General features: G+C 39.5%; 3 protein-coding genes and 1 long non-coding RNA gene across 5 annotated transcripts in view; 3 read left to right on the top strand and 1 right to left on the bottom strand.

Annotated features, from left to right (window-relative positions):
- The window catches only part of PPBP (pro-platelet basic protein), a 1,575-nt gene extending 27 nt beyond the window's left edge, over positions 1-1,548 (top strand). The window contains exons 1-3 of the mRNA XM_008543285.2: positions 1-258; positions 590-737; positions 879-1,548. The exon at positions 1-258 is cut by the window's left edge and continues 27 nt beyond it. Of these exons, the coding sequence (XP_008541507.2) occupies positions 132-258; positions 590-737; positions 879-1,026 (423 nt within the window). The 5' untranslated portion in view covers positions 1-131 and the 3' untranslated portion in view covers positions 1,027-1,548. The remainder of the gene's footprint in view (positions 259-589; positions 738-878) is intronic.
- Positions 1,549-5,890: 4,342 nt separating this feature from the next.
- Positions 5,891-6,855, top strand: LOC103566765 (platelet factor 4-like). 2 transcript variants are annotated; one of them, XM_008543283.2, is made up of 3 exons: positions 5,891-6,079; positions 6,353-6,479; positions 6,649-6,855. In XM_008543283.2, exons 1-3 carry the CDS (start codon positions 5,977-5,979, stop codon positions 6,749-6,751), a joined length of 333 nt encoding a protein of 110 aa, XP_008541505.1. In that variant the 5' UTR covers positions 5,891-5,976; the 3' UTR covers positions 6,752-6,855. The 2 variants fall into 2 exon arrangements, with proteins under 2 accessions (XP_008541505.1, XP_008541504.1); XM_008543282.2 differs by having other exon boundaries at positions 6,350-6,479.
- Positions 6,856-27,075: 20,220 nt separating this feature from the next.
- On the bottom strand, positions 27,076-64,200 carry LOC139082561 (uncharacterized). Its single transcript, XR_011538682.1, has 3 exons — positions 64,154-64,200; positions 30,572-30,684; positions 27,076-29,208 (listed from the first exon to the last, which is right to left on the bottom strand). It is a non-coding gene; the product is annotated as an uncharacterized lncRNA (long non-coding RNA).
- On the top strand, positions 42,514-45,264 carry LOC103565789 (growth-regulated protein homolog gamma-like). The gene is made up of 4 exons (XM_008541948.2): positions 42,514-43,267; positions 43,363-43,486; positions 43,606-43,689; positions 44,492-45,264. The coding sequence occupies exons 1-4, from the start codon at positions 43,168-43,170 to the stop codon at positions 44,505-44,507; spliced, it is 324 nt and encodes a 107-aa protein (XP_008540170.2). The 5' UTR covers positions 42,514-43,167; the 3' UTR covers positions 44,508-45,264.
- Positions 64,201-71,695: the final 7,495 nt, after the last annotated feature.

Genomic DNA, 71,695 nt, shown 5'->3' with positions numbered 1-71,695 from the left:
TTGAGGGAGTACGTATAAAAGACATCAGGAGAGCTTGAAAAGCTACTTCGCTGCAGACTTCTAGGCAGAGATTCACCCCCACACTGCGCTCTCCTTGCTCTGGGAACAACTCTAGCTCAGTCTTCTCCACCATGAGGCTCAGGCCCAAGGCCACCTCCTCCTGTACCAGTGTCAGCCCACTTCAGGTCCTGCCGGTCTTGCTGCTACTCTCACTACTCCCGACCACGCTGGTTTCCTCCACCATCACCATCGGAGAAAGTAAGAGAAACTTAATTCCCTTACCTGAAAGTGGAGTCCCGCTTCCCTGCAGCTGTGGCTGCTTCTGCTGCAGCTGTGTCTTGGGGAAAGACTGTCCAGGCGCTCCTGGGGCTGGAGAGGCCATTATACTAATAACTCTAAATAGAGGAGCCATGCTTAGTGGGTACTCAACGTGTGCCAGGCATTCTGCTAGAGTACTTTACTAAAGGCTTACAGATCATCTTCACAATGGCCTTGTGAGAGAGGTAGAATTCACAAAGGGGCCTGAGGAAACAAGTTAATAGATAAGATCCCTAAGACAATCATGACCACTAACAGAGTGGTTCCACAGTTTCTACCCTAGCCAAAAGTGTGGACGATGAGCTGTATGCTGAACTTCGCTGCTTGTGTGTGAAGACCACCTCTGGCATTCATCCCAGGATCATCCAAACTTTGCAGGTGATCAGGGCAGGACCCCACTGCAGCAAAGTCGAAGTGATGTAAGTCCCTGCTTCTGTTTCATTGCCTCTTTAGGGAAGCCCTCCACCTCTATCCCCACCAATGCTGGTTTATCCAGCCCCGTGGATCCCTTCTGATAGTCAGGCCTGCACACTCACAGATAATTCTTTTCTCTCTTGCAGAGCCACACTAAAGAATGGGAAGGAAATCTGCCTGGACCCAGGAGCTGTCAGAATCAAGAATATAGTCCAGAAAATTTTGGAAAGCGATGGATCAGCTGCTTCATCTGTTCACATTCTGTCAAATCTTTCTGATTCCCAGGAAGAGTAAGAGTTTGATGCCTTGACTTTCTAGAGTTCTTATTTATCCAGGATGCCAATTCATACTGGATTAAACTTTGGATATGTTTTCCACCTTGTCTCAAAAAGTTACATGTTATTCTGAGAAGGCTGGTTAACAGATGACAAGATGAAAGTAAGCAAGCCTAGTTTCAAAATATGGTATATGGTTTACTCTCTAAATTTTGGCTGAATGTGGTACTGTGCTTTGCATTTCTTTATTTAAAAATGTCTTTCCTAATACATTTGTGTTAACTTCTTTTGCTCTACTTTGCTGTTGGTCTAGATGTGCCCATGGTGATTAATAGATTCCATAATGGTCAATGATATTAGAAATTACAGAGTCCAGCATAGAACACTTGCTCAATAAATGTTTATTAATATGTTTAGGGACTTAATAACATTTTTCGTTGTCTTAGTCCTAGGATGTCTTGTTTCAAACATTCTCAAAAAGATTTTTATAATGTTTATTTTAGACTTCAAATCCTAAAAATAATAAAGTTGTAGAATGTGAGTCTTGTCAGCTGTGGTTATTCACTTTAAAGCAAATATATTTAATACTAGTAGAGCAAAAAATATACACGACAAAGAGTATTAACATGCTCCATAAAAAAACTCCAGTATTTTCTACAAGAAAAATAATATTAATAATAATAATACCAGTTCTGCATTGTTAGTGCCATCGAGTTGATGCCGACTTCTAGTGCCCCTGTGTACAGGAGAGCAGAACTCTGCCCAGTGTTTTTGCGCCATCCTCTCACCTTCCAGCGCTACATCAGACAACACTCCACTGCTATTCATAGGGTTTTCACGGCCAATTTTTTCAGAAGTGGGTGGCCAGGTCCTTCTTCCTACTGTGCCGTAGTCTGGAAGCTCTGCCAAAACCTGTCCACCAAGGGTGACCCTGCTGGTATTTGAAATACCAGTGGCATAGCTTTCAGCATCACAGCAACACACAGCCACCACAGTATGACAACTGACAGATAGGTGGTGTGATTACCTGACCTGACGGGGAAATGAACCCGGGCCACTGCAGTGAGAGCACACAATCTGAATCACTAGACCACCAGGGCTGGCTGAACACAGGTTCTACTTGGTGTTAAATGTTTTACCCCAGTGTGTTTGTACATTTTTGCACTTACTTAATATCTACATGGTTACAATTTTAGTATTAGAATCAGCCTTGCAAATAAGTACAATAGAGAATTTAAACTTTACTAGACTTCTAATTATTATTTTATAATCACCAGAACTTTTATTCCTCAATTACTTAAATTTACACTCACACTATTCTTACAGAAGTATTACCATAAAATCAAAATTTGTTATTGCTTTGTTGTCGTATATTATTAATTTTAAAAGAATTGCTGGTGAAAAAAACCTTAATTACTTTTTAACACTTTGGTATTTCACAATATGGACAACAATAGTCACTAGTTGAAGATTTGTGCCATTTTTAATGTACTATAATAATAGCTAAACTTTACAGATGACTTTTAGTATGCCAAGCATATTAAGTGTTTTATATGCATGAATTAAACAATTCTTACAAGATGGCTGTGATCTGCTTAGGAGCATGTCCGTTCTCTGGAGAGAAAATAACTGGGTAACTTAGTTCTACCACTTGCTAGCTGTGTAACTTTGGGCAGGTTGTGTAACATCTCGGTGCCTAAATTTCTTCATCTCTCAATGTGATAATTATATTGTGTATCTCATATGCTGATGTGAAAATTAACAAAGTTAATAAGTTCACAGTGCTGAAAATAATGCATGACACACAATAACCCATATATACATGTGACTGACTATTGATTATTGTTACTATTAGCATTCCCGGTATTACAGAGAAGAAAGCTGAAGTTCAAAGAGGTTAGGAAATTTGCCCCATGATCAGATAACTAATAGGTGACTGAGCGGGAATTTGAAACTATGCTCTTAACCACCGCACCACTTTCCTTGATTCTTTTTTCTCTAACAAAGAGATTACATTATATATCACATAATGCTATTGACACACAAAATAGGACTTGATACTTAATAGCACACTGCATATACTATGATGGTTATAGGAAAAGAAATATGTTCACCTACTCAAACTGTACATGAACTTTGGGGAACTTTCACGTATTAAGCATCTAGGTCACAAACTTTGCATATTAAAGTCTCCTTTTATTATCTCCTCACTATTATAAGCTCAATGCCTTAAAATGTTTTGTCTACAAACTAAGTGCATTTATTAAGTAATCGTTAACAAAAAATATACATAAATAAACACATAATAAAGCAGCAAATGGTCGTTTTCATTAGTTTTTCTCTAACAATTCTAAATAGTTCAGACATCTTGTTTATTTGTCTAGTGGTTTTCTACTGAAATCCATTAAGGCCAGCTCCTGAGACATGACACAGGTTTTGCACTGTCCTATTACCTCCTAACATGCAGACGGCTTTTATTTTTGTGAGTATATATTGAAGTGTTACATTTAATGCAGAGAGAGAACGATTTAATTGCCACTTACTACTTCCTGGATTCCTTTAACCTGCAAATATTGAAATCTGGGGGTAAGGTTGTACAAATCCAGTATGTTGCCCATCTATATCCAAAACCTCCCCTTTTATCCAGTCCCTCTGCCAGTAACCCAACTTGAGATTTCAAGTTTCAGTTCCATACACATGTATGAATTACAACATATTCTGTGCCAGTCATTGGGTTGGATGCTGGACATACAAGTCACAGAGAATAGGCAGACAGGTTGACAAATAATCACAACTGCATGTGACACATGTTAATATAAAGGTATGCTCCAACTCCACAAAGAAACGGACACAGGAACAAGTCAAAGCCTCCTCTTCATCATTTTCAACATTTACATTTTCACTAATGTAGTACTTCACATTGAGTCCCTATCAGTATGCTAGATAAGCGCTGGGATCTCTCTCAAAGACCTTTCCATTCGGGAAATGTAGTTTAAGCCCTGACAATGGTTCCTTTCGTTTTTCTTTTTGTAATGCAAGTGCCTGACCTAAGTTTGAATGCTGAGGCATCCACTTCAAAGAGGCACCCACTGAAGAGGGCTATCTCCAATAAACACATTGGCAGCTCCACAGCTAAATAAAGAGCCAGCCCCTACCCTCCACTAGGCTCCTTTGTTTTACGGATTTGGGTTGATTCAGATAACTGACCTCAAGCTTTAAATTCCTGCTCTTATCTTCATTTACCAGTAAAGAGTGAGCCCAGGAAACCCTACGCCCTAACCCTCAACTCCAATAAAAGCAGAAGCTAGGCCTGTACGCGCGCGCGCGCTCTCTCTACCCACAATCTTGCTGTGTAATTTCCAGGTCTTGTAGGTAATAAACCTTTATTTTTTCAAAGTTTCCTGATGGTTATTGCTGAAGGTCATCTTGCAATCATAATAAGAACCACAAGAGCTGGTCCAACCACAATATTGCTTACAGAAAGACTGAGACCAGCACAAAACAAGAGAGAAACCATTTTAAACAGTTTTACATACACACATATATATATCTGTGTGTAAATATGTATGTGTGTGTGTATGTGATCTGTGAGAAAAAGGAGAAGCAGAGGATGTTACAAGATACAACAGCAGGGAATACATTAGCTTATCTGTCAGGGAAGCCCCCTCTGAGGAAGTGATACTGAAGCTGACACCAGAAATATGACTAGGACTCAGCCTACTGAAAGGGTAGGTGGGAGGAGAGTAAGAGAAAGAACATTCCAGGCCCAGGCATTAAATTGCACATCCCTGCAGAAGTCTGGTCCTGCTGAGAATTAAAAGGTCAGCTAGTTCCACGCGGTGGGCCCCTGATGCCCTTCACCACTGATCAGCAGTGTGACAGCCTCTGGCTTTGAGATGAGAGTATACTTGGCCCTGATCAACAGCCAAAGTCGTTTTTCAGGGAGGGGAACATGGTCCATATCGATCTCTGAATATTTCCTGTGCAGGATTCTGTTGTATACCCTCCAGCCTCTCTTCCACATCTTTACCACACAACTCCCAGATGCTCTGTGTCCTCCCGCCAGCATCACTGCTCCCACCGCCATGCAGCCCATCTCACCCTGTCATTGGTACTGGCCCACGTCACGGCAGAAACAGGGAGATGTGGCCTACAAGCTCTCCTTCCTGACCTCCCTTCTTGGCCAAGGGGAGCGGAGAAACATTTAGACATCAAGTTTTTATAGAAAGAATGCATTCAATTACTACTTTTATAACTTTTCTCAGAGTGAAAGGAGAGAGGAGGCGAACAGACCTTGCTTCCCAGAGTGTGTTGGATGATGACTGGTAGAAGGGGCTAGATCCACTCTGGAGACACGGGGGGCCCTTCACATTCAGATGAAGGCCAGCATCTAGCCATCACCTAGAAACCAAATTCAACTTTTTAGTAGCAAAAAAACAATTACACACTACACACCTCTAACACACACAGCCACCAAACTCAACTCAGTGGTAATCCACAAGAAAGGCAGGCAGCAAAGAACAGCTCCTGCTAAGGCAGTTGGGAGCTGGGAAGGGAGCAGAAACCGTCTCCATACTGCGCAAATTGCAACATGGTGACTACAGAGAACCTGCTATGACACATGACAAACATAACACACATTTTATAAGGTTCAAGTACTGTTTCTAACTGCACAAATGTGTATGTATGTGAATTCAATTGGGCTTGTGGATTCTGCTACCAGTTCCCAGCCAAGACTGCTGACCCTGGGCTCCCTTTTTTTTTCCCCCTAATCTTGGCTGCCCAGAACCCAGCTCTTCCCCGAAGTGTCTCAGCTTCAGCACCGCAGTTTTCCGCCCTCCGTCCCCGGCTTCCAGACATGACGGACTGAGGGTATAAAACGGGCCTGGGCAGTCTCCAGAAGCCACCGCCCTGAGGACCCCAGCCCCTACTGCCTCTGCGCTCTCAGCTTCTGCTGGCATCTCGAGACATGAGCCTCGGAGGGGGCTCCCGCGCCTCCCGCCCCTGGCCCCGCCGGGGGCTGCTGCTCCTGGGGCTGTTGCTTCTGCCGGTCGTAGTCTCCGTCGCCAGCGGTGAGAACAAAGCAAGGCGGGGAGGAAGCGGGGGAGGGACCGGGGGCAGCCCCCAGGACTTGGTTAAGGGCTTGCTAAGTGTGCAGGCGCTGTGCCCAGCGCTGCCCCGTGCGCTTCCTCATCTGGCCAACAATACTTCTTTCTGAAGGAGGTATGATTTGTGGATGAGGAAATGAAGGCCAAACGCAGTGGGAAAGATCCCTAAGGAACCCTTGGCCGCTCATGGAGTCGCCTCTCTCTCCCCTGCTCCAACCTCTTCCCCACCCCCAGCAGATCCTGAAGCAGGAGAGGGAGACCTGCACTGCCTGTGTGTGAAGACCACCACCCGAGTCCATCCTAAGCAAGTCCGCAGCCTGGAGGTGATCAAGGCTGGACTCCACTGTCCTACCCCTCAAGTGATGTGAGTCCTTGCACTTGCTTCTTCTGTGCCCGCCTTCAGCCTCCTCTGCCCTTCCCTCCTCCCCTCCACACCCTGCTCCACCCCCCTCCACACCCTGCTCCACCCTGAGCCTAATCCCCTGGTCAAAGCCAGCAGCTGAAAGGCGCGCCTCTTCTCCTTTCCCTCGCAGAGCTACGATAAGGGATGGGAGCAAGATTTGCGTGGACCCGCAGGCCCCCCTGTATAAGAAAATAATCAAGAAACTTTTGGAGAGTCAGCCACCAGCTGCCTAAGTCTATACATTTGCTATCTAACGTATTTTGGTTTTTTCATTTTCAATCTGTCGAATCTGATGTTTTTATTGTCCTTCAAATTCTAAATAAATAAAATAAATCAAGTTGTGGTATTGTCAAAATATTTCTGAGAAGAGCAAAGAAATAGTGTTGATGCATCACAATTTCATATAAGAAAAAAACATCTCCAGAATTTTAAGCAAAAATATATTTCGAAGGAAGTTTTGGTTTAAGGCTTGGTGTTATATGTTGGCGGATACATATTTGCCTACTTGATTGTATTACTTAATAGCTACTTATTTAGATATTAATGGTTAATTAGCTTTGTCACTAAATATTAATAGCACTGAAACTTTACTGGGCTGCTTTTTAAAAACAAATAAATAAATAAATCAGACTGTTTTATCCCCTTAAGATGTATATTCTACACCAATATTACAAAATTAATAAAAATAAAACAAGAATCTATACTACTTAGTGGACGTATATTGATACTTTCCAGAGAATTACATTAAACTATTTTACTCTTTCTTTCTTTTTTTTTTTGGTGATGAAGATTGGCCCTGAGCTAACATCTGTTGCCACTCTTCCTCCTCTTTTTTTTTCTCCCCAAAGCCCTAGTACATAGCTGTATATCCCAGTTGTAGATCGTGCTAGTTCTTCTGTGTGGGACGCCACCATAGCATGACTTGATGAGCAGTGCGTGGGTCCACACCCAGGATCTGAACCAGAGAACCCTGGGCTGCAAAGTGGTGCATGTGAACTTAACCACTTGGCCACAGTGCTGGACCATAAAATATTTTACTCTTTATTGATCCTTTGATAAAGTTGACATTTCACAAAAATGAAATATTAAAAACAGTTCTAATACTGACATTACTACCTGTAGTGAATCCCACAGGTGGCAAACCTACAGAATTGGTTCTTATTACACTCCATTTATAGACCGTGAGTGTTGCTCTAAACATGCAAATAGCTTGAATAGATTTTTCCCTGAGTATTCCAGGTTGTGTAAAACCTTATTGGCACCATACCACTGTTCAGTGAACTCCTTAACATTGGAGATGTTGCGATTATATGTTAAACGGCTGTGGAAACCAGCAGAGGTGCAAGGTTGTAATTTTATTCATGCTTTAGGAAGACACCACTCTACTTTGGAGAGAAAGGAAGGTGTTGCAAGATGAATATGTTGTTTGCCTACTGCTTCTGTAATAAATTACCACAAACTGAATGGCTGAAACAACACAAATTTATTATCTTACAGTTCTGGAAGTCACAAGTCCCAAACGTCGGAGAGGCTAAACTCAGTGTCCTCAGAGCTACGTTCCTTCTGGAGCTTCTAGAGGAAAATCCATCTCTGTCTTTCTCAGCTCCTAGAGACCACCTGCATCCCTCAGCTGGTGGCCTTTTCTTTCACTTTCAAACTCAGTCACTCTGACCTCTGCTTCCGTTGTCACCTCTGACACTTCTACTTCTTTTTTTAAAAAATTATTCTATTGAGGTCACATTGGTTTATAGCATTGTTTAACTTCGGTGTACATTACTATATTTCAGTTTCTGTATAGACTGCATCGTGCTCACCACCAATAGTCAAGGTTTTATCCATCACCATACATATGTGCCCCTTTCTCCCTCTCGCTCACCCCTTGTCCTCTTCCTCTCTGGTAACCGCGGATCTGTTCCGACCCTTCTGTTTTGGCTGCCTCTTAAAAAGACCCTGGTGATTACCTTGGACCCACTTGGATAATCCATAATAATCTTCCCATCTCAAGATCCTTAACACATCTCCAAAGTCTTGTTTGCCATATAAGGTAACATTTTCATAGGTTCCAGAGATTAGGGTGTGGAAATCTCAGGGGAAGGGGCATTATTCAGTCTATCATAATGGGCAAGAAAGAGAATGTAGTTGAGGCAGGAGAGAACTACAGATCCTTACTCATGAACTAATGTCATTCCAAACTAATGTGGCAATGTTGTGTAGAGGTGGGATTAGACTGCTGGGAGAAAATGGAGGGTGGTACAATTCAGTCTCTTTGAGGAGGAGAGGGAGGCTTTGAGATGACAAACTACTGAAATAGACACTATTTATAGAGACTTATGATGTGCCGGAGTATCATCTAAACTTCCACACCCGCTTTGAATTAGGTAATATTATTCCCATTGTAGAGCTGAGATAACAGTCTCAGAAAGGGTAAGGAACCTCCCAACACCACAGTTTGTTAGAGGCTGAGCAGATCAGCTTGACTCCTAACTCCCTGCTCTTGCTCTCACACTGTGGTGCCTGTTACACAGCCCAGTGACCAGTTAGCTAATTCTTCAGAGAGAAACTGTTCCATGAATCAGCTCTTAGAGGTGGAGTAGGAATTTGCCAAGGGACAAAGGGAAGAATGGAACAGCCACAAGATGAAAAATAAGCAGAAAGACACAAGGTCATTAAGTCATCAGCACATTTACCATTCCACAGAGCTGGAGTGTCTATGAGGAGAGAGAATGATGATCTCCCAAGTACTTTTTGCCTATTTGGTATTTTTCACCTTCAGCCCACCTTATACACAGTCACCCAAATTATCTTTCCAAAACACAGATGCTTCCCTGCATAAAACCTTCAAGGTCCAAAGTCTTTAGCATGGAACACAAGACTGTGCCACAGTCACGTCCCCTTTGTGCCTTAGTTTCCTCATCTCTAACATGGGGATGTTATGAGTGTCTACTTCAAAGGTTACTGTCAGGACTAAATGTATGATGTATGCAAAACACTTGGCATAGTTCCCTATACATAATCTGTGCTTAAAAATTAGCAACTATTGATTGTTATTATCACTCTCAATTTGGTTCTCAATACACCATCTCAGTCATTTTGGAGTGTTGAGTAAGGCATTTAACGGAGTAATTCTTGGTGATGTTGGGGAAGGGGAAAATTCCCTTTCCACCCTTCTTGTGTTCTTATGGCCAGATAATAAAATTGACGCATAACCAGATCAACAGGAAAAAAAAACCCACTATTGGAGAACATAGAGAAATGATGCTTGGAGAGTGAACAAAGCAGACAAGAAACAATAAATTTGTGAGGAATGACAGGACAAAGAAACTTAGATTTGAGATACATAATTAGTGAGGAATTTAAGCAGAGTTTAAGCTTGAAGTAGTAAATTAGCAAGGTTTGTTTATTCTCGGCACAGAATTCCCCAGCTCTGGTGATAAGGATGTAGGGAGAGCACTTTTCACAGTGAAGATTTATTTCCTGCTTTCAGGGCAAAACAGAGACAGGAGGCCAGAATGCCCTTTTTGCTTCTCAAGTAACTTTTATCCAAAATACCCAGTATGTTATTGTGGGGTATTTTGGGGTGGCCTTCCCTGGGTACCGGCAGATCCCTTTAAAAGTAGAGCCGGTAGATTGTTTCATTTTTTTCATTGAATTAACGAATTAACCTTTTAGTCTTGAAAATAGGTCAGTTTAGTTAAACAGTTACTTTTCTATTTCAGGATGCCGTGATGCAGGTGAGCTCCCAAAGTTAGGTCTATGATGTAAGCAATCAGGTATTTAGTGAGAGGCGTTTCTATGGAAACAAAGATAAACAATGATTAATGATTGGTGCAAATTATAAACCAGTTTCTGAGCCAGGGGGCAGCCAGTCAAGAAGATTTCTAAATGTCAGAGTCAAAGCATCTCTTACAGTTTGAAATGTCTCTAATGATGTCATCAGATGCTGAGGTAAACTTTCTGCGCGGCTTACTCAGAAGCAGGCACGAAGGTGGTTTACACAAGGTCTGTTGTGGCAACCTCTCAAGTTTATAACAAGTTATGGAGCTTCAGTTTACAGGGCTTCAAGGAAAAAGGGCAGCTTTAGTTCTCAATGATTCCAAGTAAAAATTGAGAGAAAAATTGGAAACATTGGTTTGGAGAGTTGTAGCCAAATATTTGAGGAAAGTGGAAGAATTTAGGATCCAGTCCAATTTTTTGGTAAATAAAACCTCAAGGAAAATTAACAGCACTAGAATCTAATATCCATAAGCATGCATTATAATTTCTACTGAAATATAATTTTTCTTTCTAAAATCACCCTTATTTTATCAAAGATTGTCAAATTAAGGCTAATTTGTTTGCAAAGTAAGTCTAGTTTCAATAAATTGGCCTTAGTCATTTACATAAGTGCAGCAAGAATAGCGACTGATCATAGAGGTTCTTTTAAATTTTCTTTGATGGAACATTTAATAAGGAATCTCCGGGTTGAACTTTTAGTAGTCTCTTGAGGCTGAGAAGCCAAGCCAAATATTCTGCCTGTAGTACCTATCGATTTGGGTGCATTCCTCTCTTTTTGAGGCTCCCAACATATCTTGAGGTTCTTCTATCTTCCTTACTCACCTTGTTAGGCTGCCAGAAACCCTGTAAATAAGGTACCAGGCTGTTTTTCCAAGGGGCTTTATTGGCTTTGTAGAGTCAACCTTAATTCCTTAAAGCTGTTTGGTTATACCTGAGATTACGCATGTCTGTCTCAAACATGACATTCTAGTCAAAGCCTTAGTGATATAATCCATGTTTCCAATTGTGTTCTGTTACAAAGAAAACAGATTCTTATTGAACTTATGCAAATAAATATATTGTCATGAAAATAAGAATACTCAGAGAGTTTCTGAATTCTGGAGGCATCAAGTAGGGAGAAAAAGTAATTGTTTCAATTCTGCTTACAAAGGTATAATTCTCCAGATTGCTGTAAGTCATAGATGACTTACAAGAAAAGATTTTCTTAAATGTGGAAAAACATAAGATTGAAAAAATAGTAATATTTCAGACAAAAAGTAAAAAAAAATCGTAATCATTCTCATCAGTTCCTTCAGTCCTGTGTAATTAATACTTATTCTGCTGGAAGCCAGTTTTCCCATTTGCTCTCTCAACTTTGCCTGATGATGGAGGGTGATAGGAACAGTGATAATTTCAAGAAGTTTGTAAGGTTTTTGTGAAGGTTCATCTGATTTGCCCAGTGAAGTGAATGCCTCAATCACTGTAGATTGTGGAAGGTATATGCCTCAAGCAGGAAACATATTTTCTATTTTCATATTTGCCATTGTGAGGACATCAGGCTTGTGGCAGAGAAAGGCTTCAACTCATCTGGAAAACATACATGCAATAACAAGAACATATTGATAACCCATAGTAAGCTGTAGTTGAATGAAGTCCAGCTGTAGGTGCTCAAAGGACCCACAGGGACTTTTGAGGCCTCTTGGAATGGAAATAGTTTTTCCTATAATGGGTTCAGAAATATAGAAACTGAAAAATGGGTTTTTCCAGGGAGCCAAGAAGAACCAAGTGGGTGTCTTGGGTTTCCCATAGCCCTGACTTGTTAATTGACAGCCTTTGTTTACCCATCTTAATTTCTCTGATTCAGGAGCAGCCTGCTGCCATTTTACAAGGACATCAGGATGGCAAAAGTATGGCAATGAGGGGTCAATTTTTTTCTTTTTTTGGCAGAAGCAGAATGGACTTTACCTACATGTGTCATGACCTTTATAGATTCCATTGTTGCTGCCTTTGCATGAAAGTCAGCTAAGATACTTTCTTGATATTTAGTGTGAGCCTCAATTTTGAAGGCAACATTTTATACCAGAACACCTTCGACTTCCAGGAATTTCACATAAATTCTGAAATTCTTACAGCATAGACTTACATAGATACATCATAAAGAAAGTTAAGTGTTATTTCTTTTTCTTTTTTTTCTCTTTTTAAAGATTGGCCCTGAGCTAACATCTGTTGCCAATCTTTTTTTCTTCTTCTTCTTCTCCCCAAAGCCCCCCAGTACATAGTTGTATATTTTAGTTGTAGGTCCTTCTAGTTCTGCTAGGTGGGACACGATCTCAGCATGGCTTGATGAGTGGTGTTAGGTCTGTATCCAGGATCTGAACCAGAGAAACCCTGGGCCACCAAAGTGGAGTATGTGAGCTTAACCATTTGGCCACAGGTCTGGTCCCTGATTGTTATTTCTTCTTTGATAAAGCTTTCCATGCAATTTAACATATCAGATAAACCTAATTAGCTTAATATTCCTCTTTTTATAAGGAGGGAGAATAAATCTGTTGAAATGTTTCAGGGATCCTCTGAAAAATCTCAAAGTTAGTTAGAGGTCAAAAAAGACTTCATTTAGAATTTGATTTGGAGATGTTCATCAAGGATTTGATGTTTAAAAACGTCAAAGATTTTTTAAAACCCTTGCCTAAATACAATCACAGATCATTATGAAACTTAATATTTCATTACCTATTTAAACAAAGTGGCAAAAAGATTTCAAAGACAGATGTAGAAGGTTACATAGTTGCAAAGCATTAGCTCTTTTGAATAGGAAAGACTCAGCTTTTAATATAAAGCACAGGAAATAGTTCTGGTAAAACACAAAAAAGTAAAGAAAACCTTTCACAATCTCTTACTAGGAGCAGACCAATATTGCAAGAATACCTTGTTCTTTTAAGAGACAAAAAGAAAATTAAGTTCCAGTTTTATATAAATACACTATTGATATTAAAGCTTTTTTTTATTAATATTACGGTAGATTACAACCTTGTGAGATTTCAGTTGTACATTATTGTTAGTCATGTTGTGACTAACCACTTCCCCCTTTGTGACCTGCCCCTACCCCCCCCCCCCCTTTTCCCTGGCAACCACCGATCAGTTCTCCTTGTCAATATGTTAACTTCCACCTATGAGTGGAGTCATATAGAGTTCGTCTTTCTCTGTCTGGCTTATTTCGCTTAACATAATACCCTCGAGGTCCATCCATGTTGCTGCAAATGGGCCAATTTTGTCCTTTTTTATGGCTGAGTAGTATTCCATTGTGTATATATACCATATCTTCTTTATCCAATCATCAGTTTCTGGGCATGTAGGTTGGTTCCACGTCTTGGCTATTGTAAATAATGTTGCGATGAACACAGGGGTGCAAGGGACTCTTGGGATTTCTGATTTCAGGTTCTTAGGACAGATACCCCGTAATGGGATGGCTGGGTCATAGGGTATTTCTATTTTTAACTTTTTGAGAAATCTCCATACTGCTTTCCATAGTGGCTGTACCAGTTTGCTTTCCCACCAGCAGTGTGTGAGGGTTGCTTTTTCTCCACAACCTCTCCAACATTTGTTGCTCTTGGTTTTGGATGTTTTTGCCAATCTAACGGGTGTAAGGTGATATCTTAGTGTAGTTTTGATTTGCATTTCCCTGATGATTAGCGATGGTGAACATCTTTTCATGTGTCTATTGGCCATATTCATATCTTCTTTGGGAAATGTCTGTTTATGTCCTCTGCCCATTTTTTGATCGGGTTGTTTGTTTTTTTGTTGTTAAGCTGTGTGAGTTCTTTGTATATTATGAAGATTCACCCTTTGTCGGATAAGTGGCTTGTAAATATTTTTTCACAATTAGTGGGCTGTTTTTTTGTTTCAATCCTGTTTTCCCTTGCCTAGAAGAAGCTCTTTAGTCTGATGAAGTCCCATTTGTTTATTCTTTCTATTGTTTCCCTCAACTGAGGAGGTATAGTGTCCAAAAAGATTCTTTTGAAACTGATGTCAAAGAGTGTACTGCCTATATTCTCTTCTAGAAGACTTATTGTTTCAGGCCTAATCTTTAGGTCTTTGATCCATTTTGAGTTTATTTTGGTGTGTGGTGAAAAAGAATGGTCAATTTTCAATCTTTTGCATGTGGCTGTCCAGTTTTCCCAGCACCATTTGTTGAAGAGACTTTCTTTTCTCCATTGTAGGCCCTCTGCTCCTTTGTTGAAGATTAGCTGTCCGTAGATGTGTGGTTTTATCTCTGGGCTTTCAATTCTGTTCCATTGATCTGTGGACCTGTTTTTGTACCAGTACCATGCTGTTTTGATAACTGTAGCTTTGTAGTATGTTTTGAAATCGGGGATTGTGATTCCGCCGGCTTTGTTTTTCTTGCTCAGGATTGCTTTAGCAATTCGGGGTCTTTTGTTGCCCCATATGAATTTTAGGATTCTTTGTTCAATTTCTGTGAAGAATGTTCTTGGGATTCTGATTGGGATAGCATTGAATCTGTAGATTGCTTTAGGTAGTGTGGACATTTTAACTATGTTTATTCTTCCAATCCATGTGCATGGAATGTCTTTCCATCTCTTTATGTCGTCGTCAATTTCTTTCAAGAAAGTCTTGTAGTTTTCATTGTATAGATCCTTCACTTCCTTGGTTAAGTTTATCCCAAGGTATTTTATTCTTTTTGTTGCGATTGTGAATGGGATTGAGTTCTTGAGTTCTTTTTCTGTTAGTTCATTGTTAGTGTATAGAAATGCTACTGATTTATGTATGTTGATTTTATACCCTGCTACTTTGCTGTAGTTGTTGATTGTTTCTAATAGATTTTCTATGGATTCTTTGGGGTTTTCTATATATAAGATCATGTCGTCTGCAAACAGCGAGAGTTTTACTTCTTCATTACCTATTTGCATTCCTTTTATTTCTTTTTCCTGCCGAATTACTCTGGCCAACACCTCCAGTACTATGTTGAATAGGAGTGGTGAAAGTGGGCACCCTTGCCTTGTTCCTGTCCTCAGAGGGATGGCTTTCAGTTTATGTCCATTGAGTATGATGTTGGCTGTGGGTTTGTCATATATGGCCATTATTATGTTGAGGTACTATCCTTCTATACCCATTTTATTGAGGGTTTTTATCATAAATGGATGTTGGATCTTGTCAAATGCTTTCTCTGCATCTATTGAGATGATCATGTGGTTTTTGTTTCTCGTTTTGTTAATGTAGTGTATCACGTTGATTGACTTGCGGATGTTGAACCATCCCTGTGTCCCTGGTATAAATCCCACTTGATCATGGTGTATAATCTTTTCGATGTATTACTGTATTCGGTTTGCCAGAATTTTGTTGAGGATTTTTGCATGTATGTTCATCAGTGATATCGGCCTGTAGTTCTCCTTCTTTGTGTTGTCCTTGTCAGGTTTGGGGATCAGAGTGATGCTGGCTTCATAGAATGTGTTAGGGAGTGCTCCATCTTCCTCAATTTTCTGGAATAGTTTGAGAAGGATAGGTATTAAATCTTCTTTGAATGTTTGGTAGAATATTCCAGAGAAGCCGTCTGGTCCTGGACTCTTATTTTTGGGGAGGTTTTTGATTACTGTTTCTATTTCCTTACTTGTGATTGGCCTATTTAGATTCTCCATTTCTTCCTGATTCAGTTTGGGGAGGTTGTAGGAGTCTAGGAATTTGTCCATTTCTTCTAGGTTGTTCAATTTGTTGGCATGTAGTTTTTCATAGTATTCTCTTATGATCCCTTGTATTTTATTGGTATCTGTTGTGATTTCTCCTCTCTCATTCCTAATTTTATTTATTTGAGATTTCTCTCTTCTTTTCTTGGTGAGTCTGGCTAAGGGTTTGTCAATTTTGTTAATTTTTTCGAAGAACCAACTCTTTGTTTCATTGATCCTTTCTACTGTCTTTTTTGTTTCAATATCGTTTATTTCTGCTCCTATTTTTATTATTTCCCTCCTTCTACTGACTCTGGGCTTTGTTTGTTCTTCTTTTTCTAGTTCTGTTAGGTGTCATTTGAGGTTGCTTATGTGAGCTTTTTCTTGTTTAGTGAGGTGAGCCTGTATTGCAATGAATTTCCCTCTTAGGACTGCTTTTGCTGCGTCCCGAATGATTTGGTATGTCATGTTCTCATTTTCATTTGTCTCCAGATAATGTTTGATTTCTTCTTTAATTTCTTCAATAATCCACTGTTTGTTCAGAAGCGTGTTGTTTAGTCTCCACATTTTTGCACCTTTCTCTGCTTTTTTCTTGTAGTTGATTTCTAGTTTCATAGCATTATGATCAGAAAAGATGCTTGATATTATTTCAACTCTCTTGTATTTATTGATGTTTGCTTTGTTTCCCAAAATATGGTCAATCCTTGAGAATGCTCCATGTACACTTGAGAAGAATGTGTAACCTGCTGTTTTTGGATGAAGTGTTCTCTATATATCTATTAAGTCCATCTGGTCTAATTTTTCATTTAATTCTATTATTTCCTTGTTGATTTTCTGTCTGGATGCTCTGTCCATTGGTGTTAATGGTGTGTTGAGGTCCCCTACTATTATTGTATTGTTGTTGATGTCTTCTTTTAGTTCTGTTAAGAGTTGCTTTACAAATTTTGGTGCTCCTGTGTTGGGTGCGTATATATTTATAAGTGTTATGTCTTCTTGGTGGAGAGTCCCTTTGATCATTATATACTGTCCCTCTTTGTCTTTCTTTATCTGTTTTGCTTTGAAGTCTACCTTGTCTGATATTAGTATAGCGACACCTGCTTTCTTTTGTTCATTATTAGCTTGGAGTATTGTTCTCCATCCCTTCACTCTGAGTCTGTGTTTGTCTTTGGGGCTGAGGTGTGTTTTCCTGGAGGCAGCATAATGTTGGGTCTTGTTCTTTGATCCATCCTGCCACTCTGTGTCTTTTGATTGGGGAGTTCAATCCATTTACATTCAGAGTGATTATTGAGATGTGGGGGCCTTCCACTACCATTTTATGTCTTGTTTTCTGGTTTTCTTCAATTTCCTTTCTTTCTCGTCCCATGGTTTAATCTGTTCTGATGAAGAGCTGCTACTCTCTGTTGTTGTCCTTCTACTTATCTCCTCTGCTCTCGGTTTTGTAGCCCCGTTCCTTTTTTGATTTTTCAGGAATGAGGGTTTTCCTGAGGATTTCCTGAAGAGGAGGTTTTGTGGCAATGAACTCCCTTAATTTTTGTTTATCTGGGAAAGTTTTTATTTCTCCATCGTATTTGAAGGATATTTTTGCTGGGTAGAGAATTCTTGGCTGTAGGTTTTTGTCCTTCAGATTTTTGAATATATCATTCCACTCTCTTCTAGCCTGTAAAGTTTCTGCTGAGAAATCTGTTGATAGCCTGATGGGGGTTCCTTTGTAGGTTAGTTTCTTTTGCCTGGCTGTCCTTAGTATTTTCTCCTTGTCGTTGACTTTTGCTAGCTTCACTACTATATGCCGTGGGGTTGGTCTTCTTGCCTTGATAAAGTTTGGAGATCTATTGGCTTCTGTCACCTGAAGATCCATCTCTCTCACCAGATTTGGGAAGTTCTCAGCCCTTATTTCTTTGAATAGGCTTTCTGCCCCTTTCTCCTTCTCTTCTCCCTCTGGTATACCTATAACCCTTATGTTGCATCTCCTAATTGTGTCTGATAATTCTCGGAGAGTTTCTTCATTTCTTTTTAGTCTTACTTCTCTCTGCTCCTCTGCCTGCAGCATTTCTATATTCCCATCTTCCAAATTGCTAATTCTTTCCTCCATATTATCGGCCCTACTGTTCAGTGCATCTAGATTTTTCTTAATCTCCTCTATTGTGTTCTTCATTTCAAGTATTTCTGTTTGGTTCTACTTTACAGTATCATACTCTTTTGTGGCATAGCTCCTGAACTCGTTGAGTTGTCTATCTGAATTCTCTTTTAACTCATTGAGTATTTTAATGATGGCTGTTTTGAAGTCATCGTCATTTAGGTTATATATTTCATTTTCTTTGGGATTGTTTTCTGTGTATTTGTTATTTTCCTTCTGTTCTGGAGATTTAATGTATTTTTTCATATTGCTTGATGTTGTAGATTTGTGCCTCCGCATAGAGATAGAGTTTAGTTACTCCTTCTACTTGTTTCTGCTGGTGTCATGGGGGAGCAGCTGTTTACACTGCACCAACCAGGAACCCTATCAGCTGTTGCTAACTGGGCCTGAGCCCCTCCTTGTAGTCACAGTGGTCCTTGGGTTCCCTCTTCTGCCGTGGGGGCCATCACGGTGGGGCTTCAGGCTGCTGATGCCTACTGTTGCAGCCCACGTAGATGTGCTCCCTCTTTGGGGTCTGCAACGGTGTTATAGGCTTTTCCAGCGGACACGGGTAGGATCACTTATATTTGCTGCTCCGTCACTGTCGGCACCTGCAAAATCTCACTTGTCCACTATGGGTCACAGCAGAGCTATTGGCATCTTCTACAGTCTGTGGTTAGCTCACGTAGCTATGCTACTTTTGTCCCAGGGTCTTCCAGCCTTGTGGCTGCTCTCTGCCAGTGCTGTGCAGAGGCTTTCACTGAGGCTGCTGTGAGACTGTAGGGTTTCCCTCTAGGCTACGGAGCCAGGTCACTGGAACTCCACCCAGCCCCAGTCCTGTCCCCCAGGATCTCGGGGAGCCCTTTGCCCTGTCTGGGGGATAGCTGGAGACCTTGATTTCAGTGGTAGCTGGCCGGCTGCTGCCCTGCCTGATATTCTCCTCTCCGGGACCTTCCCGGCATTGTGAATGCTGGGTGGGGCCCCTCCACTAATGGCAGACAGAGAGTTTTGTCTGCTGCCCAGGTGGAACTCTGGAGCTTCCCCCCTGGGCCACGGAGCCGGCCGCTTGAGCTCCACCCAGCCCCAGTCCTCTCCGAGATCTCTGGCAATCCCTTGCCCCGCCGGGCAGGCAGCGGCAGCTGGGGAGCCACCGCACCCTCTGTGATTCTCTCCAGGACCCTCTGGGCGCCATGGACGCCAGGCGGGGCCTCCCTGCCAATGGCGGGGTGAGGATCTCCCCACGGACTCAGGTGTGCAACTCTGGAGCTTCCCTCTGAGTTTAGGAGTAATTGCGGGGGGCTTAGGTAGGGCTCTGGTCACCTGTTTCCACCGTCGCTCCTCTGGTGTGCGCTCCCTCCTGCCCTAGGTGTGTGTTGATGCTCTGGGTGCGTCCATTGGCAGAAAGCCGCTTGCAGGTACTAGGCTGTTCGGTCAGGGTCGGAGAGTTTTCATCTATCTCCACCTCCTCCTGGAGGCAAGTCCATCAGTCTTCCGATGTATAGCCACGTGGGTCTCTCAGACGTCCTGAGATGCTATATGGATATCCTTTGCTAAGTGATGAATGGCCAAATAATTGTAGACTCGACGGGGGAGATACAAAGAGGACTACTCATGGCGCCATCTTAAAATTCTTACAATGACAATTTAATTTTATAAAATGTGACCATACAAGGTAGGATTTCTTCCCTTTCTTTCTCTCTATTTTTTTTAATAGGGAAAGAAAATCAAATTTTAATTTTGTACCAGCGTACTTTTGATATTAAAACTCACTCATTTAATTAAATTCATTTCAACATTAGCATTGACCACATATAAAATCTCTTTCCAAAGACTTCTTTTCTATAAACTTCTAAAACTTCTCATGTCTATTTTAGTCTCCTGTTCTATTTTTATTTAGAAAAAAATCAGTTTATTTTTGGACAAAATTATTGTTTTTTTTTCTCAACAAAAATCCATCTCCATTTCTCATGCCTTTTGTATTACCAGAAACATTCATTTTATTTCCTTGCACATGGAGATTTTTCCTTTATTATTTTTAGTAGCTTTAATTACATATATTAATTAGAATTTTAACTTTTAGAAACCTTAATTTATAGTGAAAACTAAGAAGTAACCAATTGTGAATTGTATGTTATACCATATTCTTTAGGTTGACAAATTTGTGAATACATTTTATAACTTCTAGAAACATATTTTTTATAGTGCCATTTTTCTAAAAAACATAAAACATTTATTAATAGACTCAAGTTTATCTTTTAGTTTCTCTGTAACAGCCCAAAGTAGATAAACCCCTGTACAGTAATTAATGTTTTATTATTTTATCTTATCTGGAGACGATTTAGATATTTAGCGAATTTTCCAACATTTAATTTTATTTAGCAAAACTTGAAAGTTTCAAGTTACCAAAAGGTTTATGGAAGCTATTTTAAAGTATACATACCATAAAACATAATTATTGCACCTAAAAATCTTTATTTCATTAACAGCTATATAATTCATTTGTTCTTACCAATCATATTTCGATTATTCACGAAAACTTCATGAAGTATTAAAGCAATTAGCTGATATCTTAAGTTAATTTTTTTCTTGCTGACAAATTTTGTAACAGAGATAGCATGAGCTCATTTGACTAATAACCCAGGTAGAACAAAGTTGCATGTTTGCATTACATCCAGTGCCACTAACTCTGAAGACAAGCCAATTTTTTTTTTTAAAAAAGATTTTAGTTTTTCCTTTTTCTCCCCAAAGCTCCCTGGTACATAGTTATATATTCTTCGTTGTGGGTCCCTCTAGTTGTGGCATGTGGGACGCTGCCTCAGCGTGGTTTAATGAGCAGTGCCATGTCCGCACCCAGGATTCGAACCAACGAAACACTGGGCTGCCTGCAGCGGAGTGCGCGAACTTAACCACTCGGCCACGGGGCCAGCCCCAAGACAAGCCAATTTTTAATTAAACCAACAAGCTTTTATTTACCAAAGATTATTTTATGTCATGTTAACTTGGAAAATATTTGGATTAATTTTTATTATATTTAGAAATAATTTATATAAGCACTCACTTTAAGCTAATTAAATAGAACTCTTTAGAAACTAATTTTGATAATACCACCCAGAGGTAGAAAAATGCCATATCTGTAACATACATAGATACATATATATAGACAGATACAAAAAGAGATCTTATAACTTTTTTATTTTAAAAATTTCGGCCATGAATCAGGAACAGTACAAAACTCACTATCTTATAAATAATTGTGTCTCCAGCAGATGCAACAAGTTAATGTTACTTGCTTAAAATTTTTTTTGTTGTTAATATTTGTGAAGACTTTTAAAATTTATGTTTGCCTTAGACAAGGTGGCTGTGAATTAGATTTGAGTTGAGAGAGGCTCCCTAGTAGCCTGCACTTAAAATGAAACTCTTTTTTTCCTTTAATTTTGGCTTCACTGCTTGAGCTAGCCAGGCGTAGTCTCAGGCAATTGTGGGCTGTTATCTTCTGGAGTGTTTACATTCTAAAGACATGGTAAAATTTATAACCTCAAAGGATAGAGAGAGAAAAATGCAAGTTTTTTTTCATAGGAGTTTCAGGTAATTGCTGTTTAAAATTTTCCTTCAGTCTTAGGAATTGGGGATGTTCTAAATAAGAGTTCCTGGAGAGGTTACAAGCCTCTTGACATAAATAAGGGAGGTTTTGAGATCAGTGAAAGAGAATGGGAGGAATCTGAATCCCCTTTAGAGCTGCATTTTCAGTTTCACAAAGATAAGGACAATTGCTCTCAATTTCTCCTAAATTGGGTTGTAACTTAAATGACATCATAGGTTGATCTACCCTTCCAGTTACATTATCCTTAATTTGCTTCTTTCCTTCTGAGTACAGAGTTTTATTTTAACTTAGATAAGAAGGCCTATAAAGAATTCCTATCAGGCTCGGAATATCAGCTTTCAATTTGGCCATGTTTTGGCCATAGAGCTACTTAAAAAATTCCTTCCAAATATCTTTTCAGTTTCAGCTGAGAAAAATGGTTAAGTATTTCTGGCAGTATTAAACAATTCCATGGACCCAAGAGGCATCCTCAAAGGTTATTATCTTTCCAAGATCCAGAGTCACTTCCAAAGATAACCAAAAGAAAGGACTGAAGGCTTGCATGTATGTCCCAGGCAGGCAACAATTTAAGTCAAGCCCTCAGGACATAAACGAGACAAGCAAGAACACAATAGCTATCCCTGGGAGAGAAAAGGTCAACAACCAATGGGTCTGGATTTGGAAAAGAAGGGACAATGTGAAATTTTTTTTCTTTCTCTTGACTGAGCATGACAGAATAACCATTGAGTGGAGATAAAACGGCTGTTGTCCAAGGGACATAAATTCCCTAGGAGGGAGTTCTAGGATATTTCTGCATAAGCTATCGCATAGGAGGAACTGAAGCCTGATTGTGGAGGCCAGCAACGTGAGCTTTACTGCCTGTCCCAGGTGCTTCTGCTAAACTTATTTTCTGCTTTGCAATGTTTCCACAAATAATCTGTACACTCTTAGAGATTAGGCCGGAGTGCTCTCTGTAAATATTTTAGGAAAAAGAAGCTAAAACAAACAGATGGGGAAGGATTTTAAAAAGAGGGTTTTACATTGGATTTTCGTATTAGGTCTAAATTTTTTGTTCTCTCGTCTTGTTAGGGAGTCCCTAAATGTAGCTGTTACATTATTTTTTGATTTTCCTTCTGAAGTGCCAGACAATTGTACTTCCAATGTCCTGACTTTTTGCCATATCTGCAAATGTTTGAGGCAAATAAGAACGACTCTGAGTGGACTTTGAGTTTTGTTCTAATTTCTGACTTTCCATCTGGTTAAAGGAGTCTTAAGGGCTAGCCATTATACCAATATGAGAGCTCTCTAAAAATTTTTTCCAATTTAGAAATTTTTCCAATTTAAAGGATCCATCATCTGGACATTAATGCGTGGGATCTTAATAGCAACTCAAACAAATATGCCTTTTAACGGCTTCATCGTAGATGCAAGGGGCATCCCCAAAGGAGAGTACAAAGGATGCAGCTGTCCCAAGATCCAAAAAGTTCACTCCCAGAGTTAGCCTAAGCACTAGCCTGTTTTTAAACAGCTGTTCCAAAACACAAGAAATCATGTGTTTTCCCCCTTTTGAATAGAATAGAGTGTCTAGATTCCCTAAGCTCAGATTCATAACCTATTCGGTTGCCCTTCAGATACATATGCATCCTCTGGCTGGCAGAGACAAAAGACTATCTCTGGGAGGAAAGAATCAACAGAATCAAGAGTCCTCATCCCTTACCTTTACTAGAGTCACTTTCATCCAAGAAACTAGTTTAGCAAATATTTTCTCCTGCAAATCTAAATTTAGAGATAGAAAAAGATTCTCACCATTTTTCTTCCCATTGGATGCTGCAGACAGAGATCTAGGAGGCTGATAGGCTAGGAAGACTTATCTTTTTGCCAGCGTCTGTGTCAGATGTCCAGGATCTCTTAATTTGCAGTAACCCAAGGGAGAAAGCAGTTTTCCAGCTGGTGAGGTCTCCTGCCTGGCTCACCAAAACTGTTGGGGAAAAGGAAATCGCCTTTCTACTCTTCTTGTATTCTTATGGCTGAACTAATAATAAATAGACCCAAGACAAAGCAACAGGAGAAAAACCCAGTTTACTATGTACGTATTGGAGATCTTAGAGAAATGATGCTCAGAGAGTGAACAAAGCAGGCAGTCTATATATCTTTTACACAAAGAAACAGTACATTTGTGAGGAATGACAGGACAAAGAAACTTAGATTTGAAGTATGTAATTAGTGAGGAATTTAAGCAGAGTTTAGGCTTGAGAAGTAAATTAGCAAGGCTTATTTGTTCAGCCTTCTCACCCTGGAATTCCCCAACTTTGCTGATAAGGATTCAAGAAGAGCACCTTTCACATGGCAGATTTATTTCCTGCCTTCAGGGCGAACAGCGACAGGAGGGTGAGAATGCCCATTAGCTTCTCAAGTAACTTTAATTCAAAATAATGAGAATGCTATTGTGGGAGGTGTTTGGGGTAGCCTTCCCTGGGCCCCAACAGTGACAAGCAGCAAAAAATGGCTGAAATAGCAAGAAAATGACCTCAAAATCGAATGAATTTTGGGAGGGAAAATATTGGAAATGAGCGGTGGGTGGTACAATATTCTTTTGCTTATGCTCTTTTCACTACCTGCCTCAAACAACACATTTAGTTGGATTTAATAATTAGTAGGTATGACTCAAAGGGCCAAAGGACCAAAGCAAATTTTGCTAAGTCAACCAATGCTGGTGACTTGTAAACACTCTCTTCAGAATTACCTTGGCTAACTACCCTGAGAAGTATTTCAAGCTGCCGCCTTTATCAGCCATGGAATTGGGAAAGGGCTTTCCTGCCTGGAAAAGCACAAGTCAGACAATAATTTATTGTAGTTCCCTGCTGCATAAACATTTATGAAGTGATAAAGATTGAATGTGCTTACCCTTTTTTTTTTTTTGGCTGGCTGGAGGCGGTCAGCAGAAAATGTTCACAAATTAGGCACTAACTACAAATTCATAGATTCCTATCAACAAAACCAAACCACCAAAGGAAATTTTGCTCTTGGAAGTTGTTCTGCATTTTTCTAATTTTTGCTTTTTTCCCTTCTAAGGCCTTTGCGGTAAAAAGTTTCCTCTTCACTCTTTTCATAGAGCATTGAGGGTTTAGTTGGTTTTAAAGATATGTCCACATTTTTTTCTCATTACAAAGGACAATGAATGCATACTCATTATGGATAACATAGAATATTCAGAGGAAATGAGAAAACTTTAAAAAACTGTAATTTCACTACTCAAAAATGTTTCTGCCCTTTTTTAAAATATTAGCCATTTGATGTGGTTATAAAGTGAACTGCTAATTTTCAGTAAAATACCATTGTACACAATCACAAAGGAAACACTTGGTAATTACTTCCGACAAGAGATTTTCACATATTGAGGTATATGGGATAATTATTTGGGTTCAAAAACTAATTTGGCTTGAACCAAAGGAGCCTGATTTATGGCCTATCAGACATACATTGTACCTCAGCTTTAACCATCAAAGTGAAGAATGTGATCGCTTAAGATAAGAATGCCTACATCCCTCCCAGGCGCAATTGTTAATCCCTTTCCTGACATCAGAGGCAGGTTGACCTGCTAATTTGTAACTGAATACCTTTTTGAAACTTTGACGAATATGTGACCTGGGCGTGTTTAATGCATGTTCTTTGTTTTAAAAAGATATAAGACTGTACTGAAAACCATGCTTCTCTGAACCCTTTCTTTATTTCTGGAAAAGGCTTCCCAGGGCTATAATCCTCACTCTCACTCAAGTAAAACTCACCTTGTCTCTCTTATCTATACAATGGTTCTTGGTTATTTTGTGTCAACATTTCATCGAGTTGAAACTAGTTAGGGTGCATTTCTGCCCCAATTTTGGGTGACAGAATAAGGTTTTCCTTGACCAGGGAAAGAATGTTGAACCCATGTGATCTAGTATTTATGTATACATTTACAGGTACTGTGTATGTATATAGTCACTGTGTGTATTTATGTATGTATATATGTATGTATGCATGGAAAAATTTTTACTTCTTCCTTTCTAGATTCGTTGGCTGATCTAATAATTAAATTGATAATAGGACAGACTAACAGGAGAAAAACAAACAAAAATTTAACATGTATACTCCTATATACATGGGAGAGACCCAGGAAAACTAAGTAAGTCTCCTATATGGCTGAAGCCATCACCTTAAAAACCATCTTCATCTAAAGACAAAAAAATGACGTTGAGGGTGGAGAGTCAGATATGAGAGGCTACCAGGAAAAGCACAGTAAACAAGGGTAAGGTTGTTCTACAGATTTAAGTCATTGCCTTCTGCATTGATGAGAATTTCTAGAAATTGAGTCATCCCTCTCTTCCTGGTACAGGTAGGAAGATGCCTTTACAAATGGAGATTTCTCTTATAAATGAAAATGTCTTTTACAAAAGGGTAACTTGTACTTAGTTTTTAGAACTTTTTCTGTGTCTGCAGTTTTTCAAAAAATAACCAGATCAAGATAATCCTTATGCCAAAGAGACATCTTTTGGAGTGGCAAATTCTGCTGCCCTACTGTACATATTCACAAACACACAAACACACACACACCCCTCTAAAACAAGTTCACAATACAGGAATATCTCATTTTATTGTGCCTCACTTTATTGCACTTTGCATATATTGTTTTTTACAAGACCCTCCAACAGCAAAAAGATTACAACTCACTGAAGACTCAGATGATGGTTAGCATTTTTTAGCAATAAAGTATTTTTTAATTCATGTATGGACATTGTTTTTTTAGACATATGCTATTGCACACTTAATACACTACAGTATAATGTAAAAATAACTTTTACCTGAACTGGGATACCAAACAAATTTGCGTGACTTGCTTTATTGTGATATTTGCTTTACTGTGGTGGTCTGGGACTAACCCTGCCATATCTTAAAGGAATACCTACACAATACTTATTCTTGCTTTGTACAAAGAGTTCTGGTATTTTATTTTCTATACTATGCTATCTGACTTTATCCACTTTTTTTTTTTTTTAAAGATTTTATTTTTTTCCTTTTTCTCCCCAAAGCCCCCCGGTACATAGTTGTATGTTCTTCGTTGTGGGTCCTTCTAGTTGTGGCATGTGGGACGCTGCCTCAGCGTGGTTTGATGAGCAGTGCCATGTCTGCGCCCAGGATTCGAACCAACGAAACACTGGGCCGCCTGCAGCGGAGCGTGCGAGCTTAACCACTCGACCACGGGGCCAGCCCATGACTTTATCCACTTTTTAAAAAATGTTCACTGCAAGCCTTTAAAGTGATTTTACAACTCACTGATGGATTATAACTTGAAGTTTAAAAGCATTGCTTACTTGTTAATTAAAGATTTGTTGGAGAGAGGAAATTTCCCTCTTCTCGTTTTAGTTCTTTTGGCTAGTAATTAAAATGACATAAGACAGATTTACAGAAGAAAAACACATTTACTTTCATACCTACAGGGAACCCACGTAAATATGAGAGATTCCAAAGACAGGTAGAATGAGATATATATGTCATCCTGGACTAAGGAGAAGGGGTTAGAGGTCTGGGATTTCAAAGGGAAGGAAGGCAATTCACAGGAAGATGAATGGTAAACAAATGTTTGCTGGGATACCCAGAAACAATGAGACACAGAGAGAAATTTTAACAAACAGTCTTTGCTAAGTTCCTCCCTATCTACCACACCTAGTGCACATTATACTGTAGTTATCTATGGTGATAACTCCCATCCTGGAATAGGTCTTCTAACTAAATTCTTTTAGGCACTTACAGGAAAGGTCAAAGGTTTTTTCTGAGTCTTTTAGGCCTTGAGTTTTTTCAGATAGAAATGACCCACATGTTAAAGTGGCACATCTTGGTGTAGCCTGCCCTGAACCCCATCAGTTCCCTCCTCTGAAACTCCCCTGGAAGTTTCACAGTCCAGAAATTGAATTCGTAGAGTATTCTATCTCATTGAACTAGTTTCTTGTTTTAGAGAATAGGTCAGTCTAATTTAACAGTTGTTTCCAGTTTCAGGAGGTATTGTTACAGGTGACTCTCAAAGTTAGGCCTATATTGCATAAGCAAGCAATCAGGTATTTAATAAGTGACATTTCCATGGAAACAAAAGAAAAACAACGATTAATGACTGGAGCGAACTATAATCCCATTTTTGAGTTTTGAAGGCAGCTAGTAGAGAAGATTTCTAGGTGTCTGGCTCAAAGCATCTTTAGATGGAGTGAGGGCAGGCAGTGGCAATCTGACAGATTTTCCTGGTTTGCAGTTTGAATGTCTCTGGTGATCTTTCTGAGTAGCCCACATAGCACTAGGCATGACGATTGTCTATACCTGAGCTTTCGGGGTGATTTCTCTGAAGTTTATTTCAAGACCTTGAGCTACAGTTTGTATGGTTTCAGGAAAAGGGCAGTTTTAGTTCTCAATAATTCCAAGTCAAAAAATGGGAGAAAATTGGAAATGTTAGCCTGGGGATTTTTAGCCAGATATTTGAGGAAGCTAGAAGAATACAAGATGTGGTCTAATTTATAGATAGAAAACAAAACCTTAAAAGAAAATAAACAGCACTAGGATCTAATATCCACAAATGTATATTACTTAAACATAATTTTTTTCTCTAAAATCACCCCCATTTTTACCAAAGATAGCCAAATTAAGACAAATTTGCCTGCAAAATAAGTGTAGTTTCAATAAACTTGGCCTGATTATTTACATAAGTACAGAAGGATAGCAACTGATCATATAGGTTCTTTCAAATCTTCTTTGCAGAACTTTTATTAAGGAATCTCAGATGGAACTTTTAAAGGGCTCTCAAGACCAGGAAAGCCAAACCAAGGAGTTGCCACCAGATTTCACCTTCAATACCTCAAGATTTGGGTGAATTCCTCTCTTATCAAGGACCCAAAATATCTTGAGTTTCCTGGGCCTGACAGAAAGTGACCTTTCATACTCACTTGGTAGGGCTATTGGGAACTATGTAAGTGAGGTGCTAGGCTGTTTTTCCAAGGGATTTTATTGGCTCTATAAAGTCAATCTTAGTTCCTTAAAGCTGTCTGGTCATATCTAGGTCTATGTATGTCTCTCACAATGTGACATTCCAGTCAAAGCCTTAGTAATATAACTAATTTCCAATTGTGCCCTGTTACAAGGACAAAACAGATTTTTATTGAACATATTCAAATAACTATATTTCCATGAAATAAGAATACTTACTGAGAGTCTCTGAATTCTGGAGGTAGGGAGAAAAAGATAAGTGTTTCACTCCTGCTTACCAGAGTATAATTTACCAAATGGCTGTCAATCATAGTTAGCTTAAGAGGAAAGGTTTTCTTACATGTGGAAGACAAGAGATTTTTTAAAAAGCCATAAAAACTTATAATCATCCTCAGTTCATTTAGTCCCGAGTATTTGTTCTGTTTTCATCCAGTTTGTTTTTTCACTAGTTCTGGAAATTGTTGTCCAGTTCAGTTTTATGATCTTAAAGTTATCAGAAACTTGCACTTGTCAAAAAGTCCTTTCTGTGAATCTTCCTGAAGACAAAGCATTCCTGAAGGAGCACTTCTGCAAAAGTATCAGAGTAAGACAATAAGTTTCTGCAAATGATAAAAGATTTAAAAATGGGCATGGTTAGAGATTTGATGAGAGTTCTTTACAATGTATTTGGGCAAGAAATTTAGTTATTTCTATAACATACAACATTTCAAGATAATACCTAGAATTATGACTGATAACATTATACCAGGACGTATCAGACCTCTAGGAATTTTATGTAATTTCTGAAACACTTATAACCTACAATTATACAGATACAACGTAAAAATGATTTAGTATTACTTATTTGACAATGTTTTCCATGTAATTTAACATGTAAAATAAGCCTAATTAGTGTAACATCTCTCTTTTTACAAGAAGAGAGAGCAAAGTCTTTGAGATGTTTCAGGGGCCCTCTGAAAAATCCCAAAGTTAGCTAGAGGTCCAAAGGACTTCATTTAGATTGATTTTGTGAGGTTTGTCAAAAATATCAAAAGATTTGGACACTTGACCAAATAAGATCACAGATTGTTATGAAACAATACTTAATTATCTATTTGACCAAGATGAGAACAAAAGATTTCAAAAGTAAAAACAAAAGGTTACATAGTTGTAAGCTGAACTTAATTATTTTAATATTAAGAAGACTTTGTTTTCTAAGTAATCAAAGACCTAAGAAAACAACACAGGGCATTATTTTGATAAAAGACAGCTTTAGCCAGGCCTTGGGTCCCTCTGAGCCAAACTAACGCCAAAAGGGATGTGCCATGGGGTTAGGGATTGTGTGATGTTTTGACAGTGTACCTTGTTGCACAGAAATTTTCTTCATGTTGATAGGTCATCTAGTGTCAATCTAACCCATTCCATGACCAACTTATCCCAACATAGGAGTCTTTGGGTTAAATAGCAAGCACTTTACCAGCTCTTAGATGCTTGACCTGTGCCTCCCAGTTTTTCAGCTTTGGCTTCCAATGTATCTCTTATCAACACCTTCTACTTCATGTGTATATTAAACCCACAGCAGTTTGTCCAAACAGACACTGGTCTGGTGAGAACTGTGAGCTCACCAGTCTGTGAGGCTGGCTCAAACAGCAGGCTTATAGGGCTTACCCTTGTGTCTTGCCTTACGGTTTCCCTCTTTATGACAAACAACACAATAGACAGAGGCAAAGAAAAATAGTGACCATCTCTGGGAGGAAAAAGATTAATCAAAAACTGAGAGTACTCATTACCAAAATTTTACCAGAGTCACTCTGCCCAAGAAAGTACTTCCACAAATATTTTCTCCAACTAATCTAAATTTAGAAAGAGAGAGAAAGGACTCTCACCACTTTTGTTTCCACCAGACCCTATAGACAGAGATCCAAGAGGCTGATGTGGTAAGAAATCTTACCTTCTGCCAGCCATTGTCAGAGGTTAAGGATCTCTTCTTCTGTAGCAGTCCCAGGAGCAAGCAGTCTTCCAGCCCTTGATGCTGCTGCTGACTTCTCTTCTTAATTCTTTTGGCTGGTAATGGAAATGACATAAGACAGATTAACAGGAGAAAAACAAATTCAACTTTGTACATACGGGGAATCCACATAAGCATGAGAAATTCCAAAGACAGTCAGGCAAAATGAGGTATATATGTCATCCTGGACTAAAGAGAAGGAGTTAGAGGTCTGGTACTTCAAAGGGAAGGAAGGCAATTCACAGGAAGATGAAAATAGTAAATGTTTGGTAAACAATTGTTTGCTGGGCCACACAGAAACAATGAAACACAAAGAGAAATTTTATCAAACAGGCTTTGCTAAGTTCCTCCCTATCTACCACACTTAGTTCATACAATATTGAAGTTATCTATAGTGATAACTCCCTTCCAGCCACCTCTGATAGTCCAGTGGTTAAGATCCAGTGCTCTCACTGCTGCAGCCAAGATTCATTTCTCCATCAGGAAGCTGCACCACCCATCTGTAGGTTGTCTTACTGTGGTGGCTGCAAGTTGCTATGTTGCTGAAAGCTATGCCACCAGCATTTCAAACACCAGCCCGGTCACCCATGGTGAACACATTTCAGTGGAGCTTCCTCTCTAAGACAGTTTAGGAAGAAGGACCTGGCCACCCTCTTCTGAAAAAATTGACCATGAAAATCACATGAATAGCAGTAGAGCATCGTCTGAAGTGAGAGGATAGCACAAAAAGGCCAGGCAACGTTCCTCTCTGCTGTACACAGGGTCACTAGGAGTCAAAATCAAATTGAAGACACTAACAAGCAGTTGGGGAGAAGATCAAAGTTTCTGCCTGAGTTTTCTGGACTTTGATTGTTTTAGCTCAAAATAATCCACATGCCAAAGTAGCACATCTTGGGGTGGCCTGCCCTGAACCCCATCAGAGTCCATTTTTAACATTCCATGCTGGCGTCCACACTCTAATGAGTGCTTCCCAAGATACTTGGAGAGTCAGTAGGGGCAGGATGCTTGAGACCTGGAGAATAGTTAAATCACCTTCCTGTGGTCTACTTTTAGTCTGAATTATATTCACTGCCCATTCTGCTTCAGCTGTGAGCATCTTAGTTTGGGGTATAATTGAATTGAGGGCAAAAAGTACATTGCTTTCCAGGAGGGCTTGGGAAAAAAGCAAAGACATTTGGTGAATTTAATTGGTGGTTTTATACTTATTTCTTCTTCCCCTGTAGCTCTTTTCCTTGTCCTTGTAGTTGCTGACTTTAGCCCAATGGTCTTTTCAATAAGACAATCCTGGGTTACATCTCAGTTTTGTCTCTATGTGACCCTGAATCTCCTCAGTTTTCTTATCTGCCAGACAAGGTCTGTAATGTCCACCTCACAGGGCTCTAGAAAGGAGTAAGTCTCATTTATAACAGGTCCCAGCATGAGCCTGACTCAAAATTGGAAGCTTATAAGTAAAATTTACTTTTCTTCCATCTCTTTGGAGTTTTACCCTGAGAGCATGCATCATTTCCAAACAGTGGTGGCCACAATCCTTGAACTAATAAGCAACCCATTAAGAACATGGTCAACAAACCAGAACTTTCCCCTGCACAGAACCATCCAAAGCTTGGGTGCAAATAACTAGTTAAGAAAAAAGTTTAACATGGTAAACATAAACTGTGTTTTCCATTCATGGTAACTAAAAGAAAATCAAATTAAAAAACCACAATGTTTATCAACCAGCATATCTATAAAATTACAAAATATACGGGACATTTTGTAATCTGGAGCCTGGCTTAACTGTCTATCTAGTAAAGAAAATGAGGAAAAGAAATAAACTCTGGATCTAACATTGTCAAATATTTATTTCTTTCCCGAGGCAGACACAACGTGGGGATCGTGCTATTATTAGCCGGTGTTGTGGTAAGGGATAGGAACACTTGAAAGCATCAAGCAGAGTTGAAAGAATCAGCTCTTACTTATCATATGTGTTGGAGAACCAGTCTGCTTCCAGCAATTCTAGGGATCAGCTGGGGAATAAGGAATAAAGCAATTTATACGTATCTCCACAAAATAACCATTAAACGGCACTGTGATTATTTGTTTATCTGTTTGTTTTCCTCCTCTAGATCAGGGAATAAGGGTCATGTCTATTAACCTCTCTTCATTCTCACTTCCAGAAAAATGCCTGACAGAATAGGTACTAAATAAATGTTTGTCAAATATTAACTACATGAAAGGAGACAATAATGCAGTTGGTACTATGATATAACGGTGCAGCAGGTGCTGGAGAAGGCACTCAGCCAACACAAAGTTGGTCCAACATTAAAGACTCTGTTTCCCAATGCCTGACCTTGTTAGGCTCAGAGATTTCACCAAATTATTAGGAGACATTATAGCACACTCAGGCTATTTGCCCCATCAGTGATTTGTATGATTTTTTAGTTAGAGTCACACCTGTAACTATTAGGGAATCTGCTAAGAGTTCCCCTCATCTGTCCATCCACACTCACCATCTACAGATGCTATAATATGTGCTCATTAAACATTATTTGATGATAGATATTTACATTCCATGTATATCATACACATATGTAAAATACACACAACTAAGCCAATCCTTTCTCCACTTCCACCATAATTTCCACCCTACATAATTGGATCTCTTATTTCTTTAATGTCCTCAGCTACTTCAGAAATGTCAATCAAAGAACAGCTCAGTCATACAGCAGAGACACACCTTGAAAATAAGTATCATTCAGAATCCTCTGCCCCAAAGATTACCTAAATATATGAACAGAACCTAGAAGGGAAAAATAAAACCAAAACCATTTCTGGCCAAAGAACTGGGAGATAATAAACATCGGAAAACATTGTGGTCAACATGCTCAATATCAAGTTTTTATGATGATTCATAAATTTCCTGGTTGAAATCTGTATCTTTATGCTACGCATGCTATATTCTTTTGCAGTTTATACATTCATCTTTCAACTTCCTGAATTTTGTTTACATAACATCACAATGTCATACTGATATTTTCATCTCTGAAACAACTTCTTGTGAGATTATTTCTAAGAAAAAAGTTTTCTCATTTCCTTATTTTCTACAGTTTTCGCAATCCTGTATCTTTTTGTTGTGCTATATGATCATGACATCATTTGTTTAGTGAGTACTACTTCCAGAAAGTTCAGGAAACAACTTTTACAAAATGGGGATGAAAAACAATTTATAAAAATGTTTTTAAAAACCAACAAGTCTCAAAAAAAAAAAAACAAACCCCTGCTAACAGCTGATATATAGAATGGTTCTCAGTGTTAACTGAGATTTTAAGTATTTGTAGACTGGTCATATCATCAGATTATCAAGCCAGGAACAGAAAAATAAATGATCTAACATTATAGAAGAAAGTAGACAGGCTAAACGAAGACTTTTATATTAGAGGTTGGACTTTATCCAAATTTACATCTCCTACAACACCTATCACTTTGCCTGGTGCACATAAATGAAAGAAAAAACGTAAGGGATGAATAGCTACTTTCCATTCACTTCCTGCTCAGACTTTGTACCTTTAATTAGCTGGACCCTCCCCTCTATCATGAAGCAGATGGTCCACAAAGGCCAAACATATTCCAGCTCCATTTGCGGCAGTCAATCAAGACCTCTCTTGCTTTATTCCTGACATTGCTCCCGCTCTGTTCTAGACCTTGGCAGCCAGGCTCTGGTTTTGAATGTATTTGCAGGCCCCCCTTGTGTTCTTTGGACTTGTTGGCAGACCTTAGCCTCAGAACTTTCTGAGGATTTTAGTTCAGATTCATTTCTCCGGCTGCACCAGGTAGGACACTTTTCCCCAGCTCTTATACTTAATTCAAACTCTGGCTCATCTAGGTTCACCTATATCCCCTGGGGAGTTTTACTCAGATGCTGAGTAGTCAAAATAGGCAAAAGAAACTAAGGAAATTTAGGCTGTTGCAATCCCTCAAGGACAATTTCCTGATATCCTAACCTCAGGACACTTGGTTACATGAAACAGTGGCCTGAAACCATTTATTCACGCATTATTTCAGCAAACATTTGCTGAATGCTTAGTACGAACCAGACATATTGAAGATGGTGGATGCAAAAAGAAATGAGATATGATATCTTCTTTGAAGGGTAGCTAATCTAGCATAGGAGTATGTAAACCAATGGTCCCCCATAAGGTGCTCTGTGTCCAAGAGCCAAGATAAGCTCTTGGATGGAGTTAGGGACTTTCTGATGGAGGTGATATTTGAAATGGCTCCTGAGTGATAAGCAGGAACCTCTGGTGACTGGGCTATACCTTTCCTCCAGGTCTATCTCTCTGTCTCGCTGCCTCAGCGTTAAACTCCATGTTAAAACAAATAAACTGCTTATTTTTGTTCTCAGGTCATACCACACTGCTTCCAGCTTCCATGCCTTTGCTCATTTGGTCCTCTTTTTCTGGAATGGGTCCCGTACCCATTGACATTAGGTAGCACACTCCTCCAGAAAGTTTTATGACAGCTCCCACCCTTCTGAGAAGAGGAGTCAGATGCCCCCTCACTCCTTACTCTGAATGCCTATAAAGCTCTGTACCTTGCTGAGTATCATGGACCTCCAGACAACTCCATATCGTTCTGTCCTACTCTGGTAGACCATGAGTTCAGTAGTGGCAGAGTCTGTCTTTTCCCTCTTCGTAACCTAATAATTTAGTTCCTAGTTTATAAATGGTAGATAGATGTGGAAGGGATGAATGGATAGAGAGATTAAGTAGAGTAAATAGAGTAACTTGTGCTGGAAAGTTATCCATAGCAGAAGCGTGGAAGATGGATGGTGTTAAGCAAGACTATTTCACTGGCAAAAGATAGGCATCTGATTTAAATGGTCTTAAAAAAAAAAAAAAGGAAATCTGTTGCCTTACATAGCTGAAAAGCCCATGAATAATTCAGAGCCAACTGGAGGACACAGGTGCCCAAACAAGGTCCTTAGTAATTTGTCCCATTTTATGTGCTTTCCTCTGGGCCAGCTTCATCCTCAGGCAGGCTCTCCTCAAGCATTGGCTGACCTCTAGGCCCCCATTTCACCAGTTTTGCAACCCCAGCAAGAATTAAGAACTTCTTTTTCAGTTGTTTGAACAAAGACTCTAGGACTGTTTCTCATTTGGCCAGGCTTAAGTCATTCTCCCATCTCTGAATCAATCAGTAGGGTTGGGGGTGGGCCCCGATAGGAAAGGAATCGAGAAATGGATCATCCCACCTGAATGCTATGGACTGAGAGCAGGTAAATCTTGGGTGTGTTACCCTGGGAAGAAAAAGGGAAGCCAGACATGCAGTCTCCGGGGGGACTGAGTGGGGAGGCTGACTCTGATCCCAGTACACACTCATGACCTTGGCCTGTAGGGGTCAACTGACCCAGGAATTTAATATCATTTTCAGATATCTTCACTCTTCTCCTCTCAGAGCCAGAGTCTCACATTAGAAGACGTCACTCTGGGGAAATAGAGATGGCAGTCGTGAGGGAGTAAATTCTTTAGGCAAGCTCGGGGTGGAGCAGAGCTACCCTGCTCATTCCTGCTTGCCAATCAGCATGGTTAATTCTCAGGAAGGAGCAGTGTCTTAGCCAAGCTGCCCCCACAAAAAGCAGAGCCTGAGTCATCACCTGCCATGCAGGCAGATTTATTTAGGGAAATGTTCCTAATGCATAGGACTGGAGAACCGGGAAGAGGGAAATAGGATGTGGGTAACTGGGATTCAATCCTGCTGGAGACCCTCTAAGAAGTCATGTAGAATATTTGCCTAAAACATGAAAGACAGGGAAACATTTATCGATTTCCTCCTGTTCCCTATTGGGCAAGAGATTTTCCACTGCAGTGATGGAGATGCTTTGCATAAAGTGGAAGACCCTGGTGCAGCCCAGGTGGGGAGCTGTAAATTTACACTTGCATGCAGCTGCTGGCTACAGCAATGACTGGGGTAAAACAGGGGGCCTGAAAGGTGTAAGCATCCTGAATTTTACTGTCATTTCTGAAAGATTCGTAATAACACAGGGCAAATGGAATTAGCCACCAAAGCTTTCACTTTAAAGGTTCTTCCATTTGTTTAAGAGTTGTTGCTTGCATGGATTTAAAGATTGTGCCTCAAAACCTGGCGTTCCACTCTTGCAAAAGTAACTGACTTGGAGAAACACTTGTTCAAACAGACAAAGAATTTGTTTATTGTATTAACAATAAACCATTAACTACAGGACTTTTGTCCTTACAAATATTTCTGCATTTTAGTTCATGGAGATCTCATGGATTCAAATGGCATATTAAGGAGCAAAGAACAACCACCAAAAAGAAAACTTTCCCTTTCACTTGATTTCTAAAAACAAGTGATTTTGACTGTCATTCCCAGGAATCAAATTCTACACACTCTATAAATATTGTCTGCTTCATGACAAGCTTTGTTTGCTTCATTTTTTTGGCAACTTCTGTAGATGAATTGAAATTCTACTCTTCCTTAATATTCTCATTTATGTCAGTTCTGGGTTGGGTCTGGAGACCATTACAGCCAAGACTTTCTGTTTTTCTTCAGTTACAAGAAATAGAGGAGAGATTTGGACAGCATGATTAATGGTGAAGACAAACTATGTAAGCCCATGAAACACAATGAAGTGGCCAAACTGGGGCCGCAGATATTTTGGATATTCATGTTTGAGCAAATATGGACTCAACAAAAATTCAGTTCCCTTTCTAGAAGCTATTGAGTAAAGCACTCATGTCCACTGATTTCATTTGGTGGTATTCTAAATTGATTTAGAAACCGAAACTTTTTTAGAAACAAATTTTTTATTTTGAAATAATTATAAATTTACAAAAGTTGCAAAGATAGTACAGTTTCCATGTACCCTTCACCCAGTCTCCCCCATTAGGAACAGTTTACGTTACCCTGGTACATTTGCCAAAGCTAAGAAACCAACACTGGTACATTACTATTAACGAAACTCTAGACTTTACTTGGATTTCACCAGTTTTCCAATTACTGTCCTCTTTCTGTTCCAGGATCCAATCCAGGGTACCACATTGTAGTTAGCTGTCATGTCTCCACGCTTTCCTCTGGACTGTGACCATTTCTTAGTCTTTCCTTATTTTTCACGACCTTGACAGGTCTGAAGAGTGCTAGTAGGCTATTTAATATTTCTCAATTTAGGTTTGAAGAATATTTTTCTCATCGTTAGACTGAGGTTGCGATCTTTTGCAAGAATACCAAAGAGGTGAAGTACCCTTCTCATCACACCATATCAGGGGGTACCTGATATCAAACTGACATCACGCTGATGATATTAACCTTCATCATTTGGTAAAGCAGATGTGTGCCAGATTTCTCCATAGTAAAGTTACCTGTTTTTCAGAATTGGACACTAAAAAAACATAACAAGCTATATCAATGCTGCAGGAGAAAGTTAGGTCATTAGTGAAACAAAACCATGGAGATGTGTGACCATTTTGCTGTATTTGCATTTTAGAATAAGTAAGTTTGAACCATTCAACCAGGGGAATAACAAACAGATGTTTAAAAAATCATTCCTCTCAACCCTCATACACTGTTGGTGGGAATGCAAACTGGTACAACCACTATGGAAAACAGTATGGAGATTTCTCAAAAAGTTAAAAATAGAAATACCCTATGACCCAGCCATCCCATTACTGGGTATCTATCCTAAGAACCTGATAACAGATATCTCAAGAGTCCGTTGCACCCCTATGTTCATCGCAGCATTATTTACAATAGCCAAGACGTGGAACCAGCCTACATGCCCAGAAACTGATGACTGGATAAAGAAGATGTGGTATATATACACAATGGAATACTACTCAGCCATAAAAAAAGACGAAATTGGCCCATTCACAACAACGTGGATGGACCTCGAGGGCATTATGTTAAGCGAAATAAGTCAGTCAGAGAAAGACGATCTCTATATGACTCCACTCATAGGTTGAAATTAGTATATTGAGGAGATCTGATCGGTGGTTACCAGGGAAAAGGGGGGGTGGGGGGAGGGTACGAAGGGGGAAGTGGTGTACCCACAACATGACTAACAAAAATGTACAACTGAAATCTCACAAGCTTGTAATCTATCATAACATTAATAAAAAAAAAAAAAAAATCATTCCTCTCCAGAAATTATTAACCAGATACCACAGAGCATTCTGTCGTAGCATAATGGTGAAAAGTCATTCTCTCTGGGTTTGGGTCCCAGGCTCAATATTTTGTGACCTGAGGAAAGTTGCTTAACCTCTCTGCACCTTAGTTTCTTCTTTGTAACCTTAACATTCCATAAGGATAACAATATCTCCTTCACGGTTTGTTGGAGGATTGAGTGAGTCAAAATTTGTAAAACTCTTAGAGGAGCACAAAATAGATGTGCTGTGCCTTGGGGTGAGTGTAGAGGTTTAGTAACCTGCCCACAGTGTGTGGCAACTAAATAAAGGAAGCGGTCTGTTCCATATTGACTCAGAATCCTGTAAGCTCTTATAATTTGTCAGCTACTATGTTTGTTGAAGAAAAAATCAAATTTTCACTGACCTGTTAAAGTTTGTTCCACAGACAAAAGTTAAGAGAGTTTAGAGAAAAAAATAATCTCTTCAAGTTTTTCTGGCTTTTATAAATTTTATAAAGTGAGCCTGCATTACATTTACAATTAGAAAACAAAACAATACACCTTTCAAGTTTTAATGAATAACTTTTGTATTTCTGGGCCAGCTTCCCATCAAATCCCAGAAAATTATTGATAACAAGAGGAGTAACCATACAAATTCTCAATTATTCATGAGCTAGTCCCATACTTTACAACTTTTAGATTATTTCTTATTTCCTACTGCTTAATACAAATTTTAATCTCCCTTTAATTTTCCTGATTTTTCTCTCAGGATTATACCGATAAACACTATAGTATTTTTAAAGACAGTCATTCATTTTATAAATCTTTTCCAGTAAATAAGATGTAGAGTCTTTAATTTAAATTTCCTTTTTTGTGTGTGTGTGAGGAAGATTGGCCTTGAGCTAACATCTGTTGCCAATCTTCCTCTTTTCACTTGAGGAAGATTCTCACTAAGCTAACATCTGTGCCAATTGTCCTCTGTTTTATGTGGGATGCCACCACAGCATGGCTTGACAAGCAGTGCTAGGTCATCTGGGGATCTGAACCTGAGAACCCCAGGCCACGAAAGTGGAGCGCATGAACTACTACACCACCAGACCAGCCCTTCAAATTTCCTTTTTATAGATGAAATGATGGAAAGTAGGACTATAAAATAAATCAGTGATAGATGTCAGCAGTAAAAAAAAAAATCTCATATAAAAAATCTCAGATCAAGAAATCTCATAAGTGCATCTCCCAGTAGAGTACAGATGTGCCTTCCTTTCAGAAAGCCTGGTACAGAAAATATTAGATGTGGAAAGAAAAATTGGAGAGTTAACATTTTCATTATAATTTATTTTTCTTTATAGAAGAATTCTAAAACGATCTTCTGTTTAGGCGATGTTGGAGAAAGCTATTTCCATTTTATTTATTTTACAAACATTTATAAGTCACTTAATTGGTGCTGGCTCTCACAAACATTGATTCATTTCTCATAACTACCATTACAAAAGAAATAACAGACCTAAAATGGAGTCATTGGCCCCCCACCACAAGCAAACCAAGGATTAATTATGGTTTCAACCTATTCCAGGAATGTGATCTTTAAACAGTCAATCTGAAATCTCCTGATTGGCACAGTGAGGTTATCTGTATGATGAAGACCCCTGCCATTCCATCCTCCTCAAAAGAAGATGTCCTGGTCTGAAACAATCTTTTCTTTCTTTTTACTAATAGCTTCCTTGCCCCACCATTCTTCTGCCTATAAAAACTTTCCATTTCGTACAACTCCTCAGAGCACCCTTCAAGATGCTAAGTGGGCTGCTGCTGCTCGATTCATGAATCATTTAACAAAGCCAATTAGATCTTCAAATTTACTGGGTGGAATCATTTTGTTTTTTAACACTATGTTGGGGTAGGTAAAGAAATATTTAACAACTTGCAGATGATGGGGTTCAAGGCAGGCTGCCCCAAAATGTGCCACTCTGGTATGTGGATTATTTCGAGCTGAAGACAATAAGGGCTTAGAAGACTCAGGAAGAACACTTAACCTTCCCCCAAACTGCCTAAAAGAATTGAACACGGAAAGCCTGTTACAGGAAGGAGCTAATAACATAAAATAACTATAGTATAATATAAAAATAGGTGTGATAGCAAGGCACCAACAAGCCCATTTTTGATCCAGCAAAACTTGTTTAACAAACGTTTGCATTTCCATCTCCATGTAAATGGCCTTCCTCCCCCTTGAAGTCCCAAACCACTACCCCTTGCATCCTCCTTTGTGTTTAGCTGATGATGGTATTTAAGGTGGCAGCTTTGGCCATTCTGGCCAGTTGCTCAGTTTTCCTGGGTTTCTCCCACATGTACATTTTATTAAACTCTGTTTGATTCTCTCCTGCTAACCTGCCTTTTTATTTATTTGACCAGCCATAAGAACCTTAGAAAAAGGGGTGTGTGGGGGGGGATTCTCTCTCTTTCCCTTCACAGGTGATGGGTGGCAACTAAATCCAGGCACTTTGTTGCACCCCAATGGCTGGCTATGGCGGGCAGGCTCTGATCCACTGAGCTGGGCTGCCTAGTGCCCTGTCCCTAGACACTCATCCCTTGGCTAGAGGCCATTTCTTTCTCCTTCCCCCTCCCATCGTATTTCACATCTCCAAGAGGTCTGAATCCAATCTGAAGACCTACACTTGTTAAAAAGAAAACCACTGGCCCCAAATGATGTCACTCATGCTACAGCCCAAAGATACCAAACCTAGATTTAATATCTCATCGAACAGCAGTTTCAACCTCTCCTAGAAATGTAATCTTAATAGAACAGTCTGGAATTTTATGGTCAAGCATCAGTAAGGTAGTCTATCAGGTGGGCCCTCTCCATCCCCTCCCCACCCCCACAGAAGAAGAAGAGGCAATCTTCATGATAAAGACCCCTGCTGTTTAGTTTCCTTCTCCCAAGAGGAGATGGGCTGACCTAAAAAGAATCTTTTTTTTCTTCCGATAACAGCTCCCTTGCCCCATCCTTCTTCCCGTAAAAACCCTTCCCTTTTGTACAACTGCTCAGAGCACCCTCCTAATTCCTAGTTGGGATGTTGCTTGATTCATGAATTGTTTAATAAAGCCAGTTAGATCTTCAGATTTTCTCGGTTGGATTTTGTTTATTAACACACTTAAACCTTCTATACCTAATGTTGAGTCAATCAAAGATCTACAAAACATCTGGAGAAAACCTAGTAAAGGCATCAGGTAAAAAGACTGAAATTCCTGGTCAGAAAACAGAGACATCAATGTTTGCTTCCAGAGAAAGGGGGAACCGACACAGAAGGGCCTGGTAGTAAATGCAATTGGGTTTTACGTGTGACTCAGCATTTCATATTTCATCCCCACGTCCGGAGTAAGGCTGCTACACAGCAGGTACCCATTCTAGCGTCCATGTGCTATTTTGTCCATGGATAGACCGGAAAAGGTGAACCCTGTGAGCCTGACCAACCTGCCTCTCCGCAGCTTTAAAGTGATCTCCAGTCCCAAATTTCATAGATCAAGTCTGATCTCCTCATGCATGGAAAAGGAGGTGTCCTGAGAATTTTAGAAGTTCCAACATTTCAGGGAAGAAGGAAATTCAGCAGGTTACAAAAGAAGAGGTCACGTTACCGCCCTTAATTTCACTGAAATTAACACTGGATTCAGCTTTTGACACTGATTCCAGTTTCCACCGCATGGAAAACACAACCAAGATCTTCGAAGTGTGATTTGAGAATATGCAACAAGAGGAACGTGTCAAACATTCTTCTCTGGAATCCGAGATGTCAGCTGTATTTTTGACAGAGAGCATTCACTTCAGACACGTAAAACATGCAAATCCAAAATCTTTAGAGAGACAGAGACTATATGTAGATAGAGGATAGGTAACAGCAAAATTTAACCCTTCGCCCCTCCTTAATTCTCCCAGGTCTGATAACTAAAGCGACATGATTCTGTCCCTCTAAAGCTGTCGCTACCTTTCGGGAGTCTCCCAGAAGGACCCGCCCTCAGTTCTTTCCCCTCTGCCCACCCCGGGACTAGGGGTCACTTGGCGCCCACGGTCCCCCCTCGCAGGCGGAGCTCCAGGGTGGCCGCGACTCACTCGCCTCGCTCACTCACTTAGGGAGGGAAGTGAAGAGTCCCGAGTAGGCGCAGTTACAGTCACGCAGGAGGTGACACGCGGTAGGGTGGCACCGGCGGGTCCCAGCACCCCGCCTCATCCTAGGGCGGGGCCGCGCTTCTTTCCGCACCCGGGGGAGACCTGGAGGTCCGGGAATTTCCCTGGCCCGGGGCTGTGAGGTCTGCAGCCCCATCGTGGATAAAAGGGGTGCGCCGAGGTCGGGGAGCCACAGAGCTCGCTCCGCCAGCAATCCCGCCAGCTCTCTCGCTCCAGGCCCCGCCGCCCCGACCGTCTGAGCTGAGCCCCATGGCCCGCGCCGCCACCGCCACCGCGTCCTGCGCTCCCCGGCTCCTCCGGGCCGCGCTGCTGCTCCTGCTCCTGGTCGCCGCCACCCGGCGCGCGGCAGGTGAGACCCGGTGCCCTGGGGTTCCAAGGGCGGGACAGGGATCGGGTGGGCCCACCGGGGGACAGTCACGCTAACCGAGTCCGTTCTCCCTGCAGGGGCGCCCGTGGTCAGTGAACTGCGCTGCCAGTGCTTGCAGACCGTGCAGGGGATTCACTTCAAGAACATCCAGAGCGTGAAGGTGACGCCGGCGGGCTCCCACTGCGCCCAAACCGAAGTCATGTAAGTGCTGCCGCGCGCCGCCGCTGCTACCGTCCTTGTGACCTGTACCGTCCCGATGCCCCCAACCCGACCCCCAGCCCGACCTCCTGCCTCACTTGGATTTTCCCCTCTTTCTGCAGAGCCACTCTCAAGAATGGACAGGAAGTTTGTCTCAACCCTGAAGCCCCCATGGTTAAGAAAATGATCGAAAAGATGCTAAACAAGTGAGTAAGAGCCATTGGTCACTGGCATCTGACTCCTGAAAACTGTATCAGAGAAACCCAGGGTTTAGCTGAGGAGGGAAAAATAATTATTTCTCAATTTAATTTGCCACTAAGATCATTAATCTGCTCTGGTGCCAGAAGGGCATTTCTAGTACCCTCCATCCCCACCCTTGACTCTATCCCCATTCAAATAAGTGTGGGTAAAGCTGCTTTCATTAAAATACTCATTGGGGTTGGTCAGTTATGCTAAAAAGCTTTTCCCCTGTTAGAAAACAGGCATTTTTTTTTTTCCTCAGTGTGTTCTGGGCTTCACACCTGAAAAGGAGAACCTTTGGTTTTCTGCAACTTAGGCCCTAAAGCTTAGCGGTGAAGAACAGGGACTTTGCAGTGACGCTGCGCTGAGTACAAACCTGGGTTCACCACTTATTAGCCATGTGGCTCAAGGACGATTATTTGGTTTATCTAAGCCCAGTCAAACAGGGAAGCTGCATGGGGTTGCTGTGAGTTACTGTGAGGCTGAAGTGAGGTGCAGTGTGACAGACAGACAAAGAGTCACGGGTTCTGGCTGTTTGTAGCCAATAATTCAGTTTTTCTAAATAAAAGCATCCTAAAGAAAAGCATCTTAAATAAGAGCATCCAAGAGCCTAGAGGTCTCTGCTACAGTATAGGGAGTAGCCATGTGGTGCCAGGCTGGGAAAATTTAAATTCAGAAAACTCTGGAACATGGTGGGGCAGGCCAGGAGAGGAATGTTGTGCAGCCAGCTTTCCTAAGCAGTTACTAAGTACATTTTTCTCATTACAGGGGCAGCTCCGACTGACCAGAGGAAGAAGCTGATCAGTGGCTGTAGCTGAAGTAGGCCCTGCCCTTACAGGAATCAAAGCAGAAAGAGAGAAACGGATCATCAGCTCCCGAGGCCGCCTGGATCAGGCTTAATGTGTTTGACTTCGCTTAGGAGGGATCCTCCACTATTTATTTATTTATTTGTTGCTTGATTTTTCCAAGATTCTATGTTATTATTTTAAATATAAAATAATTATGTAATTGAATCTATTTGTGCACTGTACCATTATTTTTATTGTTTATTTTATGCCAAACCCAAATTAGTACAATCCTGATTTGTATTTACTTTGAAGGTAGAAGGTTTGCAAACGCCCTGCAGTCATTAAACTAATATTTTTGAGGAGCCCACAACATACCAGTGTCTGTGACAGAGGCTGGGGAGTCGAAGCAATTAGACAGTGAGGTCATTGTCAGGGTGGGGGAATATGTGTGTACGTCTATTTTTCTAACTTTTTAAAGGAATGTCAGTTATTCTTTATTGAAATGATTTTATAGTATGAGAAGTGATTTTATAGTAGTATAGAAGTGAGAAGTGGTCAACACTTCTCATGCTGAAGCTTTCAGAACCACAATGTTCTAAATATCCTTTGGACATTTCATGTCTTCCTTGTAAGGCATAATGCCTTGTTTCATGTTAATTATGCAATGTTTCTTTATGTCTTAGAACACAGAGCTTTAAATATTTATTGATGTTTTTGCAAAAATAAACATTAAAATAAAGTATTTCAAAATAACCAATGTTTGTTTTGTTTTCTGGAAAAAAAAAGAGGGCCGTCTTTACTGGATAATGTGATGATTTACGTCAACATTTCTCAACGGTTTTTTCTCCTCCTGGGCATTCAATTTGCTACACAGATAAATGAAACTGTCAGCTATGCTTAATTTCATCTGGTGATAGCTGTCATTCCCCTTGGCTCTCACCCACCCAGGATTGTGCTTTTCCAAACTGTAGGCTGCCCCCTCCCTCCTCAGTGTGAGAGTCACTGATATATATTGCTGGCTTTTGTAAGGAGCTCCATTCTACCTCACTACTCAAGTTTACCTCCTTAAAAACATTTACATTCTTACAGCTATCTTAACAAGGACTCTTATTTAATTCCTTTTGCTAAATGATTCTTCAAACAATTATTGACAATTTAATAAAGCTAGCAGTGAAATGGTGGTAAAGTGGGTTTTTTCTTTAAAACTTAACTTGTGTTATCAATAGAAGAAGAAAAAGTGAATCACTGAGTACTTGACCTATGAAGTGATGTGATGGATGTTCCGGTTCAATTTTCTAACCTTCATTTATAAGTTACTACCACTGAGTTTAATGTTATCCCAGTCCGTGGTACCAACTTACCAGATAGAATGGTTTTAAGATTTGAGTGCATTTTGTATGGAAACTGATAGATTATTTAGACTGAGAAAATCCAGGAACTTGGTATTCAGTGCTGCCCCAGGATGACAGTAGCACTCCAGGTTTCCAAGACGGAAACAAAGTTGGTACGTCAAGGGAAGAAAGAGCCCTGTAAGCTAAACCAGTGTAATCCAGACCTGAAAAGGACGAAGGTTTGCGGATGTGTGGGACGTGTGCTTGGCTCTGACTCAGGACTAGTTGAGGGAATCCTGAGCCCTAGGTAAAAGAGTTCAGCAGAGGTAAGAAGGCAGAGCTGGCAGCCTAAATACTGGAGATCAAGTTCTGGCTTGCTCCAAGCAGCTGGGTAAGCAAGGCTCTAAGTAGCAAGAAATAACTGTGTGAGCTTCTTTTCCCTCTTAAAAAAGTTAAAAACAGTCATCTCTTCATAATTCCAATGTTATTAATTACAAATGAGATGAAAGAAAATTTGTGAACTGTACAGAAGTAAATAAAGGCAAAACATTCTAGAAGCTTCATAAATGCTAGCATTCACTTTCTAACTCCAAATCAGAGGTTGTTGGAAAATATTTACAAGTAGGACTCCAAGGGCTCAATAAAGCCCTCACACCTAAGACCGGTCCTTACATTCAAACACTGTCTTAAGCTTGCTGTACTGGCCAATTAGTTCTTGTCAATATGGAACACGGAGCATAAAAAGGAGGAAGGAGATATTTCTGTTCATAGGGTGGTTAAAGACAAAGATTTCAAAGAATCAGATTGACTTTGGAGTAAATTCCAGCTCTATCACTTGTTGACTGTGTGGTCTCAGGCAAATTTCTTGACTCCATCCAACTTCATTTCCCCTTCTGTAAAACAAAGACAATAACAGAAAACACTTTCTGAAGTTGTTGCAGGGATTAAGTATTATTAATGGCTTCAGAAATCTGCCATTGGTCCTCAGACCAATTTCATGGACGTTGTTTCAGTGTCAGTCTTGGATGAAGTGGATGTGTAGTGTTGTTTTCTTACCAAATTGCTCTGAGACTTTGTGAGTACAAAGCAGTCTCCCACTGAGAGTGTTATGGCAGGAAATGGGACACAAGAGTGTGTGAGGTGGTGGCCATTGGGTGAAGGAAGTAGGAAAAAAATATGTGACACATCACAACTTTAAGAGGTCATCAGCAGGAAGCAGCAATGGCAAGAATGACTTGAGGTTTCCTGAACAATGACACCAAAGAAGCTAGAGCCAGAAAGGAGGAAATATGGCTGACCCTATTCTATCACTGTGAGTCCTTCCTTGTGAGTTCCACTGAGATGTTCTCTCTGAACTTCCCGAAGTAACGGAAAAGACATTTGCGGTATGGCGGAGGTGGCACAACTGCAATAGTGTAATAGGGACAAAGATGATACTGTTTCTCTTTTCTCTGACTACCCACACAAATAATAAGGGGAAGGGCTTGTCCTGACTTTAGCAGTGATGCCCCACTCCATATCCCCTCTGTTTACCAGTGAGTTTTGCAGTTGCAATGGGCAACATCCATACATGCTGGCAGTTTCCCAGCCCAACCTCCCCTATCCTTCTGATTCTCTTCCTGACGGCTTTCTCTATTTGGGTGTGGTGAGGGAAGCATGGTAGAGAGACTTTGCTCAACTCGCAGGCAGGATGGCCTATAATTTAATGCCCTCAGAGCAACCCTCATTGAGGGGCAGGAGTTAGTGGATGAATATTCTGTTTTCCAGTCCCTTGGTTGGACAGTTCTAGAGGTTACACTATGTATGTATACATATATTTTTTCAACTTCTCTCTTCTTTGTGTTCACATTTTCTTTTAAATCTTTAAGCATATTTGTAACTGATTTTTTTTTAAAAAATCATCCCATTCACAACAACATGGATGGACCTTAAGGGAATTATGTTAAGTGAAATAAGCCAGATTGAGAAGGACAATCTATGTATGACTCCACTCATATGAGGAATTTAAACATGTGAACAAAGAGAACAGATTAGTGGCTACCAGGGGAAAGGGAGGGGGTGGGCACAAAGGGTGAAGGGTGCACCTACAACATGACTGACAAACAATAATGTACAACTGAAATTTCACAAGATTGTAAACTATCATAAACTCAATAAAAATTAACTTAAAAAAAATATATATATACATATGTCCCTGTCCCATAGGAAGCCTGAGCCCGATCTTCTGGGGTTTCACCCTATCATGTGTAACTTAGTATTGATCAAAGAGACCCAATGGAACCTCGATGCCGATTTCTGGAGCTTTATTTTCTTGCATGGATCTCTCCTTTCTGCAGCTTTACTCCATAACTTCTAGTCACCTCAGTCTCCCTGAATTCAAATCTGTGTGTCTTCAACTCAACAAGACCGCTGTGCTCTGCTTCGGCTCTCCCGTCCTGCACAGTGGTCCAGAATTGCTCCAGGAAAAAGCCAGGGTGGTCATGGATCTAACCATGTTTGTTTCCTTTTCTCAGGGGCCCTAGTCCTCTGCTGACTGTTGTTCAATGCCTAAAAACAGTTGTTGCATATATTCTGTTGAGTTTTCTAGTTGTTTACAGCGGGAGGTTAGGACAGTTTCCTTTTACTCCAACATGGCTGGAAATGGAAGTTTTGATGGGACAATTCCCTGGAATGTTTTACAAGGTTTCTCAGAGGCTCCGTAGCAAGATTAAGCCTTAGTTACCTGCAGTGACATTTCACTTATAACATATACTTTATTAGCTTTTCTCTCTCCCCCATCCCGTATTCCCCCACTCCCTCACTTGTTCTTCCTATGATCATCTCCAAGATAAACTACAGCACACAAGTCTGTGTATCAGAATCTGCTTTCAGGGGAACCCAAACTTGGTCGCTTGGATTCCTCAGAAATTGGATCTCAAAGCAAAGACTTATACTCTTATTTTATTAAGGAGAATAATAGCAGAAAATCAGAAGGAAGGAAAATGTGAAGTAGGGCAGGGAAAAAGTGACAACTAATAAGACAGTGCTTAACCACAACCACACAGACCATCATCAAGTACAACTGAGTTCTTCACCTTCCTAGAGGCTATTCTGAGAGTTTGCTTTCTTATTCTGAGGAAACTAGGAAACCAACTCAAATCAAGAAATTGGAATTGCTGGATTTACATTAGAGTCATAATTCACTCCAACAGCAGGGCATCAGCCTCTGATTACTCTTCCCGTGCTGACCTTGAAGTCAAAACATGGAAGCTGGATCCATAAGACCCTAAAGTTCAGGATAGAGGCTAGAACCTACTAAACCCACATCCAGGACCTTATCTTCATCTGTGGAGAGGATGGTAGTCCTGGTGACATTTTGTCTTCCAAATAAAAAGTGACATTTTCCTATCTGGATATTATCTTTTTCCTACTGACTCATAGGTGTTCTCTACATATTTTGGATATTAATCATTTGTCAGATTTATAGATAACACAGCTCATTTTCCAATTTGTAGCTCATATTTTCATTCTTTCTAGGGGTCTTTTCAATTGACATGTTTGTATTTTTATTATACTTGATAATAGCAATATGCTCTGTTTAAGCCAGGAGTAGTTGGAATTGTTCCTTTTGCTTTCAACAGTTCCCTGAAGAAGAAACCACATAGTTTGGAGAGGAATAAACAATCAAGATTAAAACCAGGAACTGATCTTTTAACAGCCAAGTTCAAAACCTGAGAGATCACACACAAAAATCAGTTGTCTCATTTTATAGACGGCACCAGGGAGGCTCAGAGACCCCTAAGGAATTACCAAATGTCACAGAACTATTTTATTTAAAAATGGACTGCAACTCAACGTTCTGATATTTAGTACAGTACTATTTTCATTAACTAGATCATTCTCGTAACTGCCAAAGAAGATTATTAGCTTGAATCTTGGTTCTAGGATTGGCTTTCTAAAATTTGTATAAGCAGTTTCAGGGAACTAATTAAGAACTAATAACCCATTCATACCACAAGCTACTGTAGGGCGGTCTAAAGGAAATATGATGAACATTTGGCCAAACAATTTGAAGTAAAAAATGGGTTCAGCCACTTTGTGTGATCAGCTAAGTTACTCTGTCAGTTATCTATCGCCTCCCCAAAATGCAATGACTTAAAACAACCACTATTTTATTCTGGCTCATGACCCCATAGGTCATCAGTTTGGGCTAGGTGATGCAGCGGCTGGTCTGGACTTAGTTGGGTGGTTCTTCTGATGGGGTCTCTGGGGTCACTCGTGTGGCTGCAGTCATCTGATGACTTGAGCAGGACTGCCTCACTCACAGGTTTGGTGGTTGGTGCTGGCCATTGGCTGGGCCTCATGTCTCTAGCAGATGAGCTTAGCTCTCTTCTTATGGTGGCAGCAGCATTTCAAGATGGCAGGAGTGGAAACTCCTTGGCTTCTTGCATTCTTGACTCTTTCCTAGTTGGATATTATCTTTTCCTTATTGACTCACAGGTGTTCTTTACATATTCTGGATGTTAATCCTTTGTCAGATTTATAGATAACATAGCCCATTTTCCAATTTGTAGCTCATATTTTCATTCTATGATGTCTTTTCAATTAACCTAAGTTTGTATTCTGAATACACTTGAGTTTAGCAATGTGCTCTTTTCTAGTTAGCACTTTTAGTGTCTTGTTTCAAAACAATTTCCCTTCACAGAGGTCATAAAAATATTCTTCTATATTGTCGTTTAAAATTTTTGCAGGTTTTTTCTTTGTATTTAAGAATTTAGTCCACCTGGAATTGATTTTTGTATATGATGTGAAGGATTATCCAATTTTATTTTATTTTTCTATATGGCTCCTCAATTGTTCCAGCACTATTTATTAAAATATTATTATTTACCCACTGATCTGCAACACTACTTCTCGCATGAATTGAGTTCCCCTCAATGTGTGGGAGTGCTTATGACCTCTCTATTCTGTCACGTTAATCAATTTGTCTATACTTGTGTCCTATTTTCATTGTTAACATTTTATAATAATTCTTAACATCAGGAAAGGAAAATTCTCCCATCTTCAGAGTGGCTTTTCTTTTCTTAGGTTTTTACTCTTCCATATAAATCTTCGCAGCATCTTGAAAATTTGCACTAAATTAAATTATAATTTTGAGTGGAATTTCTTCAAAATTATACAGTAATTTGTAATTATTGATATATTTATGGGTCTGAGTTTTCTATTTCAAGAACATAGAATAGCTCTCAAGTTTTTCAGGCCTTCTCTAATGTCTTTAAACAAAGTTTTATAATTTTCTCCATAAACGCCTGCCATATCCTTTTTATTATAAAGAATTTATTTCTAGTCTAGTCTATATTTTTTTCATGCTATTATAAAGAACATCTTTATAAAATGTCACAGTCTTGCTATTATCAGTGATTAAACATAAAATTTTGTATTGATTTTGTACCATCAATCCTTTTCTTGAGTGGTCACGTCATCCGGGAACAATGGCAGCTCAGTTTCTTCTTTCGGAAAACTTGTCTTTTGTTTATCTTTCTAGCTTTGCTGAGTTGGCTGTGGTAACAGCAGACACGTTTGTCTGGTTTCTGCATTCAAAGGGCATACCTTGACCTTTTCACCATTATGTACAATGTTTTACGGCTATCCTTGTATTGGTGACTTGTTAAGGAGTCATTATATTATCATTATAATTTTTATTAGTTTTCATAATCAGATGTTAAATTATGTTATTTTCTTAAACCCTGGAATGTACACTTCAGGTCAGAGTATGGCAAGATAATCTGGTCTTCATGTAATGAATTTCAAAGGGGTGGAACTCTGTCATTCTGTGAAGTGTAGTTAAAAACTACAGAATCAATTTAACTGAGCAATTTATACTCCCCTCCCCAATAATAAATGAAGCTTTAACAAGGTCCTAAAAGCTAACAAAATTAGAATAGTTATAATGACAAAGAATATATAGTAAGTGGTTGATAACTGGCAGCCTGGAAGATATTACACTTGTGTGGATTTTTCAGAGTCTAGCACTGTGCCTCGTACATCCTAAGCCCAATAAATGTTTGCTGATTAGCTGATATCTCAAAAGACTCTAAGAAAAGATGTTATTCTTTAATTGATTAAAAATAACTGAGTTGTGCACACAGATGTGAATAAAGTTGTATTCTAAGAAGATGATTAATATAGTTTGAGAAAACCCTGTGATCATTTTAAGCATACGCATTTTATGTTGCAGAAATTCTAATGAAGAAATTTGAAGCATTATTCAATTAAGTACCGTTATTATTTAACCAAAGCACTCTTTTCTTTTCAGAATCACATGAAAGGTGGCAGATTAAGTTGTTTGAATCTTGAGACTAAATGAGTGATGAGTATCATCAAAAAGTTTATGGACAGGCACCATCATATTCATATTCTTGCTTTCTCTTTTCTTTTAATTAAATGTACATCTAAAATATATACACGCTCTGGTATAGATTAGGATAAAATTACAGTAAGAATAGAATAAGGCTATTCAGAGAATCTAAAAATGTGGTCCCCTGACCACCAGAATTAGCATCACCTGTCAACTTAGAGATGCAAATTCTCAGGCCTCACCTCAGCCCCACTGACTTGGAAGCTCTGAAAGCAGGCAGCCCATTTTAACAGCCCTCCAGGTGATTCTGATGCACTCTCAAGTTTAAGAACTACTGGTACATATCTTCTATTGAACAAAATATCCAAGTTTTACCTATGTTATAAATATCTCCATTGAATATAAAAGTGATTTAAAATTGCTAGAAGCTGCTGTATGCAGACCAGCTGGGCAGGCAATAGACCCATTTGATGAAAGAGATCTTAAGAAAAAATCCTCCCCCTTTTGAAAAAAAAATTATTTCTGACAGAACATTTCTAGAAACTAAACTTCAAATGGAATTTGCAAATTGGTGGATGGAAAGGGTATAATAAGGACTGGCAGGTGATATGGGAGCGAGTTTGGATTAACTTCTGAAAAAACCCTAGGATTTTCTTGGATTTTTAAGCTATAGCATTGGGTAAGAAGGGAGAGGTGACCACTCATAACAAAAAACTAAATTTCATGGTTTTCTAAATTAAAAAATAAAAAGGAAAATAAATTAAGGGTATATGGAGCTTATGATTCACCCGAGGGTCACCTTGACAGTTGAGTGATGCAAACTGTTGGGAGAGCTTGGGTTTTTTAATCCTATTGCTATGGTTTAGTGTTCCAGATCCACCAGCTACAGCTTATGTCGTTCTGGAAAATTCACTTAACATTGGGGATTCACATGTTTTCATTTGTTCTTACTTTGCTCTATCATGGGAGAAGTAGATATAATACATGTAAAGTACTTAATTATGGCTATTATTAATTTTCAACTTACCAAACACGTGGGCTTTTTTCTTTATTCTTTAGTGGGCTTTTTTCTTACAAGGGACTACACATGGGTAATCCTGTGTATCTGTATAGCTTGTATTGTAGTGCCCCTAGCTGATGGCCACACAAGGAACATCACATGCTATGGGTATCGAGAGCCCTTGGCATCATTGTGAGCTTGGACATCCTCCAGAATTTTCTTTGAAAGTAGCATTAATTTTTGCTAATTCAACTTTTGCTGAACTGCTTTCTCTACTTATTCTGGAGACCTAAACATTGTTTTCAGGCAGGTGACAGGCTACTTGTGAGGGCAGTAATGGAAGGAAAGTTGATGAAATTTCCATCATGTAGGAAGGATAGTCCCCAAAACTCAGATGGTAGGTGAGAAGTTTCCCTATTAGGGTCAATATATCTTCACAGATGCTACCTTTTCCATGCTGCCCCCTACCGCCTTTAGTCCATTTAACTTCCTAGTCGACTCTGGCCTTTGACCACTGTTTTTCTCTTCACCCCATCCTTTGATGTGATTCTTAATGACATCAGTATGGCTCTTTATTAACTTGTCAACACTCTGCTCTCTTGATTGCTCAGCCTTTGAATTCCAAATGCCTTAACCTCCACCCCATTTTAGTCACCCACAACCTTGGATCTCAGTATAAAGTAAAGTTGTTTATCTACATTGTTGAAAACTGAAATATCTCTTTTAGAAAAATTTTCCATTCATTATAAGATCTGAAATAAGAATGTACTTAAGAAGAAGGAAATGAGATGTCATACGGCTGTATTATAGCCAGCCCTGGTGGTTCAGTGGTTAAGATTCAGTACTCTCACCGCCATGGCCCAGATTCATTTCCTGGTCAGGGAACCACAGCACCCATCTGTCGCTTGTCATACTGTGGTGGTTGAGTCTTGCTGAAAGTTATGCTACCTGTATTTCAAATATCAGTAGGGTCACCCATGGTGGACAGGTTTCAGCAGAGCTTCCAGACTAGACAGACTAGGGAGAAGGACCTGGCCACCCACTTCTGAAAAACATTGACCATGAAAACCCTATGAATAGCAGCAGAGCACTGCGTGATAATAGTGCCAAAAGAAAGACAGGCAGGGTTCTGCTCTGCTGTACACAGGGTCACTAGGAGTCTGAATCAATTTAATGGCACTAACAACAACAGTTGTATAATAGAATTGTCTTAAATTTTAAGAATTTACTTTTAAATAAAGCAAACCTAATAGATAACATCAGCCAAGAGTAGAAGTGATCCAACCTAGGAAACTATAAGGTCATCATGTGGAGAGTGGAAAGGGAGGAAATTTATGACCATTAAGACCCAGGGAGGGGTCAGCCCTGATGGCCTAGGGGTTAAAGTATGGTGCACTCTGCTTCAGCAGCCCAGATTGGGTTCTCGGTGGCAGAACCACACCAGTTGTCTATCAGTAGCCATGCGGTGGCAGCAGCTCACATAGAAGAACTAGAAAGACTTACAACTAGAACATAAACTATGTACTGGGGCTTTGGGGAGGAAAAAAAGAGAGGAAGATTGGCATAGGATGTTAGCTCAGGACTAATCTTTCCCAGCAAAAGAAAAAAAGCGGGGGGGGGGGGAGGGGGATTCTTAAAAAACAAAACAAAGCAAAACAGACCCAGGGAAGATCACAAGGATGCTGCCTCAGAAAGAAGAGATGGAAAACACTGAGCTAAAGCTATGTCTAATCATTTAACTTCTTAGTAAAATTTCTGCATATACAACACCATATTCAGTGAATAAACATCACATTTCTTTTTACTGTTTCTGAAGAAAAAAATGTGTAAACAGATGAGTGATGCTCTCATGGAGCCAATGAACAGAAATGCTGCTTCAGAAAGTGTCTTAGTCCATTGGGGTTGCCATAACAAATTACCACGGACTGGGTGGCTTAGACAACAAACATTTATTTCTCACAGTTCTGGAAGCTGGAAATCTAAAGTCAAGGTGCCAACGTGGTCAGATTCTTGGTGAAGGTACTCTTCCTAGTTTACAGATGGCCATCTTGCTGCTGTGCCTTCACATGGTGGACAAAGAGAAAGGTAGTCCTCTGGTCTTTTCTTATGTGGGCACTAATGCCATTCCTGAGGGTTCTGGTCTCATGACCTAATTTCTTTCTAGCGGCCCTGAACTTTGGAGGAACACAAACAATCAGTTCATAGCAGAAAAGGATTCAATCCATAGGTACTGGAGCCCTCAGGACTTTCTTTTGTCATCTGTTGTGTCTTTGCCTCTCTCTCTCTCTGCTTTTCTGGTCTCTATGCAAGTCAGCCACAAAAAGTAACTTGCTATCTCTAAGAGTCAATTTCTAATTCTTGAGATAGAAGAGCTTATTGGCCATATTGATTCAGCTGTCCATATAGGTCCAATCAACTGTGGCCAAGGGACTGTGGTTACTTGGTGCAAACAAGACCATCTGAGACCCATCATTGCAAAATGCAAAAACAGTTCACAGAGAAGTGAGCATTTGTACAAACTGGGCAGGCACTTCCAAAGGATTCCATCCCTGCATGTGTGTGTCTGCGTGTGCCAGAGGGAAAAGCAAAACCAGAGAGACAGAAAGAGAAAACACATTTCCTCAATATGAAACTCTTGCTAAAGAGAAACTATTGCTCTTTAGAGAGGTGACATGCACACTGAGAGAGCCCCAGGCAAAAAGTCGAAAGAGTTGGGCTCTATGATTCTGAAGAAGTGTCTGAACTTCTCTGTACTCAGTTGTAAATGTGAAAACATGGCCAAACAAAACAAAACAGAACAAAATATCTCCATGCCTCATGGGATTTTTAAGAGGAGTTAATAAAATTGAGATTGCTTTGAAAGTTAGTATGAAAATTCATATATAAAGTGTCATTATTTTTATTGCTTTATGTATAGTGTTGTCCTTATTATTAAGAAAATTGTAAAGTTACTTCCCATTTAGTACTTAATAAGCCAGTTTTATGGTACTATCGACACTGCCTTATCCACAGTTTTATAGCCCAAGCCTCTAAACTGGAGCAGGTGGCAAGTTTTTGCTGTGGATCATGGCAAAATTATAATCATGTCATTAAGCTCTACTCTAACAATTAACTCTGAGACTGAGTTTGACAAAAGGACTATCTCAGGGTCACAAGTAGAAGACTAATGGTATTTTAGAATATAAAATTCCAAATTTCAAGAGAAAAAGATCCAGTTGGCACAGTTTGAGTCATACACCCACTCATGGTCTAGCCCCCTGTGGACAGGAGAGTGGGAACACACTGCGGAGACCTGGCTGCTGCAGCCACCCCAGGATGAGGCTGGCGATCTTCCAAGCAGCTGGCAGATAACTCGGTGGGGCCTCTCTACAACTCAGAAAGCACCTTTCTCAAAACTAAGGGAAGGGAAAGTGAGCGTGGCACTTCTGATTCCACAGGTGATTTTTTTTTTTTTTTGGACAAAATAACCTAAAAACCTTTACACTACAAATCATCTAGAAATACTGGACAAGATGTGAAATAAATCCTTCCAAACGGATAGCTTAATTCCTCAGGATCTTTCCCCAGACCCCTAAAAAAGGAAGCAGAAACTGAGAGAGGAAATCTCCTAGGTAAATGCTGTGCGTTGTGCAGGGCGAGGATTGAAGGTAGTCGCAATCACTTAGCTAGATGTTGGCATTTTGATCTCACATTAGGACAGATGACATGATTGTGGATCTTTGTTAACATAGAGAGTTGTAACAAAGATCCTAGCATAAAATCAGAACCTTCAATAGAAATAAAGCTACTAAAGGGGCCGGCCCGGTGGCGCAGCGGTTAAGTTCGCACGTTCCGCTTCTCGGCGGCCCGGGGTTCGCAGGTTCGGATCCCGGGTGCGGACATGGCACTGCTTGGCAGCCATGCTGTGGTAGGCGTCCCACGTATAAACTAGAGGAAGATGGGCACGGATGTTAGCTCAGAGCCAGGCTTCCTCAGCAAAAAGAGGAGGACTGGCAGTAGTTAGCTGAGGGCTAATCTTCCTCCAAAAAAAAAAAAAAAAGAAATAAAGCTACTAAAAAACACAGGTCTGTGATATGGAGTATGTCTACCTCCACATGGACAATGGTTGGGAAAAAACCAATTTCCTCCCTGCAAAGTCTCTACCAAGAGTCTACCCTCAGGTAGGTTTTGGATTCCATTATAACACCTGTATGGTCGGTGAGCTCCTAGCTAGCATAGAAGAGGACCCAGATCCATGTCTGGCAGAAATGCAAGTAAAACTGCCCTAGTAGAACATACCATCAGCATGGACCCCACAGGAGTCTCAAAGACAAAGCCATGCTGAAGACAAATCCATAGTCCACATTTACAAAACTCTAGAGGAACCATCCACCCTAAGCAGCAGTCAAGACCCACAATAAACAGCATCCCTAAAATCAAAAGTGTTCAAATCAACAAAGGAGACTGTTATAAATATGTTTCAAATCATCTGACATCAAAGAAGGAATAGAATCATAAGAAAATAATAAGATACTAGGAAACCAAGCAGATTTTGGGGAGGGGACAAATAGATAATAAGAAAAGGAACACCAAATTTAAAAAAACCTAAAAACAAGGGGACTTCTAAAAATAAAAGTATGATTACATAAAGTAAAATCTCATTGGATGGCTTCAACAGTAGATTAGATTCAGGTAGAGAGACAACTATTTTAGATGCATCTATGATGCAGCAGAGATAAAAATATAGAAGATACAAGAAGGCAGTTAAGAGACTTCAAGAATAGTATGATAATATCTAACTTATTTCTGGAAGGCATTCCAGACGGTGAATGGGTGAAAAGTAATATTTGAAAGGATAATGACTAAGATGAAACTCCCATATTCAGGAAGCCCAGTAGATGCTAAGCAGGAGAGAAAAATAAAACTCACACCCAACTACGTTGTAGTGAACCTGAAAGAAACAAAATGCAAAGATAAGACCTATGAATGAATAAGCATGCGCCACCATGTGTCAAGTGCCCTAGAAGAGGGACTCAAGGAAAGGTGAAACCTGTGGCAGGTCTCTAGGAATACATGGTTTTTCTAAAATGATTGCTCTGGATAAAATAGTTGTAGAAAAATATCAAATTGCTCCAGTTTTGTATACATGTTTGTAAGGAAGAATCAGGGTCACCACATTTGGCTTGTGTTAGTATGCCTAGATGTGAAACAGTTTCTAAGGGATACAGTGAACCATTAAGATGAAATCAGCGTTAGTCATTCATTTATTTATTTGACTAATTTCACAACAAATTTTTTGCTTCCTTATGTTTGTGGTTCAAACACTATACACCTAATGAATCACACGTTTTACATTTTTTCACTATGATTTTTTTCCTTTAGGTGCAAAGAGCTTTTCAAAATGTAACCTGCTGGGTACATTGAGAAAATATGCCTTCATTCCTGCTCGCCGCACCCATCTTAATGTGTTAATGTGGGAAAGTGGTAAAAATTAATAGGTGAAACAGGATTTGGAGCTGACAGACCCTATTAATTCTACTATTTACAAGTTACGTGATTTCAGATAAGTAGCTGTTCTGAATTTCAGCTTATTCTTCTATAAAATGTTAATGTCTACTTTAGAGAGTGATTGAAAGGATGAAAGAAGTGAATGCCTTCAACCAATTTATGCTCCAGAAGTCAGATCAAATTACTTATAGTCCCTCTGAAGGTACTGTTCCATTTCTTGGCTTAAAGCTTGTATTCATACTGCTCCCTCTACTTGGAGCATTTCCCCGTGTCCTGCCTCCTTACCCTTCACCTGACCTGACATTTAGAGGAGCTAACATCTGAAGAATGATCTTAGTTTGTATATCCTTTCCTCTAGGAGGCCTTTGTCACGCCCCTCAAGTCTAGGGTATTTGCTCTTCATCTATACAAGCTGTCAAAATTATAATGGCTTAACATTTTAGCTCATTTTACAGAGGAAGTTTTTAAATCAACACAAACATAAATGACTTGCCAAAGATTATAAAACTAGCTAGTGGCAGAGCCAAGGCATGAAGCCAGGAATCCTGATTTTTATCCCCAATTATCTCTATTCCTGCTACCTCAGCTAGCAGGGCCAGTTCCACCCTTGTTACACCCAGCTTCTGGGATGCTGAGACATATAAGTTCCAGAAAGAGACCCTCTGTGTATTTCTGGCTGAGGTGCATTTCTTCCCCATGACACGGTAATTCATCAGGCCATCTAAGACATCCTGACTGATAGTCCTTGCCAGCTCTGCTAGCCTCCCCCTACTGAATCATCAGATGCCATAATCTTGGTCTGGACCAACATCTATCTTCTGCATTTTCTTCCTGGTGCCAACAGAAACATGTTATCATTTTAATTTAGCCAAATCTCCTTCCAGAACTCATCATTCACACAGAAATTTTTCTCTTCTCTTGAGACTTAATCATTATCACTGCTGGAAAGAATTGTCCCCCTTCCTCTCATCACCACCAGTCACCAATCGGTCAATGCCCGACCCCATTGGCCAGGGAGCTCAAGGAGGAGAAGTTGCATTCATTATCTTCCCCAAACCCACTGCTCCTCTGTTTTATTTTGTTAAACTACAGTTCATCCATCTGTTTAAGCTGGGGACTTAGGGGTCATCCTAGAGTGACCCTCTCCCTCTGCCCTGCATTCAGCCGGGCTCCAGGTCCTGCCTTTTCAACTTTTTTAACCCTCAGTTAGCCCTCCTCTCTGTTTCCTCTGCCACTGCCTTAGTTCTGGCCTGCCCAAGCTTTCACCTGTATCCCTGAAAGAACTTCCTAACTGGTCTGCCTGATCCCAGTTTGTCCCTATCCCTCTCATTCACTGCCAAATGATTGTTCTAAAATGCAAATCTCACCAGGTGAGAAGGATCCCTCATCTATAAGACAGGTCAATAATTAAGAAAGACCATTGGTTGTATCCTTTATGAAAATTATCTCTTATTCTTAAGATCTGCCTCTAAACACATCGAATGGACCCAGCTCTGACTCGGTCCTCCTGGAGTCATTCAAATTATGATACTCCTGGGGTCATCTGGTCAAAAGAGAGATCCACGCTCCTTTCACATCATTTTATTCAATTTGCTATTTTTTACCCATGGGACAAAACTTACATTAGCAAATAGGTACATGTGCTTATATTTACTGAAAGAACATGTGTACATGGTAAAAATTCAAACAATGTAAGAGTTTGTACAGATTTAAAAAAAGGGGCGAGGGATAAGTTTTCATCTTACCCCAAATACTGAGTTGCCTGGTTTCCATTCCTAGGAGTAATGACTTTTACCAATTTGGGTGAGTATGTAGTCCCAGAAATGTTATCTGGATGCACCAGCATATTCGATGTCATAAATGAGAGCATTATTGTATTTCAGAACATCTATTTTTGTTTATCTATTTATTTACTTACTTACTCAAGATGGGGAGTTGGAGAAGAATATTTTATTGAAGGTATGCACCATTATTTGTTTAACCAGTCCATTCTGAGGGACATTTAGGTGTTTCTAGACTTTTTTTTGTACAATAAATAATGTTTGTGAATATTTACATATTCATTTTTTGTCTACGTGTTATGCATGTATATCTATAAGATAAAACCACAGAACAGGAATTTCTGACTCAAAGGGTACGTGCATTTACATTTTGATAAACATTGCCAAAACATTTCCAAAGAATTTGCACCATTTTAAACTCCATCTATTAGACTGTGAAAATGCTTATTTCCCAACACCCTTGTATAGTCTTTGATGGTGCTATGTTATCAAACTTTTTGACTTTGCCAGACTGATAGTGAAAACTACTATCTCATTGTTTGAGTATGTTTTTCTCTAATCATGAGTCATGTTTGGCTTCTTTTCATTCTTTTGCAGGTATTTATATTTTATAATCTGGGAAATTTTTCTGCTGATTATTAATCTTTTATGATTTATCTGTAAGATATATTTATATATTAAGAAAATAAGCATTCTTCTGCAAAATGAATTGTAAAATATTTATTTCGTACTTTCTATTTGTATTTTTATTTTGTTTCAATTCTTCTCCATGGAAAAATATTATTAGTATAATCAATTCATTAAATTTTTCCTTAGTGGTATCTGGAGTTTGTGTTTTGCTTCCAAGCACTTCCTCATTCTAAAACTCATCTTTTTCGAATCTAGGTGTTTGATCCGCCTGGAAATTATTTTGGTATCAGAAGTCAGATGAGATTTAGCTTCAGCTTTTCTAGATGTTTAACCATTTGTCCCAATTCCATTTCTTTGTCATCCCTTTTCCCCCCTGGTTTTAAATACCTTCTTTGGCATATATTTAACCTCTGTGTGAATTTAGTTCCAACTTCCTGTTCTGTTCTACTGACACCTGATTCTTCATAAACTATCTTCTTAATTTAAAAATTACTCTGCCGTTATATGCTTTAATATTAGGTGGAGCCAATCCTCCTCTTGTAACTCCCCATTTTCAAAGATTTCATGGTTCTTCTCAAATGTTAGTTTTTCCATGAGAACTTTAGAATCAATTTGCCTAATTCCAAAGAAATGAAGCTACTTTTATTTACAGATCAATATAATTAATGTAATGTATATTAAATAATATAATCTATATTGTAGATTAATTTAGGCAAAATTGATATATCTATACTACTGAGTTTTTCTATCTAAGAATTGAGTATCTCTTTCCTGTAATTCAAATATATGTATGTGTGTGTCTGAGCCTCAGTTTCTGCCTCTGTAAAATAAGAAGAAAAATGGTAGTCACCCTCCACCACCACTACCAAGGATGCTGTAAAGGCCACATGTAAAGTGCTAACAGGTGCCTGGCATATGTTAAGTTTTCAGTATATGGTAGCGATTATTTGTTGTTAATATTATTGCTATTGTTCACGTAGTAACATTGTTGTTAATTATCATCTTTTTGCTCCTTTCAGTTAAGATCTAAATATCATTTATTTTTCCTGTATATCTAAATCGTTTCAATACTTTCTAAACAAGTTTCAAACCTTAATGTTTCCTATTTATCTCATTGTCTTCATCATTTAATCATTAATTAACACCTTATAGTTGGCACGGTCGTAGAGGAAAGGAAACTAGTTTTCCTTTCCCAGGAGATCCACTTTAAGCCTCATGACTCAATTCTTCAAAAGATTTTCCTCAGTCATCTTTCTACCTTTAAAAAACTTCTGCTGGATTCCCTTTACTTAAAAAAATCTGCTAAATAAGAATTTATTGGGATAAAGAAAAAGGATACTGCCTCCAACCTTGTACCCATCTCCAAAATATATATTGTTTAAATTAGGACTGCTGGAAAACAGGCTTCTTAATGAGGGAGTCACATACAACGTATTTAAGAATAATGAACCTGTGTTTAAAAGCTCTCTTCAATCTGGAAGGTTTTAAAGTAGTTCATGTTTTAAAGTGGATTGATACATTATGACAGTGTCATCTTCTGGGAAGAACAAAGGTAATTTTAAACTTTAACATAGGTACGTGTGTGTGTATGATATACGCACACAAGTATATCCATGTGTTTGTATATGCACATATATTAAATAAAAACTATACATATAAAGTATTTTTATATTGAATATATTTGTATGTACATAAATACTTTGTATTTTATACAAAAATTATATATATGCTTGTATACACAATATGCTATACATATTTTTATACAAAAATAATATCAAAAATATAGTTTTTCACTCAAAAAGAAATTTAACCACATTACAATATATTTTGGATAATAGATGAGAAGATAATTCCCAAGTCCTACTATATTAACATAATTTCTGCCACATCTTAGTGCATCTCCTTCCAGTCTGTTTTCCTGTGTATATATACATTTTAGTTATAAGTATAATGGCATAAGTCAACTTTAAGGGACATTACTAAGAGGTTTCCTGTTAGATCAAGGAAACACCACCAGAAGAAAGCTGGAGGTGTAGTGCCTTGAGGGCAGAGTTGGGGAGAAGGGTTCATAAGAAGTTAGGTGGAGCCTGGCTCCCCCCCCTTTCCCCATCAGGGAATGGAATGGTGCTGAGCATTTTGTGCAAGGCTATCCGGAGAACTACCCACACACCCATAAAAAGCTAACATGTGTAGGCTGCTATAAAACAAAGCACGACCAGCCAGCGTCAGTGAAAAAAGAATCACAAATAGTACAAATTAAGTAAAAAGAATTTTTACCCTTTTTCTATATCCCTCTATCCCTGTTCTGATGCTAGAAAATACAGAAGCAGCAGCACAAGTAGGGGAGGAGAGGGGACAAGGAGAGGAATTTCAAAGTAGAGGAAGATAAAAAGAACACACCTTTGTGATTTCATCCAGGACTTTAAATGACTCCCAAACTTATAACTCCACACTTGAACCCTCTCCTGAATTCCAGACACGTACAGCTAATTTCCTACTCAACAGTTCCACTTGAAAGTCTAAGAAAGTGAACATGTCCAAAATGGTACTCTGATCACTCCCAACAACCTGATCTAGCTGCAACTGTCTTCATCACAGTTGATGGCAAACTCATCCTTCTAAATGTTCAGGCAAAAAGTCTTGGAGTTTTCTTGACTTCTCTTTACCCGCACATCACTTATTATTTTTGTCAGGAAATCCTGTGGAATTTACCTTTGAAATGTATATAGAATATGACCACTTCTCACCACCTCAACTACTACTTCCCTGGTTTAAGCTCATATTATCTCTCACCTGAAGATGCCATTATCTTCAAATTGACCTCCTGCTTCAATACTTGCACAGTATATTTCAAAATAGCAGCCATAGTGGTGTTTTGAAAACATAAATCAGATAATGTCATTCTTTTACTCAAAACTTTCCAATCATTCTCTGTCTCACTCAGAGAAAAACCAAATGGTTTTTAAAACGGCCAACAAGGCCTTATGTTACCTGCCCTGCTCCATTGTCCCCACCTCACCCTGCTGGAGTCTGCCTATAGACTGGTGGCTTAAACAACAGAAATTTATTTTCTCACAGTTCTGGAGGCAGGATCTGGGTGCCAGCCTGGTCAGCTTCTGCTGAGAGCACTCTTCCTGGCTTGCAGACAGCTGCCTTCTCACGGTATCCTCATGGGGCAGGGAGTAAAAGAGAAAAACAAGCTCTCTGGTGTGTCTTCTTATAAATAGACTAATCCTATTGAATCAGAGCCCAACCCTTATGACCTCAATTAACTCTAATTACTTTCATAAAGGCACTATCTCCAAATACACTCATATTGGGGGTAAGGGCTTCAATATATGAATTTTTGGGAGGTCCACAAACATTTAGCCCATAATATCCTAGCTAACAATAAGACCTCATCTCCTACTAGGTCCCACTTGCTCACTGTCCACATCCACATTGAGCTGCTTGATTATCCTTCAACAACTCATACATATGCCTACCTTAGGGCATTTGCATAGGCTCTTTCCTCTGCCTGGAATATACTACTTCCAGATATCCCTGTGGGTAACTCCCTCACTCTGTCAAGTCTTTGTTCAAATGTCAACCTCTCAATTAAGCCTACTCCAATCAGCCTGTTTACAATTGCTACCTACCCTCACTGGCACCCCTGATCCTCTTATCCTGCTGTCTCCTTTGTTGTTCCACACAACCTTCTAAGACACCTTACAAGGACCTGGATGTATAGTAAGGACTCAGATAGACAGGGGAGGGACAGTGAGAACCTGGTGAGAGTTGCTGCAACTGCCCCAGAGGACCAGGGGGTGGGGTACAGGGAGAAGGCCACACAGGAGCTGAGACTTGAAAGGTAGGTGGGAGCATTAGGAAGTAGGCCTTTACTAGTGAGTGGCCTTTGGAAACCAAATAAGCTTAGCCCCCAAAAATGAATACAATAGTAGAACCACAAGCATTATGATAAGGCAATGAGAGGAAATTTCCGGCAGGTGGACATTTAGGGGGAAGGTTGACCCTATTCTATTTGGGCCTTGAGACTATATTTCATGAGGATGTGTTCCCAGCTTGTTTGCTTGAATAATAGGATGTCACCCCATCTGACTTTGCTATTGCAACTTTTCTCCTTCATGTGGGAATTGTCTTAGGAAATATCTCTCAAAATACCCGTATTTTAACAACTGTTAAATAACTAAATTTTAACAATTTTTGTGCATGGACTTCTAGCTTCGTAGATGGATAAATGAGGTGGTGCAGGATTTAATACAACTGGCTGTTCAAGCCATGGACATTCCAAGGCAAGTCAAGTTTTTTCTCTGACTGCCCTTCTACCCCATCCTTTACCCGACACCCAAAATGGGTGACTGTCAATACTCTAGGCAAGCACTTCCCACATTTAGGAATTCTGTTTTCATATATATGTGTACAATGTCATCATATTTCTAGGAGAAATAACTCTTCCATAAGTTAGGTAGCTATATCAGGGTGTTCTAGTTAAGGACAAACTGTGAAAAGTCTGGGTAACTAGTGAGCTGGTAACTCTTACTTTGCATTGACTGATTAACTGATATCATTTTTGGGTGGCAGAGGGGGATGACCTAGAAGAGGAGAGAAGGAAGGACCACAGAGAACAAAGTTAGCAGAGAAGAAGCGATGTCACCCGTCCCACTTGAAAAGTCGTTTGAGAGCCCCTTTGGAGAAAACGGTGGTAGGACCAGAAAACACAGCCTGAGATACATGGAAAGATTCAGCACAAGCAGTGCTTGATGAATTTATCTATCAATTTAATTTTTAAAAATATTATGTTTACCTATATTGACGTGATTCATTTGGACAATGGCAAGAATTTTGTGGTCTGACAAATTTTGTCCAATTGTCTATAGATAGCAGATGAGCACGATCATCAGTGACCCAACACGGTGCTTCTTACCAAGTCTATTGGTAATCTGTCACTGCACATCTGTTATGAGCGCGTACACAGGCAGCCTCCAGTGTAGCCATGGTGCCTCCCTGTCCTCCAGGGGGTAAACTCACATGATATTTTACAAAAATGGATCAGTGGAAGAGGGAATTGGCCAAGAAAGAAGAAAGTGCAGTAAATAAATGAAAAGTGACAAATCTGAACACGAAATTCAAATCAAATGTAAATGCAGTTACAGAAGAAATAGCTGACCATGGGGATATTGGCACTGCTGTCTTTGAAAAGCTCTAGCTATGTAGCCAGAGGAACTTCACAAAGGTGAACTGATCAACATCACTGAGGAAAATGGTTGTGATGAAAAGGATGAGGATTTCCCAGAGGAAGTGATGTCGGCAAAAATCTTCACATTGAAGTAACATCAGGGATATTTCATGACACTCAAAGTACAAAGGATAAGATGATAAATGCTGATTCAAATTGAGGAAGAATCCAACAGCTAAGGTATAGAAAGATGCTCCGTTCATAGCATAATCATACAATGAGAAGAAGGCAAGCACTGTTTAAACTACTCTTGATAAGTTTTTTACAAAGAATTAAACACTTTCATATGCAAAGTTTATAATGTTTAAAATTACAGTGTACTAAATAAGTTTTAGTTTTACTATTTTTCCTCATTTCCCTATACATTTACAACTGACAATAAGAGAGATTTTAATGTTTTGACAAAAATTTTAAGGGTGACGGGAAAATAATAATTTTTCCCATAACTATTAAGATTGCTTTGCACAATTGCAGCTTGCACACTCATTTTTGTGGTTCTACACCTCCGTGCAAAGTGAGGACAGAACAGCCTATATCAGATAGGGTAAATACAGTAACATTCAATGAATGCTTCCAAATGCCAGATACTGAGAATGAAAGCAACCATTACTGGCTGAAATAAATATAGAAGGAAATTCTAAATTTAAAGTAGCAACAATAGTAATAATGACAATAGATAATACTTTATGGCCATTTACTCTATACCAGCACCTTAAGATATTCCGTTACATAAAGTTATTTAATCACCACAAGAATCTTATGAAGTAGGTACTGTTATTATTCCCACGAGCAGTGATACAGTAGAATGCAGAGATTTAATAATCTTGTTATACAGAATGAACAAAGAACTGTCTTAAGTTTAACCAGTTTCTAAGGCTAGGTTCTGGAAAATGGAGAGAAAATAGAATCTTTCACTTTCTTGGACCAAGCCAGTTTGAAGCTTATTAGTAAATGAAAACGTCATTTCATGTAACCTGGCACACTTGCATTTATGCATTCATGCATTTAATAATTCAACAGAAATATGTTGAGTGCCTCCATTTGCCTGGCCTACTTCTAGAAACTGAGGATAAAGCAAAACTCTGTCCTTGTGGAGCTTACGTCATAGTGGGAGAGACAAGACAATAACGAAGAGACAAACATATCACATAATATCAGATTATATTATGATAAATTCTGATATGTATATGAGAAAAATGAGATAGGGCAAGGAAGAAATTTTTCCCTTGGACAAAGAAATTGCTAAAATGTTCCAAAAAACTTTTCTGAGGATGGGACATTTGAACAGAAAACCAAATAAACTGAGAGAGCAAGTCACGTGAATATCTGGTGGAATAACCTTCCTGGCAGATGGAAGAGCAAGAGCAAACTTCCTGAAATGAGACTGTGAGTGGCAAGTTCTAGGAAGAACAAGGAAAAAAAGGTTGAAATAGTGAAATAAATGAGAGGAAGGGTCTCAGACATGAAGCTGAAGAAGTAGCCAGGGACTATTACAAAGGACTTTGCAGCCATGGAAAAGATTTTAGATTTTATTCTTAGTGTAGTGAGAAGCCAATGACGGGCTGAGAGCAAGAGAATGAAATGTTTTGTCTCATTTTAAAGTATCACCCTGGCTAGAGTGTAGAGAATAGAGAGTAAGGGTGGGGAGCAAGCAAGGAGGCAAAGAGACAAGCTTGGTTGCTTTTACAGTAGTTCATATGAGACAGTGATGGAGTCTTGGACTAAGGAGGGAACAGTAGGGAGAGTGAGAAATACTAAATGAGTGATATATCCTGAATATACAGTCAACAGAATTTGCCAATGGATTTGATGCAGATTGTGAAAAAAAGTGAAGAATCAAGGTAGGCAACACAATTTTGGTCTTAGCAACTGAGTGAATGGTGGTGCCTTTTACGAAATAGACTACGGATAAGTAAGTTTGTGTGGGAGGGTAACTAGAGTTCTTTTTTTAGACATGCAAGATTTGAGATGCCTGTTAGACATTCTACATGGAGATGTTGGACAGTTGCAACATCTGTTCTGCTGCTCAGAGAAAAGGTGAGAGGTATCTGAGTCTGGTGCTCAGAGGAAATGTGACAGGTGGAAGTATCAATGGAAGCATCATCAACAAATGAGTAGTAATTAAAGCCAAGGAACTAGATAAGGCAACCTAGGTCTTCATTGTAGATAAAATTGAGAAGAGGCCATGGGATGGACTTGGGCACACGCCAGCATTTTGGAGTCAGAAAGTTGAAGATGATCCAGCAATGGAGACTGAAAAAGAAAAAAACCAAACTTTGTATTTTATACTTGTATTTCAAATGACTAATGACCTTGCCTACAGTATAAGTGCACCAGACATATGACATCTTACAAAAGTCCAAATAATGGAGGAAAAATGTGTGTTATACTCTCTGAGAAAAGTTGCTTTTTTTATTACGTTTTATTTTTTATCTATTATTATTATTTATTATTTGTTTATTAAAAGTTTTATTACAAGTTTTTTAATTACAAGGACCATCTTAAAATTTGAGGTTTAATATCACCTGGACTTAACCATCCAGTGTGAATTAGGTTGACAGCTGGTTTACACCTGGTTCTTCTTTTTCCTTTCTGTGGAATCTCCTGGGTTATGAACTTACTAAAGGGAGTCTCTTACTAGACTGACCATTAAATGTAGGTGATCAAAATTAAAGTTCAGCTTGGGGGAAATTAGCAAATTTCCTTAGGAATAAGGAGTTCTTTCATGCTACACTTATTTATCTGAGTTCTTGATTTTCTCCAGATCTTAATCTAATAAATCTTTATTTTGTTGCCTCTTGAACTCTTAAAAGATTTTTTAAAAATATTCTGTCTCCCATTTTTATTTGTCTTCTATGGGAGTATGACTCCAAATAACCTAGCCTTCCATTATTGGAAACCAGAAGTCCCAATCCCATCTCTATCTGAGAAGATTTTACCCATGTTTTCAAAACTCTGCCACTGCTTCCATGATATTCTTCTTGACTGCCTCATATGTGTGTGATTTCTTTCTTCTTCAAAACCCATATCATCTCTCTGACTCTCCTCCCTATTAGTCACGAGTGCCCTTGGTGGTTCTCTTTTTATCTCATGTTAAATTCTTAATGGCAGGTGGCATGTCTTATGTCCTGAAGCAACTAGTTCATGCTTTGCACAAAGCAGACACTTAAGATTTATTTAATTAAAAAAGATTTCAAAGTATTGCTTGAGAAATCAGTGATTAAACAATCACTTCAGTTATTTCCCACATTTCTCAATTGCAACAACGAATAGACTTGAGCAATAAAAAAAGTTCCCAAGTCTTTTCCCTCAAATTCCACTTGAGTTTACATAAAGTAATGTGACAGCCCAGTTCATTCTTCTTCTAGCAACCGCCAGCTGCTGGAACATTCAATCACTATTAGTTCAACTTGTGATAATAAATATGCTTCATCAGTCCACTTCACAGAACTTATTAAGTAGCCGCAGTTCACAAAGAAAGAAGGAATTTGGCTCCCAAGGAGCATAATTCTATACAGATGTGATCCAGCAAGACCAAATGCTGGCCTGCATGACAATACGTGAAATGATGTGGGGAAGCAAGGAAATCATTTACATAAAACGTGAAACATGTGTTGCCTTGATTGCCTGTATATTCCAGGGGAAAATTGTTATTGGCCTGAAAATAATCTAAAGTTAGAAATCCCACAACCCAGCTGACAAATTCTAGGCTTGTTAATTACTAGCTCCTTAGTGAATCTAAGACACTGTGGATTGTAAGACATCATTATTTTACATACCATTTAGAAAGGGAAAAATCAGTCAAACAATCTATATTCCCTGTTAGTATTAAGCATATCATGATTTCAGTGACTTTAAAATGTGATAAAATATCCTTCTTAGAATCATTGAAATATAGCATGTATCTTAACATCTTTGAAGCTCTATTTCTCCACGGAGTAGACAAATGAGTATAAAAATACTTTCTCCATAAATGTAAGTTTCCTCGTCATCCTTTCTTTATCAGTCTCAATACTGACCCAAGGGAGTCCAAATCTACAGCAGCAGAATGAATAGTTGTATGAAGCTGAAGGTCTGTCACCAAACCCGCCCACAAATAACGGACCGCAGGTTGTGCAGGTTGAGCCACAGGCTATACAGCTCAGGAAAAGCAGTTCTTTCCCCCGTAAACTTGCTTCTACCCACTTATGATGTATCTACCTATGGAGAAGAAGGTGTATTGAAAAGTTAACTGATCCGGTCTTTCTGCTTCCGAGAGGAAGATCGAATTATTTGGAGGGGTGAATGTGTAATAAACTAACTGGATTTGCATAACTTAACATCTCTATCTTACCTTTCTCAGAGGAGCCACCTGCCCACCTATAGCATGTGATCTGCTCTGCTTTCTGCCATGTTTGAAAGTAGCTTACTCAGCAGGACATGACTGAGACTTTCCAACCCAGCTAGTGACTGGGTAGGTGCATCTGCTTAATTCTGGGGTTCAGTATTAGGAAGTTCACCTACCCACAGGTACAAACCACAATCTCTAATATCTGCTTTATTAGTAGTAAGGGTGATATTTTGGTCTCTTATCTACAATAATTTTTCTTATCTTAATTAGATCAAGACTCATAATTCAGGAAGTTGTAAGGGGTGTTATTTGTAGGTTCCCTAAAAGAACAACTGGCATACCCATCCTTGGCTCTGATGAGCAGGCAGGCCTCTGTACTAAAACCCAAAAACTATAATAAAGGTTACCTATTCAAGATAGCACTGGGAGGTTCAATTCGTCATGTCACCATCCCTTCCTCACCCTGTTTGACACAGTCATGATTACAACCCCAGCCTACATCTGAGTGTACTATTTCTTATCTGCAGAGGAAGGAGGCCACTCCTTTATTCTCCCTTTTCTCTGGCCTCTCTTAGCTTCCTCCCATCAGCAGAGCTGTCCAAAGCTTTATCTCTAACCCATGATGGACTTGGCTGTCCTCCCTTTGCTATTAGCCAGCAAAGAAGCAACCAGGCACTGATCCAAACCAACCAAAGGGCAGGCAGCTGCAGGCTATTAGAATGACACTGGCATTACCTAAAGGTTCAGCAAGGACCACATATTGACTCATTGTGAGCCATCAAATTGGGTGAATAAGGAAGTTTATCAGTAAAACCACAACCAACTTTGTTTGGCCACATTCTCAGAGACCAACAAACTGGGAGCAAAGGCAGCTGTGCAAGGATATCAAGAAGTGGGATATGAGGACAGCCAGAACATTGGACTGCAGGAATGTTGCCCAGCTCCATGCCCTCTTACTTCCTTGTATACATTCTGTATCAAAACAAATAAATTACATCTTTACCAGAAAAATTTAGCCAGAATGCTTGCTTTTGTTTTTTGTACCAGGGGAA

The sequence above is a fragment of the Equus przewalskii genome, chromosome 3 (genome assembly GCF_037783145.1).
Source record: "Equus przewalskii isolate Varuska chromosome 3, EquPr2, whole genome shotgun sequence".
In the NCBI taxonomy this organism is placed as follows: Eukaryota; Metazoa; Chordata; class Mammalia; order Perissodactyla; family Equidae; genus Equus; species Equus przewalskii.
The sequence above is the reverse complement of the archived record's forward strand: the minus strand, read 5'-3'. Positions and strand labels throughout refer to the sequence as shown.

Coding starts and splice junctions, on each gene's coding strand:
- LOC103566765 (XM_008543282.2), top strand. CDS start 5,977: ATGAGCCTCGGAGGGGGCTCCCGCGCCTCCCGCCCCTGGCCCCGCCGG. Junction 6,080..6,349: donor CGTAGTCTCCGTCGCCAGCG/GTGAGAACAAAG, acceptor CCCCACCCCCAG/CAGATCCTGAAGCAGGAGAG. Junction 6,480..6,648: donor TGTCCTACCCCTCAAGTGAT/GTGAGTCCTTGC, acceptor TTTCCCTCGCAG/AGCTACGATAAGGGATGGGA.
- LOC103565789 (XM_008541948.2), top strand. CDS start 43,168: ATGGCCCGCGCCGCCACCGCCACCGCGTCCTGCGCTCCCCGGCTCCTC. Junction 43,268..43,362: donor CGCCACCCGGCGCGCGGCAG/GTGAGACCCGGT, acceptor TTCTCCCTGCAG/GGGCGCCCGTGGTCAGTGAA. Junction 43,487..43,605: donor TGCGCCCAAACCGAAGTCAT/GTAAGTGCTGCC, acceptor CTCTTTCTGCAG/AGCCACTCTCAAGAATGGAC.